A 72089-nucleotide genomic window follows, 5' to 3' on the forward strand; every position below is an offset into this window, starting at 1 on the left:
TCCAAGCTTCTATAAGATGACACAATTTAATTGTTGTTTTTCAACCAAAACATTTAAATTACATTTTATTCAGTATGGTGATTGATGGTGCTTATCTAAAAAATAAAGTCTTCTTGGAAAATTGGCAAACTGGACTCACATGAGGTATCTAAAATACAAGTGCAATAGATACACTGGCTGAGTAGACATTGTATTTTATGCATAAAGCCAGATTGCAGGCGATGCTGTTAGTTGTATATTCCCCACTGTAACTGATGTAAAAGGTTTGGTAAGAGCACTGAGTACTTGGGCCCTGGCACTGTCCTACTGAAAGATGTCTGTCAGTGGTGAGCAAGCCCTCTCTGTGGAGGAAAACTCCCTTAGGCATGTCACATGTGGTCTCCACACCAACCAGAGAGTGTGTTTTTGACATGTTCCTTACAAAGGGCAGTGGGACTGTGTGAAACACAGCACCCAGAGAGGCAGTCCTGGGCATCCTGTTATGCTAACAGGTATTGAGGTATTGTGACTCACTCCTGCCCTGCTCTCAGAGTTGGTGGTGTTGACCTTTGAAAAAACATGCCTATTTCCAAAGCTGGAGATGGGCTATAGGATAAGGTGCTGCTACTGATACAATTAGATAATAGTAGAAAAAAATCCAAGGCTCAGATTTCTAGGGTGAAAGAATCTGGTGTTCCTGCTGATGAAAAAGAGGAAACTAATGTTCCAAGACCACCCACTTTGGCAAAGCTGGTTTTCTTCTCATTGAAAGCACTAAAAAACCAGAAAAATAAGACTGCATTTGAATACTCATGAACCTGTCTGGTACATCACTCTAGAAACAAAATTCCTATTTATATATGGAATTTACAGAAAAGAAATCTGTTGAAACTGATCTAATGCTGTTGTGATGAAAACCAGAAGGAAGAGGTTTGTACCGTGATTGTCAGAAATCACTGTTTCCTATTTTTCAGTTTGGAACATACGAAATGAGTTGAGCATGCTTTATGTTTCCCAGAACTAGCAATTTTCTGTCTTTGGAAAGTTTTAGAGGGAGGAGCTCAGAGGTGCTGTGGGAGGGACTAAAATTCATATTAAAGTTTTGGCACAAGAAGGAGAATTGTCAGAGTTGAAGGTTTCTTCTGAGGTTTTGCTTTTTGTAATTTTTTTTTTTAATTTAGAATGATAAGTTCTTATGTTCAGATTCTTCTAATAATTCTGTTTTGGAATGCTGATTGTCAGATTATTCCCAGGATTGAAGAATGTGGACTTTCTTGTTCTCAGGTAATCTCTTACTTGTTCCAATTTGCTGTCTATTAATATAGTAGTTATAGGCTACCAAAATAATTGTAGGAAAAGCAAGAAAGCAAAAAGGGAAAAATATTTCAGCTGTCCTGAACATTCACTTTATATTCCTGTCATTCTGAATTAAGTATCCAAAGTGGCAAAAATTACTCTGAAAGGGGGTAGGAAAATTCAGCTTTGTCTGTTTGCAACTGCTGCTGTTAGTTTAAAATCTGTCTTTTGTATTTGAAAAAAAAGATTTTGTTGATATTCATTACTTTTCCAGAGTCAGTTTTTACAACAGCAGTGGTGCCAAAGAGATGTGAGAGGGAGGAATGAGAGGTTTCAGAAATTGCTAATTATTTTAGGAACATATGAAACACTGAATTTGCTGTGAATAAATGAATTAAGCATGAGAAAGAGTAAAACATGTTCTTCATTTTGTGGTTTGAATGTAACCAGTATTAAATTTAATGACTTCTGTATGTGCATGAAGGGGTGTGAACCACACCGTCTTTAATGGCTTTGGGTTTGTACAATTCCAAATATCCCCGCAAAGGGGCAGTATGGAGATAGTCTGCTCTCGGCATTCTGAAATTGTAAACTTCGCATACAGTGAAAGATCAGTTAAAACAAAAAGGAATTAAATAATAGGCAATCTGACTTTCAGTCTTAGTGGAGGATGATAACTGTGTGCTACCTACAGAGAAGTGAAATTGATACTATGAAAGAACTTGGCTGTCTGTATAAACTGCTTGACGATTTCAGTACTTAGGACAACCAGTGAGACATTCTAATGATTGTTTTAATGTGGTGGTACTCCCAGATATTAAGTTAGTTCATGTTGAAGTAACTTATTTTATATTTAATATATGTATCCTAGAAAAACATCAGGAAATGTTTTTCTAAAATACTAGATTGAGCAAAAAAAAATTTGTCTGTATTTAAATATTCATGTACTATAGTTTATGTTTCTGTATGCAAGTTCTGTAGTCTTTATCTACTTAGATGTTTTTAGAATAATAAAATATAGCCATAAGAGATTAATCTCTAGATGTACCCAAATACTTTTCAAGAATTTTTATGAACTTATATTCATGAATGCAAATACACATGCATTTTAAATAATTTATGCTCCTTGGTCTGCTGCAATGAGAGTTTGAAATAGAAATGATTTGTCATTCTAATTTATTCCTCCAAAGAGTGTAGGACTATCAGACTCAGCATGTAAAAATCAATATCAACCTTTTCTTGATGGGTTTCAGTCTAGGGGATAGGATTTACCTCTGGGGGCCCCAAAGGGTATCTTTGTCAAACCTTAGGTATGTGTGTTATGAAGACTGATTCACTAATTGCCTCTAGACACAGCCCTAAGGTTTGGCAAACTGGATCCCTTTCTCTACCTTCAAGAGTGTGTCTTACACTTTTCCAATACTAAAGACTGATTAACTGAGAAAGGTGTGTTTTATTTTTCTTATTTACAGGGGAAATACATTGTTTCCAGTATAGCAGAATCAATCAATCAATCAATCATTTGTGATATTAGGGACAAGATTCAGTTAATGGTCTGGATGTGATGTTTCTGCTGGTTGCATTCAGTAGAATCTTGAATGCATTAATGACTTTTTAAGACAAAAATGTTTTCTCTGAGGGAACAACAATGATCTCATCAGGATAAATTACTGCCAGCATAGCATTTTCAATCTAGTGCAAAGCACTTTAGCTACATGAACTTTAGAATCTCATGACTAACTTAATGAAGGAAACTTATTTATCCTTTGAAATTAACTTCCATTTCTCTGCATCACTGACCATGATTTGTGGGCTCAATCCATCTCATGAGTTATTCTAAAAGGGAGCAGTCATCTTCCCCATGATGTGTTCTTCTTAGGGGCACTAGTCAGGGGTTACAGTTTGCCTTTGTCTGTGTGAAATCTGTGTGGGCTCCCTTCTGCTATAGCACATCAGATCAAAAAGTAGAGAATCAATTACTTATTTCTAGCAATTTCCTTAATGTGATAATGAGATATTGTCATTTTAAAACTATCAGAGATTTCTGCAGCTGCTGTTGTTACAAGTGAATATTATAGAAATTTTTTTTCTTATTAAGTTTTCCCAGAAGTTTTTACAGTAAATTTCTCTTCTGCATTCAAACTTTAAGCTGTGTGGTTCTTTATAAGGCAAGGAATATGAAAAGCAATAATTTGCATTTTTCTGTGTTTTTCAAACTATGGGTATTGTCAGAAGTTTTTTAGCAGGTTTAATAACTGAAACTGTTGAGTCTGACCAGTAGACTAGATTTTAGTGTGGCTTTGTCCACTAGATATTTGTGAGCAGTTTTGACCTCCATGGGTACTTCTTATCTGAGTAAAGCACTGGTTGCTACTTACAAGGCAAATGGTGACATAACTATTTTGAGGCGTATGACTTGCAAAACATCTGCACTGAACTGTTATCTCAACTTTAGGAATTATTCTTAGTTTAACATGGGTATCCAGCAAGATATCCTTACATTACCTTGTGTAAGGCAATATTTGGGTTTCATTACTGTAACACAAACTGTGCATCTGTTCAGTACAGGAAAGGAAAATAAAAGGACACTGGATGTTTATGCCTGTATTATATAAAATTGTAAACAGTGTGAAAAACATACAGCTGTGGGTTGAATCATGGCAAATGAACAACTAAACTTTTATTACATGTTATGATTTATTTCTTCTTCCTTATTTTAATAGCTTGGCTTTATAGTTCACGTGATATTCTAGTATTCGAAGATTAAGTGTTATGGGCATGGTCTCCATGCCCCACCCAATAGGAAACACAGTTATCAACCAAGTTTCCCTGTAAAAGCATAGGGGAATCCCAGCCTGCAATTGGAATTGGATTTGTGCCCTACTCATTTTACAATCCACATTGTTTGCAGGCTGTACACAAAGAAATAGGCTTATGCCAAATTTGATTCAACAGCTGGTAAAGATCAAGAGTACTACATTTAAAAAACACTCCCCAGAACACTATGAAATATTATTTGTATTGTCTGCCATTTAATGCAGTAATGTTTCCAAAGGCTATGGATAAAGAAGGAAACACTAAACTGAATCTGGGATTTCCCTCTAATTATAAAGGTTATTGGCAGCAAATCCTTGATATATAACTGCTTCTTGTTCCTGCTATTCATAATCAAAATACGTGGTGTTTCTTTACTGGATATTTATACTATGGATCAGTCCATTTTTGCTCAATACTACACACTGAAAAATCAGTGATATACTATAGCCCTTAGTCCACAAAGTCAGCTGACATAAATTGCTATTCTTTGTTCATTATTAAACAGTTAATATTTTAAAAGTGATCCCAAGCCTCTAGAAAATGGATATGACAACATGAGTGGCATAATTTAGTTGTCCTCTAAAATCTGATTGAAAACATAATTTTAGACATGGCAAATGTCTAAAGAGACTGATCAGAGACCTGACATCCTCAGGGTGAGTGAGAGAGGTACATGAAATCTCATCACAGGAGTACAGTTCAACACAGACTTTTTTGTAAATGCATTGATATATCTGATGACTGAAGGAGATGTATAAAAATATAAACATATCCTTTGCTAATATTTGCTGAGCTGCAGCACAATCCACGAGAGCATTCCCTAGACAGAGAGCCTGGGGTCTACTTCTCTGCCTGTCATCGAATCACTTGTGCGGCTCTCTTCAAGTTATTTCATTTCTCTGGTTTTCACAAGTACAAAAGCGTTCTGACCTTCCTGTGTGGTGTGTCTTAATTATATGTTTTCATTAACTGCTTTGAATACTATAATTATAAGTCAAGTACTCGTTAGTTAAAACTTCAGGGGCTCAATCATATTGAGTCATTGTATTAGAGTGATATTAACCCATGTGCTTAGGAATCTTTCCTTGTCTTCCCTGCTGGTGCTTGGAAGAGCTGCAATTTAGCACATTTGGGTGGCTTATCTCTTGGGCTGTGTTTCACATTTGCTCTTTGGGTCAAAATATCTTGGCAATGATATAAGACAGTTTCATGTTGTGTCCTTTGCCACTGGTTAGGTGCTGTCATGTTTCCTCTCCCCTTGAGAAGGAAACAGCCAGTGACAGGCACAAACAGGGACTTCACTTAGTGCAGTGTACCTCAGTGTTACAGCATGTACCAGCAGCTCTCATAAGAGAGGTGGAGATGGAGAAAGCTCTGCAATTCAGAACTGGCAAAAAATGCAATGGTAGCTTTTGTACTTTTCCCCTTCTCTCTTTCTCAGGAACTCCAGAAGAAGGTTGCAAGGTCTGGAAAGAGACTGGAATAGCAAGCACAGAATACAAGAAGTCATGGAAGTTGAGGGCATAGACTTAAAAGGTGTTGGAACTGGACCTTACAAAATGTCTTGGAACTGAAACACAAGGCAGTGTTAGAAGCTTCACTACGAGACATCAGCATCACTTATGTGCAATCGGTATATAATCTCCTGCAAATAGCAGGAGACACATTTTTGATAAACCCAAAAGGAGATATATATGCAAGCTAAGCAGAAGATGCCTTTATTATTGGCAGTGAATTTTAGCTTACAAATCTTTCTCATCCCTAATCTTAGGGATCTGATCTGTCCTTCAGCTCTATTTGGACACAAAACTAAGTAGTGAGGGTATTGAGACTTGGAAGTAGGTGCTTTCCACAGACATCTGACTGCTTTGCAGTTGGAAAACTACCTGTAATTTGATGAAATCTGGGTGGGACAGGTTTTCTAGGAGTGGTAATAACTTTAACGGGACCACGTGGTGTGACCTAGCTGGAATTCTTGCAGTGAGGTCTAGGAATAGTTTAATTGCACTTTTGTGTGCTGTGTTGTGGCTTGGTGGTTGTTCAAACCAGGATCCCACATTTGAAATTCTATGAGTTTTGTTACCATTATTCCCGAGAGAGGTCCCTAAGATTTATATACCAACCTATTACAGATGTTTTTGTAGTATTCATTCTGCCAGAAAAATATATTTCCTTATAATTTTTTCCTGATTTTGTTAACATTTATTGGCTAGTTTTTGAAAACCAGGAAATTATTTGCCATCTTAAAAACACAAACCAGAAAGTATGCCCCGAACTGCAGTGTCTTGCCGAGGAAATTTCAGACCAACTCTGAACTACTTGTCTGGGAATGATCACAGAACCAATAAATTAATGTATACTCAGTAGTGGTACAGACATATCACAGCATTACCCCTGCATTCACAACCATAGGAATTCAGTGGGTCAGAATTTTCTAAGGTCATGAACAGACTGGAAAATCACAGTAACAAGTGATGCTGAGCACTGGGATGGATTGCCTGTGGAGCTTATAGAGATCTCCACACACACACTAAGAAAATATAGCTGAGATATGTCTAATGTAGCTCACGTATGTCTCAGATAAAGGTCTTTCTTCCTAAGGCAGAAATGTAGAGTAGATGACATACTGAGTTTTTTTCTAAGACAAGTATCTCTGCTTTCATTCATTCATTCTCTTTTGTGGGATCTACAGATGGTCCTTCAAATAATATTTGACTTAATCCTTTGGAACAGTCAGCAGAGCCAAAGACCTGTTTTGCTCTATGGCATGTCTTGTACTTCCAGCATGCAAAATATAGGACTCACCATGAAAACTGTATGGGATATGCAACCTCATTCAGGAAGTGTCTAAGCAAAAAGGAAGAGAGCTTAAGTTTTAATTTGCAAATTACCTGTGGGTCTTCCTCTTGCAATGAAATGTTTCAACATAGTTGCTTTGAATAAGTGTGGTGAATTTCAATAATTTCTGGAAAACTGTTTGTCTTGCTATTGCCTCTACTTGTCTGCATATTTTCAGAGAGTATGAATCACATAAACAACACTGTACAGTACTAGATGTACATTCATTGTCTTTTCTTGGAAAAACTTTGAGGAATTAGAATTTATTGCAGTTAAGATTTTTCACTGTGCCCAGTTTTATTTTTCCTTTTATCCCAACATATGCAAATTTCTTTCATCTTTTTCCCACTTCCTCATCTCCCTGACACGCTGTTCTTTTTTCTATGACTATAGTGTTTTTTCTCCACTGCTTTAGTATTTTGATATCTTTGTGAAAATTTTCACAATTGCAGTTACCATTATAGTGTGATGCTTCATGCTCAGTTTTGATAAGTAATATCTGTTCTTTGGGGTTCCCCCCCTCATTTTCAACATATTATATTTATATGTGATACAACAGAATAATTTTAAGAGCATGGTCAGATCTGTGTTACCATTCAGTCTGCCTTTGTAGCTTATTTTCTTTTCCACTTAGAGATTAAAAAATCACATATAATTTTCAAGCAAATTTATGGCATAGATGGCTTGCAGTAAAGTGCTATCATTAAAAATGAGGCAGAGGGTAAAGCAGCATATGAAAGTAGTGAACACTGATGGGTTTATTTAGCTTTTGTAAAATTAGTAGGATTCTGCTTCTTTAGAAGCCCTTCTCTTGGACCTCTGCCTCCTTTAATTGCCCTGTGCTAAATTTAGCAACTACAGAACAAGGAGGATACATTATAAAAAGGTAAACTATGTGATTATTACAGGGATTTTCCCCCTTCCCCCACAAAATTATGATTAACCCCATTAAATTATGATTAGTAAAAATTTTGAGAAACAGACATATGTAATGACATTTCAAACAATTAATTTGTGTTGGATATGATTTATTTTTCTTTAAATTTTCCAAAATTTTATATAACTAGCTTCTCTGTCAATTTTCTCAAACTGCAAATGTTTCAGCTACAATACACACTAGATATTTTCAGTAGGGTTTCTTTACACAGTAAATCTTGAAAGTTTTAAATTTCTTATGTACTCACACAGCTAATTCTTTCAGGGAAAGGTGTTTTTGGTATTCCTTGCTCTTGATAGGAGAGCATAGGCATGCATTTAGGGATTCTGGTATAGGATTTCTGATGCAGGATTCAGACTTTCAGACATCATAATAATACAAATATGAATAGCCAGGAAAAAGTTTTCTCTAAAAATTTTCAAGAATACAGCTGAAATGAATTTAACATAGTAAGATTTCCCTCATTTTGTTGTGGCTAGAATGTTTCTGTAACTCAAGCAAGCACTTTTAGAGCCAATCAGGCTTGCTTAGCAGTGTCTTTAATAGAGGCAGTTTCTTAACTGAAGCTGTGGCTCAGGCAGGAATGCAGAATACAATCATCTGAGACTACCATGGCTTCTACCACGTCCTGTGGGATCATTTGTATGGCCTTACATCCTTACACAACATAACCAGCTAAGGCTAGAATAAAACCAAAGACAGCATTAAAAATCACTTCTCATCTGGAAGAGATATAATCAGGGATAGTTCCATGATTATTTAAATTTCAAATTTTATTCTGTTTAAGGAGAAGAGGGAGAAACATCATTTTAATCAGAGCTGCAAAACCCAGAAACATGTGCTCCTGCTTTGAAGGGAGTTTCAACCCTGAAATGTGGCCTCCAAAGTCTTGGAATTGTTATAAGAAATGTTTGCAAAGTGTGCTATGTTATTCTAAATTTTACTATGAGTTTGTGATCCATGATGACAGGGCTAGAAAATTATTTTTTATTTTTAAGTTCCTGCACATTTCAGGGTAGTGCCTACAACATTCACCCATTTTGTGATGCTGCTGTGTTCCTGTGGTTTTAGGTTATTAAATACAGATGCAGTGGAGATCCTGAGAAAGCATTAGAGTCTTGTCAGGACAGTATGAGAAACTTGCATACTCAGCATGGTGCTGCATCAGGAAAGGCAAGGGAAAGAGCCAAGCACCCAGTTAGTCTGATCTCCACTCTCTAGAACCCACAAACCTGAGTTATGAGTGAAATTTTCTTTGTGGAAACTCTCTTCCATAAAGAAGATGTTCTCTTGCAGAGCAGCTGCTGAGAGCTGCTCTTTCAAAGTTTCAGTTTCTGGTTTGTTTTCTGGTCACTGCTTAGGATAAAATGTAAGTAGGAAACAGATCTCCTATGTGAATGCTGAAAGCACTCAAAAAACTCAGCTTAAAATTTTCACTGTGCCTTCCCTGTCCTTCTCTCAGACCAGCATTCTTCTGTTTCCCCTCTGTTCACTCTGACTGCTTTGACAGGAGGCCTGGGAAACCCTCTCATTTACCAGGCTGTGTGGCAAACAGGCAGCTCAGAACTTCTTCAGTTTAAGGAGGATGTTGAACCTGGTGGTCCCTTGAGATAAGAACTTGAAAGCTGGAGTGTAAAAGGTGCAAAATGCCCATATTCTGTTTTCCTCTTCTATTATTTACAGTTTGAAGGAAGCTTGAGTTTTGCTAGTTTTACCCTGTTACTAATAAAACTCCAGCCACGTGCTATGCTGGGTGATGGGGATGTGTCTCACTATGAGTGTTTGCTATCCCTGACATGAACTAGAGGTCATTCCAGTGTTGTTCTGGTCACAAACTAAACACCAAATTGCATGCATCCAGGGCTATTTCAGATCAGAAAAGGAGGTGTCTAATAAGCTGTTTGACATTTCATTGGGTATTATAGATCATGGTCCTGAGCTGAGGTTACCACAGTTTGCTTAAATTATATTTCAAGTACCTAAGCCCTCTTTTAGATTTGGCTGACTTAATCCTTTGGAAAATGGCTGAAAACTTTTGCTTTATTTCACTACCCACTAATGCAAAATTCTCACAGAGAAATTGCCTTACTTGGGAGTTATGTGACCCTTTTCTCATGGGCAAAGCTGATGTTTGCATAGGTGTGTTGGCTTGGTGAAGTTTTGGTAGCTGGGCTGGGGTGGCTCCTGTAAGAAGCTGCCAGCCAGCTCCAAAACAGACCCACCACTGCTCTCGACCATCAGTGATGATGGTACCCTCTGGGATATCAGCATTCTTTATCCCCTGATGGAGAAGGTGGATGCCTTAAGGAGATTGGGACCCTGTGGGGAGCTCATACTGGAGCAGGCCCCTGGCAGGACCTGTGGCCTGTGGATAGGGGAGCCCCACTGCAGCAGGTTTGGTGGCAGGCTCTGTCACCCTGTGGGGACCTGCACTGGAGCAGTCTGTTCCTGAAGGACTGCACCCTGTGGAAGGGATCCACTCTGGAAAAGTTCATAAAGAACTTCAGCCCATGGGTAGGACGCATTTTGGAGAAGTTTGTGAAGGTCTGTCTCCTGTGGGAAGGACCCCTTATGGGAGCAGGGGAAGGAGGAATAGCATAAGGAGTCTTCTCCCTGAGAAGGAAGGAGTGGCAGAGACAATGATGATGTGATGTGTGATGAACTGGCTGCAGCTGCCCTTCCTTGCTCCCCTGAACTACTGAGGGAGAGGAGGTGGACAACTGAGGAGCGAAGTTGAGTCTGTGAAGAAGGGAGGGGTGGGAGGAAGGTGCTTTAAGGTTTGTTCCTTATTTTCTCATTAACTTACTTTGATTTTAATTTGGAAAAAATTAAACTAATTTCCCCCAAGCTGAATGTGTTTTGCCTGTGATGGCAACTGCGGTATGATCTCTCCTTGTCTTTATCTCAAACCAGGAGGCTTTTGTTACGTTCTTTATTCCCTGTCCAGTGGTGGAAGGCAGTGACAGAGGCACTGTCACTATGGTGGGCACCTGGCATCCAGCCAGGAGCAACCCCCCACAATAGGCAAAATAATGTATCCCCACTTGCATCAAATTCAAGGTTCATCCAAATCAGTAGAATGTGTCTTACCCAACCAAACTCTTCCACAATTTCTGGATCCAAGCAGTGTGGCATTTTTCATTTATAAATTTGACAGTGTACAGCTGAGCAGAGTGCTGCTCCTTGGACAGACTCTAGACATATATTAAAATGATAGTTGCCTAGAGCAAAACAGTGAGAGCTTTGCTGTGTATGCCAGAACACTGGAAAACAAGGCCTGCAGTATGTCCCCTCTTTTTGCTGAGCAATAGTGTTAGGATAGCTGAGAAGACAGTAACTGGAATAGAAAAGTATCTGCAGGCAAAAATAAAAATGCATATTTCCAAATGAAAGAATTATTACTGTCTCCAGCAGCAGGAGGAGCAATTCTGTACTGGAGAGTACCTTCTCATAATCTTCACTTGAACTCTTGCTATTTTTTTCTTCCTTCTCTGTTCTTTGCTATGGCAATCTTACAGCCCACTGATTCCAGTCACCTCTGAGACTGCTAGTTTCAGTTCTGTCAGTGTTGCTGAGGGAGCTTTTTTCTTGTAGCCTGTTCTGTGCTGCAAAGATCATTATAACATCCTAACCTCAGAGCAACCCTCAAGGTTGTCTGGAGGGCATGTGGAATCTGTGTCCTCTAGTTTTTCAAGAAACGACCAAAATAATTGCTGACTTGATCTGGTGGTGGTGACAGTACTGCTTCTAACAGGAGGCTGGACTTGGTGACCTTCAGAAACCTCTTCCACCCGACATTTCTTTGATTCCATTGATCTCATCCCTGTGTGAGATCTCCAGAAAGTAATTGAAATAATTAATGCTGTGTCAGAGTGTCCCTGTCTCATTGTTATAGTAGAAGTGCTGATTTGGTAGATTAGTTCTCCTTTCATGTAGCTGAGTGGTCTGAAATTTTTGACAGTCTGTGTATGGGATGGTGCTGATTTATACCAGCTGACAGTATGGCAGTCAGAGTACATTTTAATTTTACTGTGTCTATTGTATGCTATTCTGTTTTGTTAACAACTTGTGTTAATAGTGTAGGAAACGTGACATCAAAATGATTGACAATTTTTTTTTTTGTTTGGTTCTTTTAATTTCTAAAAGAAAGAAGTTAACACATACTGTTGCTTCAAGCAAATTCTGCTGCTAGTCCTGGAGCTGAAGCATACAATAGAACAGGCAGCTTTTATTTCAGACAGTCATAGCTCCCTTTGGTCCAATAAATTTAAAAGCAAGTGGTTTATATATAGGTCCTTTTAAGTATCTCAACATTACTTTTAAATAAAATTCATTTAAAAAATTAGAAGCAGGGAATATTCTTCCCAACTGAGGGACCTCAAAGCAACATTGTTTTGTCTGGCTATTCACTTATAGGATAAATGCACATCACTGCCAAGAGTTCTAACTCCTAAGTCTTCCAGTTGTTCTGCTCTTTGACAAGGATTCAGCCATGTGGCTACTGTGAGGGCCAGAAGATATATGCCAGTACTGATAACATATGGAGCAGTGCAGTTAAAATGTAGGAACAGGATTCCTCTGCATCAGCATGTGCAGGAGGAAATGCATACTGCCTGGAAAACAGAAACCTGTTATACCTGACTATGGCGGGTAAACAGAAGGATGAAAATCTAAGGGGGATGAAGGTCTAAGTCAAGTGCTCCTGCACTCCTGAAGTGCTGCTGAGCTGTGCTGGAGGTGTTGGCCTGGTGATAAGGAGCAGGTTGTGGAAGTCAGGGTCTGTACCTTTGCATTTACAGGCGAAATGGAAGGTGGTACAAAGACAATTGGTAACAGTCTCTGCTTGAGATCCCTGTGAAGTCTTACTGGAGAGTGTCCAATAATCTTCAGTAATCACAATCATGTCTTCCCTGTTTGTTCATGGCTGTTTCACTGATGAGCTCAGAGCCCATCAACAGAGCAGTAACACAGATGTTACCTTGCTCAGGCCGGCTCTCATCCAAAAAGTGCATGACCTTGTTAGCCCTGTACTGAGCCTGAGCTTGATATCCCACTTCTCAGGAGCAATTGTTCTTTCAGATTGAGCACTGCACTAATGTGATGGGATGTTTTCCACTCCACTTGGAACACACAGAGAAAAGACCTGGAGCTGGATATTGTGTAGACGTGACTCAGATGTTTTGTCTGAAGCATTCTGTAAAACAATCCAGCAGTGTCCAGGTGTTTTTGCAGTTTAAGATAGTCCAAAATAATGCTTTGCCAAAAGTTTGGGTGGCTATTTCTTTTCTGCATGGATAGCAGTCCAAATGTTTCCCTCTATGACTGCCTAGCTAATCCCCCTGCACGCTGCTCACATGTATCAGATCACCACATTGTCAGTAAAATCTGAAGAACAACCTCGTGGTTTGCCAAAAATTGAAAACTGTCATTAGTAACATTGTTTTACCTTGGCAATGAGAATAATTACACTTGATGTCAAAATAAATACAGATGTTCCTTTAGAGAAAAGGCATTTGAGGGCACTGTATCAGCAGTACTAACTACAGATTTTTAATAGTTCTAAATTTTCATTGCAATTTCTGTGGTTCTTGGTAAATGTAACCACAATTCAATTCACTTGCCAAGTGTGTTTTGGAGGTCTATTATTTTTCCTTTTCACTCACTTCCAATTTTTTGTATAAATGCTTGATATAGTTAAGTCTTCTTTCAGTGGGACAGGAATCATTATGTTATCACTGTGCTTTCTTTTACTGTAAAGAATTCTGTTTCCATATATTTGGTAAGATAAATACAGCAGTGAGCTTTCTAAGAACATAATGAGAAAAGTTCTGTGAGGTTCCAGTCCCCATCATCATCGAGGACGTGTAAATTGCAAAGGCATTATGGCCTTTATCTATGAAAATAGCTCTGGAAAAAGCTAAAGCATACTCAGTTATTTCCCTCCATGAAGTAATCCCTAGACAGTTTCTGGGGCTGAGTGTCTCAGAAAGGAATGACAGTGATTTGTTGATGGCCTGTGGAGACTTTGATACAGCTAGAGCTCTGAATCTTTTCTTTTTCCATCCAATGTTCTTGAATGTTGGAGATGCATATAACTTTGTGGCTGTCCACTGCTCAAAGAACTTTTCCTTATGGAGGTGATTGAGGTGACACTGGCATGCCAGGTTTTTTACTAGGGGCCATGAGAAATCATTGAGGACTCTGATGGGCCAGCCTCCTCCCTGTGTGAGCTGAATGGGTGAGCAGCTGAAGAAAGGAAAGCTGCTGCTGGATTGTTTACACAGCAGGGTAAAGCAGCTCCCCCTCTGTGGTGGAGGATATGACATGGTTGTGGTGTTCCCAACTGAGACAAAGATCAGTGTGACTTTACAAGGCACAAAATGAACCCCAGTGTTTTCACAGCTGTGGATGGTTCTGGTCACTCCATTTGGACAGATACATTAAACTAGAAGAAGGTGCTGAGAAGGGTGATGGTAAGAAGGAAAATCTAGTTTATTAGAGAGGAGTAAAAGAGCTTGGCTTTTACACAAAAAAACTGAGAAAAGGAACATTACTGGTTGCAGAAAAATGAAAAGTAAATTCCAGGGTGGAAAGCATCTATTTAAGTGAAAAGATAATGAGTGCAATCAGAAGTCAGTAGAAGCCAACCACTATTGTGATCATGTAAGAAATTAAAAGGTTTGGTGCTAGCAGAGAACAGGTCTTCTGGAATAGCCTTGGCTCTCACAGCAGTTCACGTGAAAGCCTGACTGATTTTAAAAGTATGCTTTGCCAGTTTTTGAAAGGGATTAGATTATATGGTACCTGTGGTTATGAGGGGACTATACCCAGTGATCTGGGACATCCTTTGTATTTGTGTGCGGAATAAGATGGATTTTTGCAGAGCATCTCCTCTCAATTGGAAATCAAAAAATAGCATGTTCAGATTAACCATATTTACTGGCCTTTTGGCTACAATTTGAACATCAATTATTGCAAACCTACCCTTTCCCTGCATTGTAAAAGTACATAGAATCCCATGCTTGCACTTAATGGTGGTTAAAGAATATAGATTGTTGGAATAGAGGGAAACATCAGAATATGGTCATGTTCCTTTGTCTCTGCCTTCTCTGACAACTGAACCTGAAGTAGGAATGTAGCTAATAGCTTTGCCAGTGAGCATCACTCAAAAGGCAGGATCCTACATTCACTGACTAATGTAGGTGTCTTAATGAGTGAATGTTAAATGTCTGGCAACCTGGTCTCAAGCAAAGAACACATTTTAAGGAATTTTCAGGCTTCTTACTATTCCTTATAGAGTTGTGGAAGAGCTGCCACCAGCTCTTCTATGAATGAGTACAATAGAACTAACAGGTAGACTGTGAACTCAAATTTTCCTCAGACTCTTTCCTTCATGACAGAACATCCAGGGAAGAATTTCCACAATTTTGCACTTGATTTAGTGCCTGGAGATATGAGAGGAAATGGGAAGCAGATTTGATCTTTGTTTCTTTTTCTTGGCAATTTTAATTAATGCAAACACTCTCTGTGTCCCTAATCCAAGTCTTCCTCTGCTGATCTCACTCTCTTCTCTGCAGTTGTTAGAACAATGGGATATTACAATTGTCTTAGACTGAGGAGAAGTTGCTGTGCTAGCTAAAAAGTTGGCACCACATCTTCTATTCAGAATGCTGCATGCTGGTGGTGTCTGTTCAGATAACCTCTAGCTACAGTTGAGTAATACCACAAATGGGGAAAACCCCAGAGAAACAGGAAAATCCCTAACTGTTTGTGCATTGTGTAAGTATATTTTATTTAGGCTTTTTGCCAAAGAAGATATGAATCAAAGATTCTCCCTGTATAGGAGTAAAAGGTACTATCATGTTCAGGATCTTATTTTTGCATAAAAGATGCCCATGGCATTTGTAAAAGGGGAAGAAAATTTCCATTCCTGTTTTAGTGTGTTATGCTTTTTTATTGCACTCATCACTGAAAATTCCTGAAAACAAAAGATATAGAAAGTGGGAGAGGAACTTGGTTAATTCATTTGAATTATTCTTTCAGACAAATGGTCTCTTTGGACTGTTTTGCACAGTGATTGTAAAAGAAAATACCATCCCCACCCACTTGGTGTTGTACAATAAAAAGAAATACTTCTTAAAAAAATAAGAAATTGGGCTGTGAACAAATATTGCTGTAACTGACAAGTGTTCATGCAAATATTTGATAATTTATGTAAACCTTCCCTACAACTCCTCACCCAGAACACAACCAAGTGCTCAAGAATGACAAAACATCTCCTTACCAGATCAAAAGTCACAGATGGATGTTTCTTTCTTTCCTGTGGAAAGGACAAGAAAATAAATGTAAGAGTTCAGATAATAGGATTCCTCTATGCAATAGTGAAACCCAATAATTAATTAGGATAGACTAAAAGGTATGTAAGAGAATAAGGTATAAGAGAATTTCTTTATCAGGCCATAGCCCACAGAAATGGTGTTTTGGTTTTTCTCCTGCAATATATACAATTTAATTATTTTACATGCAGTTTTCAATTTTCAGGTGTCATAACAGGGGGATGACCTTCTCAAATCAAAAGGCTGAATCCTTTGATATTTGTGAGATTTTTTTTCTTCTTTAATTCAGTGTGATCTTGATTTTTTTAAAAATATATTTTTTTGCACTAAGGTTGTAGCCAGAAAGAATGATCAGAGAAGTTAAAGATGCTGTTCTAAGAAATTTTGACTGGCAATTGGGAACTCTGTCAAGCCACCTAACCAAAATATTTTCAACAGTCTGGCTGCAGAATGGGAAGTAAAAAATATGGAAGTAATTTGCTGAATGATAAGCCTCATGAATGATGAGTTTCTTCCAGTAAGTAATGACTGAGAAATTAGTTGATCCAGCAGTTCCTTTCTGAAACAATTAATAAATAACTAGTATTTCTACAGCAGAAATTAGGTCTTATCAGTTACCATTTTCAGTTTTCATGGCGATTTGAGGAAATTATAAAACCCTTTAAACAGAAGTATCCCAGTTTTAGAACAGTTATGTGAAGAAGTTTGGTATACTTTATAGAATCATAAACTGGTTTGGGCTGGAAGGGAACTTCAAAGGTCATCTAGTCCCCTGTGGTGAGCAGGGATAGCTCCAACTGGATCAGGGTGCTCAGAGCCCCATCCAACCTGGCCTTGAATGTTTCCACCACCCTCACTGTAAAACATTTTGTTACTTACATCTGATCTAAATCTATTCTCTTTTAATTTAAAACCATTACCTCTTGTCTGTTGCAACAGCTCCTAATTTGAGTGTCAATGTATTATGCTGTAGAAGCAGCCAAACCAATATCTTTAACAATGTCACTAATAATTTTTCTAATCTTTAGTCTATGATAGTATATGACCACATCTGTCTTATTATAAAATGGGGTTTAAAATACCACCTTTTATGCATTTGCACTTTTTTGAGTCATAGTACCAAATTGCCAGAAGTAAAAGATGACAACTGATGTCCAAAAGTGATTGTTAAAAAATAGAACTGCCAAAAAGACAGAAGAATGGGAACTGATACAGGTTAGACAGTGGTCACTGGTTTTCTAAAGGCCTCCTTTAAGAAGGAGCTTATTTAGCTCAAATAAAAAGCTGTCATGAAGGACAGGACACACTTCTCAGGTACCCCAGGCAGCTGGAAGTGATGTGCTGCCATTTCTCACCTGCTGCAATAACATGGTTTTGCTCCACAGCTTTATCTCTGAGGAGCACAGGGTTCCCTGCGGATGAAAGCCTCCTGGAAAACCAAGCAATAGTTATTTTATGATGTGCTAGTGCTTGCCCAGGCTGTAGTCTCTGTGTTTCAATTAAAGAACTTCTAAATGTCCACCAGAAGGCTTTTCTGGCTCTGAATCTCACAGATTGTTGGTTTGTTGGCAGGATCCTAAAATGTTTTTAAAGGACTGAGAGCTGCCATCCCATTTGAGAGCAGAGGAGACAAGGTGCTGCCTATACTTCTGTGGGTGTGATAAAAGTATCTCTGTCAACAGGACACTGCTTTTAAAGGAAAGGACATGGGAACATGTATTCTGTATGCAAAAGAATACTGGTATGAGGGCTATGCCAGAACAGCAGCAACCAGTGTTTGCTGACTAAGGAATAGCCTTTCTTTAGAATGTCATGCATAGCAGTCAGTGTAAGATTTGTTATTTTTGTACTCTGCAAAATTTTAGTGTGTGGTTAAGTGTTTATTTTACTGGGAAAATGGATGTAGTCTGTCTGAAAGATAGCTGGAAGCTTGTTAAAATCTCAATGCCAGGTTCACTTTGCCTCTTACAAAGACACTTTCCCTTGAACACAATAAGTACTGTGGTTGAGTAATTTAATTTTCAGTCTTCTAAGCCAGCTGTCTGAAATAAAAAGTCTTATTTCTAGACTTCATTTGCAATTGCCACAATGTTTCCTTTCTAGTAGGGTCTTCTAAAAATAATATATATTCAATAATGTTCTAGTTATTTTCCGTTGTAAAATAATTAGGTTTCTTTGCCCTGGTCTAAACAAATCCATTGTAGAGTTTAATGAAATAATGCAGGAACTCTTGGTCAGTAGGAATGGTAGTACCTGATAAAATAATGTCTTTATTTGGTGGAACTCTTATACTTGTTAAAGCAACTAAACACCTGAGTAGAAATACATGAAAATGAGGATAATGCTGATCTTGTGCCCCTATATGTATCATATGCAGCACTGATGTGCTTTTTTACTGTATTGGAAAATAATTTGTTTAACTTTGAAAATTATTTCTGTTGTGGACTATGAATATGTTTATCTGTTTAAGGTATGTTTACTTGTGTACAATGATGGAGCAATATTTATTTTTATTATTACCTCAGATTTTAAAATATTTTTTTTCTGTTTGCAGGGGATTCACTGTAAAAGCAAACCTTCTGGTGAGTACACATAATTTACATTTTTACTATGTTTATTTTTAAAGATAATTTATTAAAGATATTAAATCCATTATCCTAGTGACATCAGATCACTGTCATGACAGGGTATTTACCACCAGTTCTTTCATAAACAACATTGGAAATTGGTAGATTTTAATAAATACCAGGTTAATAATGACTATTGCTTTATAGTTTTCCTTACCATAGTAAAGGAAAGAAAGTTTTCTAAGTCATTTACATGGTTTTATTGCTTCTACTCATTATTGATATTGCCTACAGTAATAACACAGGGGCTTGAATTACCTGACCTCTGGAGCCTCCATCAGTCACTCCTCCAGTGCACACAGCCATTTGAAGGGAAGTGGGAGGCAGCTGCCTTGGAAACAGTCCCCCTGAGAGGGCAGTCACAGTCACAGTCCCCACTGAAAGGGCAGTCCTAGTCCCTACTGAGAGGAGAGTGAGTCCCCCCTGAGAGGACAGTCCTAGCTGGAGGCTCAGCTCTGAGCACTGCTGGTGTCCACAGAGCCTTTCCTGAATCCCCATAGACAGGGGGGAGATCCAACGCTGAGCTCAAGCATGTGAGATGCTGATGGGGCATGGGCTGAATGCCAGCTGGCATGAATCCTTACTCAGAATGCATGGCACTTATGGGATTGTGTTGAGATGGAGAGAAAGAACATGTGTATGGAAGGGATGCAGTTAAAAGTTCCACCAGAAAAAAATCTCTGGTCTTCTGCACAGTGAAGCTTTGGTGGCTGGTTCAGGGGCTGTAAATGAATCCTGTTAGGATTGGGCAGCTGAGCTGGTAGTTGCAACAAGTGTGTGGAAGGTAGAAGAAGAAACAGGGGTGTCCACCCTTGCTTTGCTAGCTGAAGCATGCCTTTACATCCTTGAGCAGTACAGGCTGAGAAAATCAAGCCCTTCAGCCTGTTCTCAAAGGTAAGAACACCCGTAATTCTGTTGGTTATGAGTTAAAATCTCTGCTGGGTGTTACACAAGTGCAGATCTAGATAGTGCAGACTCACAGGTACCACGAGGTGGTGATTCATTCTATCCATTTTAGGACAAGGGGATTTCTATGCTGGGAGAGAGGCAAGAGGGGTTGTCACTCTCTGTTGACTGCCAGAGTTGCTCAGAGCTGAGGCCAGAAGGGGCTTCTGGGAGTCATCTGGTCCAAGCCCTGATGCAGATGATGCACATCAGAGAAGCTAGATGTTTCACTCAACTGGAAGGCCACTGAAGGGTTTGTAAACTAAAGATCCGTATCTTTGAGGATGATATACATGAAGCTGGTTGTAGGTTTTTCAGTGCTGTCTGAAAAAACTTATCAGCTATCTTCAACACAAGTAACATGTAGAATGACTCAGCCTTAGAAGGGTGATGAAAAAGCATTTTTTGTCTTCATCCCAATTTACTTGTGCAACAGTGGGTGTATAATCCTTTGCATACTTCCTTTTCTATATATTTTTTAATTATTTGTTATTTGAGATAAAATTACCTTAAAAGACCTTAACTAGGTCTAGAAGAGGGCTTTTGCAGTAGTAATTTCTTTTAGCAGCAAAAAGATATTTCCTAAAATTTGCAACCACCACCTCAGTAGTATTTGGCAGTGTGACTTTGACTCTGCCTTCTTCCTACTGCTCTTCTAGACATAAGAACTACTGTAGTATTTGAAATTCACTGTAATATATCCATACATGGATATCAAAGTATCAATGATTTAAAAAAAAATTACATTTTCAGAAAAGGAATTTGGCACAGTATATCACAGTGTTGTTCAATATCTCTAAAAGTTTGAAATGTTTTCTGAACACATAACCATGAAACTCTTTTAATTTACTGTGCAGTGCCATCTCTTGTGAAAGAGAGGCTGTCAGTCTAAAATTTAATCAATTTTATAATTTCTGTAAGTACTTACAAGTAGTGAATTTTGGTACTTAATAACTGAAGTGCACCATGTGGTTATTGTAGGACTGCATATCTACTTTGCTGACGAATTTTGTTGAATCATCCTTATGAACAGATGCAACAGATACTGTGGTAAATCATATGCAAATAGGTTTGAAATACTACTGTAATTTATAGTCATGGATTGATGTGCCAGTGAAGCAATTCTAGAGATGCTCCCAGATTTAGCACTGTCAGTATCCTTAAGTAGCTCAGATTCTTACAATACTTTAGGGAAGATATATCAGATAAAAAACCAGTTAGGATTTTCTATTGGGTGTTGTCTCAGTCTTGTTATTAATAGGTTTTTTCTGCCTTTTTTTTTTCCATGCTCTTCTCCAATTTCATCTTCATACCTGAGGCTTCAAATTATCCATCTATTCATTTCTTTTGCATATCCATTGCTCAGCTCTGGCTTCTATTATCCAACTGTACATAAGGTGTGATTTGCTGTTGTGACAGTTCTGGGTTGATTGCTGCATCATCAGATTAAAAAAAAATATGTGCTGTGGTTGAGTTGATGGCAAAAGTACAAGGAAATGTCTACATGCTGAATAATAAGCCTTGGTTTCTCTATGCCTGGGCTTATATGTGCCCATAATTGAGGAACCTTTCACTAAAGCAACAATCCCTCTCTCATGTAGGGCTAATTACAGCTATTATTCATAAACAGAAAATTTAGGTAAGATTTACCCAACAGATGGTTTGTGTAGCAAGATGTATCTTTATGTCTTCTGTGGTATAGATAAAACTACTTGTGTGAAAAGGAAAATGGGGTGTGTTCCAGAAGAAAATATCTTAAGGGGGGATTAAAAGATGATAAAGTAGGAGTTTACTGAAGAATTAGTCAGAAATGAGTCTCCTACTGTGATGATTTATACAATGAAAATTATTTTCTGTCAGGTCATCCTGACAGAATCAGTAAATACATGTATCATGTATTTACTGTAATCCAATGCTAGTATCCTCATGCATTACATGATCCATTTAAATTATTACTAATTAGTTTTTCAGCATGTTTTGCAATTCTCAAAATCTATCATAAAATTAATGGAAAAAAATCCAAAGTGGAAGCATAATATCATTTATTCAGTGCGTAACATATTTGTTCTAAGTTTGAAAGTAGAAACTGTGATCAAGGAGAACAGTGTCTCTGGTGATGGGACAGCAGGGTGTTTGTGCATCTGTCTGATGCTGATCCAATGTCAGGAATGCACCCAGGTTGACTTGGAATTTTCATGAGTTAGTACCAACCCTGGGACATCTGATGATACCATACCTCAGGCTGTAACAGCTAAGGAGAAAATTCAGCTAAGTCATGACACTTTCCTCCCCCCCCCTAAAAATAAGGTCAAACACGCCCAAACAGAATGCTTTGTAAAGACTTATCCACTTTGAATATCTATCTATCTATCTATCTATCTATCTATCTATCTATCTATCTATCTATCTATCTACATATGTCTACAAACAATGCCCTGCCCTTAAATAATTTCTATGCAGACATGGCAATGGATGAGATTATAAGCCTGGATCAATAAATTTACACCAATAACCAAACTTTAATCAGAAATAGTTACTCCCACATACCATTGGGCATCCACAACTCCATCTCATATGATGCAGTCAGGAAAATATATTTTTGAGCAAAGAGACAGAGCTCAAACTAATCGTCACTTATCACGTTATTAGTAATAATTACCAAGTAATTCTGCAATATGATAAACTTCCAGTTTGTTGTGGGTGGATTAATTGTGTGTTGTGTAATAACTTTCCATCCTGAGATACCTTCAGGATTATTATACCACCCATTCTTGGAACATGGAATACAGTGTTTATATCCAGCTGCTGTGCACTGTACTTCTGAAGGCTGTCTCATCTCTGTGGAAATGTTTACAAATTCTTCAAGAGTCAAGGTATTCCAACTGCTCTTAAAGCCTTATATGTATATTTTGAGTGATCTGTGTTTTTTCATTGGTTTGCATGAATTGTCTTTGCTAGTTGTCAGTATTTCTTTGGATAATGCAGAGTTGATCAGCTGCCAGTGGAGATAAAGTGTCCTTGTTTTCCCATGCTTTTCCACTTGGTTCTTATCAGCATGTCCCGTTGCCTCCAAAATATGGGCAATGACACAAAACCAGGCTAAGAGTGTGGATGGAGATTTGAGTGTGAAGGGTTTGTCCCTTCTGACACTGTGTAAGTGATATGTATCACACAGGAGTTATTTCTCCTGATACCAGGTGTGAGGGCACTTAAGGCCTAACAGATTTAACAGATTTAAGGGAAGGTGCCACATTTATGCCAGCCTGTGTTCACATCCTGCAGTATCAGTATCTGATCTTTGACAGTGGCCTGCAGCTGCAATGGGACACTGGGAAAATGAGGAACTCATAAGGCAGGAAGAAGTCCTGTTCAGGTTAATAAACTTTCAGTCTTTGAATTTAGAGCACTTTCCTTCACTGGAAGGGTTGGAAGGATAAGTAAGGATTAGCTTTGTCTTTCCTCCTTCGCCATACCTTTTCTCTGTGAGAACTGTGGATGTCAATCCATGTGAGTCAATGAGCATCCACACTTGACAATATTTTTTGGCTTGACATTGAGGGATGTGCCATTTCCTGGTGATTTTATTAAGAGTGCTATCCTGAATTTTATGGCAAGCACAGTATTGTGGCACTGCTGTTTCATACTTCCATACCTTTTGCCATACTAGTTGAACTCCTTCTAGGAGCATTTTGAACAGCTGAATTATATGAATAATTTTTTTTTGTTTGGTTTATTTTGTTTTTGTTCTTCTAGCCTCTCACCAGGGGAAGGAGAATGGTTAAAAAAATACTTTTTTTATTTACTTGGGTGGTTTTTAGCTTTCATGCTGTATATGAACGGGAGAAGTCTAGGAAATATTTCAAAGAAATAGTAGTTACATAGTTACAGCTAAAAAGAGCTGTGTTGCGTTGCAAAACCACAAAGCCAAGGGACAAAACCCAATTCTCTGGTTGTTCTGATAGTTTCTTGAATTACTAGTTTTTGGGACTACAAACAATGGATGTGAAGTAGAGAAGCCCAAGGAATGCATTGGGGATTAAATCGTATTATAATTCATAATATAAATTCATAAATAAATACCTGATTTCTGTGTAGGGCAGACTGAGAAGTAGAAAGAGATGAAATATGCTAACTGATGAGGTTTGGGGCCTTAAGACTATTTTTTCCTTTTTTCCTAGCCTATAGTTTTAGCTCTGCAAACCCATTTCCTACAGCTTTGGAATGTCTAAATTTACACAGGGAAATAAAAGAAGACGTAGTAGCTGTGTTCTGTGCCTATGGATTACTGTGTTCTGTGCCTTGAAGAACACAGTAATCCATAGGCCTTGAAGAAGGCCTGGATAATATTAATTCTACTCTTGTTGTTCTGGTCTAAAGCAGAAGGAAATCCTGGAGGTGTAAGGTACTCTTCCATGACTAGGAATGCAATGGTGCCCTCTTGTGTGAAAGTGAAATTTTAACAGCAATGGAGACAGTCAGAAAGTCCTAAAATTAAAGTACTATTATGAGAGTGCTCACAATATACAAGCAATGGTTTTGAAAAAAAGTTTATATAAGGTATCAGTTTAGCAGATCTAACTAATTAGAACCAGTATTAGTCTAGGTGTGTTCTGCTAATCATAGTTTTTAGAAGTGTGATTGCTTCCTCTTGTGAGTTAACATTTCCCTAAGCCTAGAAATTTATTCCAACCCCCTACATAGCCATGTTTGCTGTGTGAAAGTCTTAGGTAAAGTACTGGCTTTGCTGGTCACTTTCTTACTGATTTCAGGAGAGCTGGAACTTCCCCTGTAGTGCTTACTCTCCCCCAGACATCCTGTGTGCAATGAGTTTTCTCTGCCCTTGTGTTTGCATTTGCAGGTGGCATTTTTAACAGCTTCTGCCATGATGCTCCTGCATCTTTATCTTCTATGGTGCTGAAAAGCATGAAGATCTCAACAGTGATGAAATGTGTGCAAGGAAGCCCATGCTCTCTTCATTTAAACATTAAAGGAACACTGAGTCTGGATGGTAGGAATCAACTTTGCTACTGAGCCCTTTCTGTTCACTTTGTTTTTATGGCTGTTCAGTCAAAATTTGTTCCATATTGTAATGTCTGGGACCAAGCTGTTTTCATGTAATGTTCTCAGAAAAATATTTTTGTGAAAGCATTTCACTACAAAACAGGATGAAGTTGTGACCCTTCCCAAGTGAATGAGAACTGAGATAATGAATTCTGGCTTCCAACATGTAACACGGGTAACTTGCCGTCTGCCAGTGCCCCAAGAACACAGCTGCCCTTTTCCTTCTTGCTCTGGCATCCACACAGGCACACACACTAATCCTGTCTGCTCTGATAGTCTGAACATGAGTGACTGCCCCTACAGAAGGAGAATCAGTTTATTCATCTGAAGTTACAGTTCTGCACTGCAAGAAAATGGAAATATATGAAGTTCCTGCACATAGTCTACTTTTACTGATACCTTGCCATTCATGTGCTTCATATGTTACCACTTAGATATTTCCTAGTTGCTTCTCTGAGTTAATAGGTTTATTTTTAAACTTGCATAATTAAAGCTTAATTTATACCATCTGTAATAAATCCTTCTTCCTACTTCTATGTGTGAGTTATATATAATGTCTCTTTTTTAACAGAGATACATGTGCCTTTCACTTAGAAGGAAAGCTTATGATATGGCGTATTTTAATTTGTGTTTTTGATCCTAAACATGCTTAAATTATATTTTTGCAATCTGTTCCTAACTCATTTCAGAGAATGTCCGTGGGCTGGAAATATGTTCTTTTTCACTGGACACACAGCAATCTCAATGCATAAATGTGAGATTCACCAGGAAAAAAAGCAAGATGCTTAATGGAAAGAAGGTAAATATAAGCTTCAGCATAGCCAAATGAAAATCCACAACAAAATTCCTTTTTACAACATATAAATTCAATTTTCCACCATCTTTGTACTTCTTCTGCTTACCTTTTGACAAGGGAATCTGTCTCTGCAGAGCCTAATTTTCCTTCCAGTCCTGCCAGCTTTCTTTTTGTGCCCTCCAAATTGTGTGGAAGCTTTTCTGACTCCAGTGTCTAGGAAGAGCAATGCTACAGAGATTTTAGGTGCACATTACTTCAGTCAAACATATCACTGGAGTTTACACATCTAGAACAAAGATGGGTGCCTAAGCACTTGTGCTCATCTGTCCTAAGCCCTTGGAAGGGGCAGTATCTGTTAAAGGGAAGTATTTGCTGCTAAAATTTGCAACTGAGGCAAAAAAGAAGCACCCTTGACTAGGTGTTTGAAAGGCATGAATTTTTGCAGTTACTGGTGGGCAATGGTTACTAATCCTGTACACAAAGATTGCTTCATGTGCTTTGTACAATGTTACACCGATTGCACGTGTGGAACAAACGTTCTCCCAAACTGCAGCTGCAGTTTGCACTTGGTGTCTCTTGATGATGGAACATCCATCCCCATGGGCAATGCAGGGCCACCAGTCAGTAGCCAGCAGCTTTAAGAGTAAGGCAAGTTTATAGGCAAGAATCAACAAAGTTATTTAATCACATTTTCCTAGTTTCAGTTCAGTCACTAAAATGGTAACATAAGACGTCTTTTACCCTCCAAATGCTTTTTACCAAGTAAGAGACTATCCAACATGAAAACCTACAAGGAATTTAATAGTTAACTGATAGCAGTGAGGGAATGACCTGCTATAACTGGACCGCAACTTTTATTTCTTAAATTACTTTCTGTTTCATAAACTATTATTTTAATTATTACATTTTCTGAAGTTGCCATTAAATATTTAAACACTTCTTTTAAGACTTAAGACTTTTTTTTCCATTCTGCTAATGTTTGTGCTTGTAAAATGTGTATAGACTGGGGCTTTTGATATTTCTATGGCTTTAGGATTATTTGATATCTTACAGGTATTTGGATTTCTAAAAGTGAAGGTGACAGCAACAAGAAATAATGATGCTCCTTGAAATCCTTTTATCAACTTGTATCTGCTTCTTTTACATTCCTAATGCTACCTTATTGACTGCTTAATGCTGTTTTAAAATGTAAATATGTTTAAGCAAAGAATATTTTTCTCTTTAATATCTTAACCAAAGGTTTTTCTGTATCTGGAAGTCATATGAGAACTCAATTTTATCAATGTTTTAAACAGGTACAGGTACAATTCAATTGCATTGAAGTCAATGTAGCACAACACATCTATGTGACCATGAAAACTGTACCACATTACTGTGAAGTCAAGCTGAGTCAGCAATACTATGTTGAAGGTAGGAAACATCTTAAATCAGATGCTTTTCAGGAAATATCTTTAAAATAAAAAAACCCAAACCAACCAACCAACCAAAAAAAAAAAAAACTCGAAGTCAAAAGCGCATCCAAATCACATTCTGGGATATGACCTGACTCACTGACCTAACTGATGGTAGCTCATGTACGCCAGGACCAGTCTTAGTTTACATTTCAGTGATTTTTTGTTGGCAAGTAAAGGCCTCGACTTGGTATAAAACCCAGAGTTTATGTCTAAAGCTATGTGGAAACTGAGCTTACACTATGCACTTGGCCCTGTTGCCCTCCTTGTGATTGGCACATGCTCCTTCTCTGCCTGCAGGCTCAGCCCGGCCTGCTCTCTGTGCCTCAGTGGAGCTCCTGCTTCTTTGCAGGGGTGGCCCAGGGGTGGCTTCAGAAGCTGAGGAAAGCTTCATAAGAAAGTCTATAGAAATCTATTTTTACTTTCATTAACTACCTGTTCTATAGCCTGTTACATGTAACTGGAAAAGATTAGGTAGCATTTTTCCATGTTTTGCAGTGAAGTGCCCAGGAATTTTTTACAAATTATGCCATGTGCACACAAAAATAGATTCAGCACCGTGGTCCAACCAAGATACAGTGTGGCCAGAGAAGGAAAAAGCAAAAAATGACATGAGACCCCTTGTTCAATCCCAGGCTGGGATTGTCCTGCCTTCCCACCTCCAGAGCCCATGGGTGGATGGTTCCTGTCCTTGCCCCTTGGTACAGTGTCATTTCTGCTGCATGGTTTGACACTTGGGTACAAGTAAGGCCTTTCTGTGCTTAAAAAGCCTTCAATTTTCTTATCAGTCCTGATTCACTACTGAATTATATATATTTGAAGTATATATATTGAATTATATATATTTGAAGTTTTCTTATCAGTCCTGATTCACTATTGAATGATATATATTTGAAGGATATTCACTATTTGAATTATATAGTATTGAAGTATATTATATATACTTTGTAAACAAAGAGGGGAGGAATCAAGGTTTTACAAAGCCCAGTTTTCGACACATTACAAGGATGAGTGAACAAATGAAAATAGGAAATATTTCTTAGTGGAAAAGGACTCTGCGGGGAAATTAGAGTAAAGTGCTGCTCCAATACTGTGTTATGCAAGGAGGGGTGAAAGCAACACATGAAAAGTTGTTTTAATGTTCTTAAAAGTTAAGTTTTGGAGATAAAAATATCAGATATTCTGAAAGTGTTGCCTGGCTTCTAATTCTGGTAAGCTCCCTAGGAGCTAGGTAGGGTGTTTCTTTCTAAGGCTGGAGTCAGAATAGCAAAAATACAGAATTATTGATAACAGAGAAATGAGCCTGGTAAACAATAGGAGTTGTTTTTCGAGGAAAAAGTAACCAAATTTATATTATTGCTCAAATTATTGTTGTTAGGTTCTAGGTAAAGAAGTGTGGTGCTAAATCCTCAACTGCAGCCTTTACTGCTGATGAGGTTTCCCAGTATCTCCCCAGAAAGGGAGATAGGTCTTTAAGGCATAGTGTGATATAATCTCTGTTTGTGGGAAGAGTACTTATCTTTTTTGCAGTTTATTTAAAAGTGTATACAAGTCTGCCCTTAAAAAGAGAGATGAGAGAGGTTTCCTGTTGGGAATCTACTGGATAATTTGGCAGTTTGTTTACACAGTTATGTGAATAAAGCAGCACTGAAACAGACTCTGCCTTCTCCCTTGCAGATTGCAGAAACAGCGATGTGGGAAAATATATTCCAGCTTGTTCAGGTGAGCTGATCTCCTGTGAAACTTAGAGCTGTGAGATTGTGTGGTGACCTACACAATGACATGTTTTCATACTTAAATGAGCAGGGAGAAAAAATTATTATTTCCAATTACCACTACTTATAATTACCATGTAGTTGATAGGTAATGTTCTGGAAATGTATTTCTATGCATTTCTATTGAAATGGTACATGGTAATATTCTGGAAATATATTTCTATTGAAAATGCTACATGGGAGGTAAAGGTTTTGATATTCTATATGATTTATAAGCTTTTGGAAACAATTTTGTGTTCTTTTAATGCACTTCGGGTTGCTGGTTTTATGTTTTATCTATTGAAGACCTCATAAATAGATTGAAATTGATTTGCCAAACTTCTACGCTGCTTGTGGCATACCTGAGAATATATGTATAAAAAAATATTCCTTTCACATATTACACTTGTCTTTCATAGTTGCACATATTGTCTATGTAAGAAAATTACAATCTTGGGATAATCAGCCCTTATAGTGGTATTATCGTGTATATTTCAAATATTTATACATAAACTACACAAGGTTCCGAGTACCAAGGTTGAGGTAAAATTGGTAGGTGTCTTGGCCTCTCAGTATTACAAATGCTAAACTAAATAATGTTGAATGAAAATTATATCTCATAAAAAAAAGAGGACTATTAGAGTATAAAGTAATAATAATTTCTCATATTCTAAGTAAGAATCGATAGATGTTGATTTTCATCTCCATCAAGTTATGAAATATATTCTGTCCCTTTTATAAACAGATAAAATAGAAATAATAAAGTTATAAAGAAAGAGATGTAATAATTTCATGCTTGATCTTATTTTTTTTCAGCTGGAAAGTTAGCTTATAATTTAGACAGGGCAAGGAAAATGGTAACAGTGAATGTGTCCAACTTTCCCCGAGATCAAGATTATTACGTTCGCCTGTGCCACAAATGGTTCACCTGTGAAGATGCTGGGGCATTTGCTGTGGTGAGTTAAACTCCTGGTGCTTTGGGGAACTGGGGAGGGTGTCTTGCAGGTGGCAATGCTCATTAAGGTTATAGTCACAGGAAATGCCATCTATGTCTATATCTACAGCTACATAATCTGTATCACCTATATAATCTATATTTGTAACTATCTATATCATCTCTGTCTATATTTATCTATATATAATCTATATCTATATATATATCTATATCTAATTTAGCTTATATCTAATTAAAAGAAATTTACTGTCTTGGATTTATGACCATCTTTTTCATTTCAGATAAAAGGAAAGGAATCTTTTAAATCCGTTTCTCTGAAATATTCTCAGCTACTCCCTTGTCTTTGCATTGAGGTAATACACTCTGGAATTTGGTATATATTTGTGTTTCTGACTGAAGAAATTTTATTAGGGATTTGTGCTAAGGAAAGGAGGAAAAATTTGAAGGAAAAGGCTCTAGGCCCAAGTTTTTGACTAAGGCTTTTTTTGACCTTAGAATTATGTAAATGTAAGGAAGAGATTTCTTTTAGTAGATGCTAATTAAAACATGGCAATCAGAAGAAAATGGGATAAAATTGATAATAATTAATGGAATGTGTTGTGTAATATTATTTTGGCTGATTTTTTATAAACAATGAAAAGACAGAAGACTTAATCTGACTGAATGTCCAGCATTTGATATAGTATTGCATAAGAAACTAAAACAGGAATTGAGGAAACTGAGAGTGATGGCAAGATTTGAGTGGTAGATAGTACCTGGCTGCAGGGCCAACTCAGCAACTCCTGTTGGATGGGCCTGTGCTGGTAGGGAGGTTATTTAAGGATGACACTTAGAGTCATTCTCATATAAATGCTTTCATCAATGACATGGGGACAAAATGCAGGAATGTGTAATAGGATTTGCTGGAACACAGTTGGGACCTATAATAAAAACGGAAGAGGGTCAGGGTGATTGGAGACGACTAGAGATCTTTATATGTGACATAATTGAAGGATGATGAAGTGTAAAGGATGAAGTGAAAGTCCATGCATTTGCTCTGATAAAAAGAATTCTTGCTGTAGGATGTGAGTCCTCATTTAGAAATAACAGTGGAAGCAAAAAGATCTGGGTGAAATAGTTGATCACAGGGTGATTAACTAGCTTGCTTCCCTGATGTCAACATGTAAACAGGAACAAAAGTCTAGTGAGTTAGATTAGATTATTCCAAGCTAACAGGAAAGTACAGGCAAGGCCTTCTTTGAAATACTGTAAGGAATTCTTGTATCCATATTTAAGAAAGGGTAATTCAAAAGGAAGATGCACATAAAAATCTGTAGTGATTGGGGAATGAAGAGACTGTTTCACAAAAGGAATTCAAATACCATGTTTCCATTAGCCTGGTAAAGCACATACAAAGAGAAATTATGTTTGCTGTGCAAATACAGACCAGAAGGATCACTTATAAGGAAAAATAAGATATGTTTTAAATGGAAGTCATTCTTGCAATGAGAATGAAGGGGGAAAAAATTCATTCCATGAATATATTCAGGATAGTTACAGGTTTTCATGATAACCTGAGAAGTGAGATTTTGGAATGTCTTTCATACAAGGAATAAAAGATCCCAAACAAATTCAAAATTATCCTGCTAACATAGAAAGATGCTATGTGAACCTAGTTTTCTCACTGAATTTTGAGATTTACCTTGCAGATTAAGATACCTAAATGTAAAGATCTAAATACAGATATCTACATTTGAATTAGGTGAATAAATTCTTAAAGTCAATGGAGAGCTAATTAATACAGTCAGTGCTCAACTGACCAAATGTAGATGGCCAATTCTTTTGGGATGTGCTGGACTGCACTGTAGATTCCACTGGCTGCTCTGGCTAGGTCTAAATAAGGCTATTGTGACAGTAATTTGGGCACTTTAGTCACATTGAGATGTGTACATTGTGGGACCTAAAATCACATACCTAAATAGGCAAGCTGAACCACAAAGTCTTGTCGAAGCCTAGGGAATTTTTTCATTCCACTCTGAAAATATGAGATCACTAGAAGAATTTTATTTCTCTCAGTATATACTCTGCAAATAGGATTGCAGTGTAGAAATAGAAAATTCTGCAGTGCAGATAGAAAATTCTGCAATAGGATTGCTGAGCAAACAGATGGGAACAGAAACATTTGCACATGAATCTAAATAAATAGGGCATAGCAGCAGCCATGCACATATACTTGAAGATTGGGTTAAGTTTCAGTCTTCAGATACTAAGGATGCATCCTTTACAATTGCCTAGGCCAGGAGATCTTATATTATGACTATTGAATGTTTTGAATCCCCTAGAAAGGGAAATCAAAACATTCAATAATCATAATATAAGGTCAATTACTGTAAGAAACTTAATGAAAATCAAAGTGGAAGATTTTCTAAATGAAATTGGACCAAATATGCAACTTAGAAATAGGATATAGTGCTAGAATGGATCACCTTAGTTCAATGCCCCTAATGATGAAGAACAAAATAAAAAAAAACCTTTACAAAATTACTTCCAAAGCTTTCTAACAAATATAGCATCCTTATCTTTGGCAGGAAGAATTTCTGTCACATTCTAACTGAAATGTTAAAAACATTTATGTTAAAAATGTTTAAAAAATGGTAAAATGTTAAAAAATTGATAACCTCTAACTGATGCCCACTGTTTGGTTGTAGGGTTGGCTGGCACTTCCAGATGCAAGGAGGGTACAGCTTTGTCCCTTTGAAAATGGCAAGTATTGTGTGCTTACTCTTTATAGGAATGACTTTCAGCAGCTCCATTAGTATGTCACAGTTTAAATTAATCTACACTGAAAATCATGTGTTGCAAAACTTCAAGGAAATAATCATATTGGTTTGTTTTACTGTGGGTAGATGAAACAACTTACTGTCAGACCAAATAATTCACCAAGTTTATGCCAACAAAAACACTAAGTAACTTTCTGGTCATTTCCCGCATTTGCTTAAGTGACACACAAACTGGGCAGAAGGAATAAAGGGTCAGCTTAGAAATGGTGTGAGAAGAGGGCTTCAAGGAGACATTTGAGGGTGTCCAATACCCAACCCAAAGGAGGGAGCAAGGAGTTGAAAAAGAAGACAGTTAACTATATATGAGTTCTATGCTTAACAGGAAATTATTCACACAAATATTCCAGCAATATCAGAAATTTGTCTGAGATGACAGCTCAGAAAGAAGCAGAAAAACAGAAAAAGAAATTATCTTATTTGTGCACATATGAAAGTAATTTTTTTACCAAGCAAATAGAAAAAAGTGTGGCCTAAAATGTGTTTTATTGTGTTGAGTCCAAGATTTTGGTTTAAAGCACATGTAGAGGTACCAGACTTATTAGCTGTGTTGATTCCTGTCTGGACATTTTGAGTAATGTTTTCCCTCTTTCTTTGTGCACAGATACACAGGTGCTATGGGACAATATTGTTTATAACCCATCAACACAAACCCTTGCCTGGGAGCCAGCCTGTCCTGTCCTTGTCATGGTTAACCTATGCAGGTTCACCAAGTCGAATGACCACTGTGAAGATATAGAAAAATCTTTCAAAAATTCTTCTGAGAAAGTAAGAGCTCTGTGGATTAACTCAAACTGTGAGATTGAAAGGCATCACCAAAGGCAAAATGTGAAGAGCTAGATTTTGGAATAAGAGCAGTTGCAAATTCCTCTCTTCTTCTCTGATACTTAAAACTATTCATAATCACAGTCTGTTCTTGCACACTAATCACATGATTTATTCAAAATAGTCACTGACTCATTATAAAGAAATAACAAGTGGAGATGACTGGGCAGCTAGTAATGGTTGCTAAATTCTTTGGGGTAAATAGGATCTGCTTTTTATTTATAGTTCACATCAGGTTACCTTTAAAGTAAGAAACAGACACATTGTGAGGACAACTCATCTCTAGATAGGCATGGTAGGTTGGAGGGATTTCTCTCTGATGGTACCACCTTATTTTTACTGTCACAAGGGTATTTTGTGATTAGATCAGATGTAGATATTTAACATTTAGACACCAGAAATATAAATTAAATGAAGCTTTACATATTTCTGGAGACATAAAAGTACTTTGGTAGGGCACAATTGTTTTGTAATTAAGATCTTCCTGAAGCGCCTTCCTCAGCCTGGTCCAGTGTCTTGAAATTGTGGGTGCTGAAATATTGTGTCCCTTAGTTCTTCCAGCATTTATTTTCTCAAGTTGAGGAGGGGTTTCAAATGCATATGTCTTGAATGGCTTAACACTTCAATACTGAATGCTCTGGCTTTTTGAGGTTCACTAGAATTAGTTTTATCATGAAAAGTAATCACAATCAGGCTTGCCTGATTGTGGAGAGAAGGCTGCAAACTTAAAGTAACAACAGAAAAGGCAAAAAAAAAAAAAAATCAAACACAAGAGATTAATTCTGAAACTTTTGGATTAATATTATTATTCTGATGACATGACTGGGGAAGGGCTGACTCCAGACTGTCGAATGCTTTTGTGATTAGGAACTCCTGGCCAAGCCTTTAGTGATTGTTCAGATCCATCATTTATGAGTTCCAACAAAGCTTTCATCTTGAGAAAACAGATTAATTTAATTCTAGATGTGACTGATCCCTCTGGGATTATTCATCTGCTGGCAACAATTACAATTCATTGCTTGCAGGAGAGAAAAAAGGCTAAAAAAGACTAAAATGGGGTCTGGCTGGTAATGGTTGTATCTATCACCAGAACAGAAACCAAAATTATTACAGAGTATGAGTGTTTTTCTGTATTTACTGATTGCATTTAATGACTGAACATTAATATTAATCATAGAACCATAGAATATCCTGAGCTGGATGAGACCCACAAGGATCATAAACATTCATGGATAGAATGGATTCTCTTTATTTTTCTCGTTAATTCTAACAAGTTTGATATTGAATTTGGTCCATTTATGGTCCTGTAACCCTGAAAACCATCCCTGTAGTATGCTGGAAACTCCTGCAGATTGCTCAGATAGGGCCAACTGCCCTGTGAATCCAGACAAGGCCACACACTCTAATACTGTGCACATGTACTGACTCAGGCACGAAAGCTGCATCACTCCTCTTAACTGAGGCTGGGGCTTCCTCTGTCAATGACAAAACTGTCTCCAGGTCTGAGCAGACTCCTGCAGAGCCATCTCCTGGGACACTGCTGTTATGTTCTCAAAAGAAGTTACAGGAAGGGTTTGGCCGTGTAGGATGCTCAGTCACTTTTAGCAGCAGGGTTTATTTAAGTAGGATCATGTGTATAGCAATGTGTGCAGCTATTGTTTTTAGAAGAAAAGGCTCTTTGTGGCTAAGCCCTTGGTGGGTAAACAATTGTTAATCAAGAAAAACAACATTTTGTGGATTGCTTAAGTGTATTTCCAAAATTCAGCCTACGTTTCACTGTTCTGAAATAAGGATATGGAAAATTGAAAGATTTCTCAACTGATGGTGGAAAACTTTTGGATGTATGTTTAGGTGTTCTGATGAGTTGTTCATGAGTGGAAAATAAGGGGTTGAAATAAGTTGACTTTGTAATCAGAATTTTGCACAAGCCACCAAAGAATCAATTAATTTAGCTCTAATGGGTCAGTCTGACCATAAAAATTGCTACATATTGCAGATAAAAGGGAGCACACTATTCAGTAATCCAAAGCAGCAGTTGTTTCTAATCATTTTATGTGATTAACTTCCTGGGATGTTTATGAATTAAACAAACCAGTTGCCTTTGCAGTAATCAAGCCATGAAAATTGCAGAAGTTGATTTTGTGAAACTAGTTAATAAATCTAGCTAATGATGACTGCTCTGTCTTCCAGCAGGTCAAATATTCTCGTGTGGACACTCACCCAAGACTTTGCATGAAGGTAAAGGAATTTCTTTGTAAAACACATATTAACTGCCCTTCTATCTCTAAAACAAATGAGTTGCTGATGTTCTTTATGATCAATATTTTGTTTCATAGCTCTGATAAATGGGAACTGACAATGAAGGAAAAGTGAAGGATTAGATTAGAAGGTGATAGTTTTGGAGTGCAGCAGCAATGATAGATAAGACACAGGTCAGATTGTTCCCTTCCTTTTTGTCTGTTTAAGAAAAGCAGGAAAAAATATTTTTTGTCAATGCAAACTCTGAAGAATATGCTAAATTTAACATATAAAGTTTTTCATAGTAAATACTTGAAAATAAAATGATCAACACTTAATGGAGAATCTCTTACTATTCTATTTGAGGGAAAAAATCCAAATAAGGCCAATACAGGCATATTATTGTTTTCTTTTAAATTACTTTCAGGTCAGTGGGACCAGATATTTATATAAAATATGCATGATTATAAATACCTGGGGAATTAGGGGATCTAATTTAAGTTAAGGATTGGAAGATACAATGAAGGAGGAAAGCTGTGAAGTAATCTTCTGCAACTTTCTGGAATTCCCTGATCATCACTAGTTGAATATTTGCCACAGATTGAAATGGAAAATCCAGTTTTCATAACAGATTTCTCTGCTTTCAGTTTACCACCAAACGAGGATCTTGGATTAAATGTCCATTTGCTCATGGAGAATTTCCAGGTAAATATATTTTTAAAATTGTAAATAAACATTAAATTGTAAATAACATTATATTGTGGAAATTGTAAACAACATTATATTGTGGAAAATATTTAAATCACTAGATATGAGAAGTGAGAAATGTTCAACAACACTGTAAATTGTAAACTAAATCAAAGAGACTTGACAGCTTTTTACTTCTATGTATCCTCAGTAGATCTAGTGTTCAACAGTATAAAAAGTAACTTGTAGGAATCAAAAGAATTAAAATAATTACTTGCATATAATTTGATAACATTTAAAAATACAAAAAGCTTTTATTTTAGGCACAAATTTTAGAATATACCGTATGGTCCTTGTACATCTAAAAGTAAGTATTTTCCCCTAATATCAGCCTGGAAAATGAGGACTGCTGCAGTTGCAGAACAAATACAAGTTTTCTTCACATCCCAAACCAAGGCACAGTTCTCAGTGCTTGTGTGTAACAGGACGCAGATGGCTTCATGTGAATCTCTTGGGATGCACCATTCAGTCTCTGTGGTTTGTATATATTATTTCTTAAACTTTTTAAGGCTTTTAAACATACCTAACTTCATTCATTTATTATTCCATATATTGTTCTGCAGCTTGAAACCATTAATAAACCATGTACATATTGCAACAATTACTGGAACATTTTAAAAGCATGCAGTTCTAAATCTGATCTCACACTGAAACAAGAAATAAATAAAGATGCTGAAGTCCAATGAGTCACATCAAATGATGTGACTATTGAGGGGAACTTTAATATTCCTTTAATGTCATTTTTGTAGTGTGGTATTTGTATTATGTATATAGGAAATGTTCCTGTTAATATTTCATATATGGGTCACTGATACAGCTGACCTGGCAAATCACACATCATGAAATGTAAGACTTGAGGCATCAATCCATTATGAACTCTAAATATCACAGCTGCCAATACAAACTCAACACGCAGAAAGGGCTCATTTTCAGCCAAATTATCTATTTGAGCCAGCTGATGGTGTGGCTACACAACTGCTTCATCCAACAAAATGGGGACAGAGAGGGGAAAGATTATGGGAGGGTCAGATTTCAGTGTCAGGCAGCAGCTAGTCATGAGAGCCTCATTCCTCTCTTGCAACTTAGTCTATGTCCCACACATTTTCAGTGCAGCACTGTGGTTTGCCCTTTAACCCTGCCTATCAGTTACCTTGTTGGCCCAATTGTGATCTGCTGAGAGACACATCTAGGAAGTGAGGTCAAAGAGCTAAAGAGAGGCCAGAGTATTATTTTTCAAACAGGACAATATTAGCAGGATAGATCCTAGCAGCTACTAGGACCACCACGCTGAAATAGAGCAGCCAGCTCCTCAGCACTCTCAGACCCACAGCTAAATATGTGCTCCTGCTGTCTGCTTCACTGACCAGGCACATGAGCTGGCACATGATGAATTTTGAGAAATTTGAGAAATCTAGATATTGTGATTTGAGTTGTTACTCCTGGCTATAGGGGGATGTGTTTTATAACACACAAGCACAGCTCCTACATCTGTCCTCTCTGTAAGGTATATTCCAGCTGCACTTGTCACTATGTAGGGACACAATGCAACTCTGCCTTTTTCTGGTGCTTGTGATTCTTCTAGTGGGAAGAGTGCACATACCGGGCAGTTATGAACAAGCATTTCTTAATGTGATGGGCTGGACACTGAATGCTGAATTTGTTTTCTAATGGATCAGTTTAGATTGTTAGTGCACCTCTGGTGCTGAATGTAACAGAACAGCTGATAAAAAGAGTTTTCCAACTCAGCACAGTCTGAGGACAAGCAAAAATGGAAGATAACAACTTGCTCCTCTAGGAGTTCCCAGAGCTGAATAATCATGGCAAAAGGCTTGGGAAAAAAACAGCTATCCTAATTAACACAGACCACAGAGGGCATTGGTGGCAATATCAAGAGTCTATCCTAAAGGGAAAAGCTGTCTGGAAAATGCTATATTACTGGCAGAAATGGAGATCTTGTAGAATAGTTGTCAACACCCAGGGAAGGTTCTCTTCAGCTGATCTATTTCACATGAAATCTGTGGAGTTTGTATTTTCTGGTTTTAAAGGTTCCCTGTGTGAATAGCTAAGTGAAAGGCATAATGGTGGAACACCAATAAGTCACAGCTAGATATTGAAATGTGTGTTTCATGAAGGCACTGATGCATTTAGACATGCTGTTTTCTTCCCTTTGGTACAGAGCTGTTATGTCTCTGCTACTGTGACAGAATGGGACTCCAAATAAATTACATACAGTTCCTGTCTCAACACCATGAGCAGTGTACACCAAGTTTTCATCAAGACCTCACTCTGTGTTCCCAGAAACCAATGTTGATCCTCTAACTACTAATTCCTCTTTGGTCATGCTTGAATTTATTCACCTAATTTGCCCCCAATTACTTTAGGAGTTTGCCACCCTGAAGAGAGTGGTGTAGAATGCATAGCTAGTGGTGGAGTAACAGACATTATTTTGAGGACAAACCATAATCAATCAGATATTAAATGTCAAGCCAGTCATTTAGGACAAATTTGCCCTAAGGCTCAGCTTGTTCTCTGCATACAATGGGATGGGAAGTCCAGAAGAGCTGTAAAGACAGGGTCATTCCTTCAGCTCATACACCAGGGAAAAGAAGTGAAGATGATGGGAGGAAGCAAACAGTGGGGGGGGAGTTTCCTCCTTGTGATGCTCCATAAAGTGCAGTAACATTTGCCCCCTTCCTGTGCTGCCACACTCTGCTTGGCAACACCAGCTGCTTATGGTCATTGAGATCTGGGGTTAGCTCTGAAAATAAATAACCTTCCATTGATTTTCTAACATGGTAGAACTCTAATAGCATGATTGGGAACCAAAGCAAAGAACTGAAGAGACACAGTGTGTTTTCATTGTTTTCAGGTATGGAAAATGGCGATTTTCAGCTTTTTTTTTTTATTCATTAGGGAGATCCTGTTTCAATCACTATGTCACAGGAAATGTGTGGGTCAACAATTTGCATTCAGGTATGTGCCTTGCTTTTTGCCAGGTACCCTGTACAAAATAAACTAATAAAAAATCATTAAGACACCTAGCAAACCAGCAAGTACTCTCACTGCTTTCTCCTCTCAGCTAAATCTGATTACTGTGCAAATCAAGTTGGCAAAGAGCATTATTTAAAGCTTGGTATGCTGCCACCACTTTTCTTTGAGATGACATTAATTAACTGAGAAGTTGCTCTCCATGATCTTGCTCCTTTGTCAGTGGCAGATAAAAGGATATCATCAGGATATTGCTAATCCTGTCTTTATGTGTTCCTTCATAAATAAAAAGTTCCAAGCTATCAAAAGATCCAAGTAAATAATGGATGAATTTTCAAAAATTGACATTGACTAGAAAAGGTGAGGCATATAGTAAACAGCACAGCAAGTGCATGGTGTCCTAGAATTAGCACTCAGGAAAGTAGAACTGAGCAAATGATTTCTGAGATTTCTGCACACTATTTCTGTAGCTGAACTTCATTAAGAAATTTTGTTCATAGAAAATGAGCATGAAGCTTATTGATAGGTTTATGCCTCTCTGGAGTTAATGTTCTCAGCAGACACTGAAAGAAATGAGAGTGAGCTCTGAGGCTCCAGCAGCTGCCCTGGAAGGCCCTTCTCACCTTCACTTTGCGCTGCTGGGAAGAAAGAGGGAAGATGAAAGTGAGATTGGCAAAAGCCTACTGAATAATGAGAGTAGTAGTTCTTTCCCTAGTGAGAAATGAAATTTGGTGGGGAGACTGATAATTTCCTGCATAAATTATTTATTTTGTAAGTAAGACATTATCTGTCAGTCAACAATAGCAAGAAAAATTATGATTAGCTCTATCATTTAGAGACCTAAAAGTGATTGCAACTCAATATATACTAGACCAGCAATCTCCATATGTGTATATTTAGAAACAGATTTAAAATGCAGTCCCTTGAGTAAACTAATAAAGCCATCTCGTTTTGTCAACACAAGTGCTTAGTAACAGCTCTGCTGAAAGGGAATAAGCCTCAATTCTTTCTTTTGAAAGGGCTGGAGAACAGATGTGGATTATTCAGTTCCACTGCAGATCTGTGATACCTTCTGTGGTGAGTAGAATGTTAACAAAAGAAGCTTGGGTCTTTATTCTGTACAAGAGCACATTTGAGGTGAAGTGTGTTTTCACTGTGAAACTGAGGTGGAATTCACCTGACTGGAGGTGGATGTGTGCATGAGAGCTGGATATGCTCAGAGTCCTTTATAGACAGTGGACTGATATACCTCATGAGCTACTTTAATTATCTCTGCAAGGGCATCTTGTGTGCTGGCTGCTGTCTCTGCTTCCTGGGTGAATTCTTCACCTTGTGCCAGTTTCTGTGTGTCACACCTGTATTTACCTTGCTGTCAGTACATGAGGTAACTCGATAAAAGCACACCTTGGCAAGAGGCACACACTGCTGCCATTGCAGTGACTGCAGCACAGCCCTGCTCTCAGTTCCCCCCCTGCGAATGGGACAGCAGCATTTCCCTCCACTTCCCAGCAAGCAGAAATTTGCTTCTGGACATTATTATGATGATGATTTGAGGTACACTCAGATACACAATGGAGCCAGAATACTCTAGAACCTCCAAGCCCTGAAAGAAAGGTGTTGTAGAAAATAGTGAGTTCGGAGCAAACTAAGGCTGTGGGGTTTATGGTGAACAGTACAGCAGTGGATTGACTAATTTAGAACTAAAAAGTCTAAAAGGAATCATGCTGAGAGAAGCCTCGATCTGAGCATTGCCAAAAACACTTCCCCAAACTCACACAAAAAACCAACCTACATCTCCTTCTAGTTCACTGCAAATACAGTAAGCCCTGTGACAGATTTTCCCTGTTGTCTAAAAACACCTGTCAGTTAACTACAGCTTCAGACTTGGAAGCCTGAATAAAAAGAAGGGAGCTTGAATTTGTGGCCTGAATGTAGTTCCCTGTGTAATCATTTGTATAATGCCAGTTCAGGTTTCTTCTCCACTGAAAAACCTGTGATTGTAACAGGCCCACTCAGGAGGAATAAATTAAATCAGTGTTGTGGTTCATGCAGTGTGGATGAACCCCAGCATTTTAATTTTTCATGTTTTCTATTTAAAAATTCAGAATATGACAAAAACATGTAAAATAATTAAAAGCTCTAGAGATGACAGTCTTGGAAATTCTCTGCACCTCATGGTAGGAGAGAACATGTCTGTGCAGTAAATGAAAATAGCAGAACATCAAAAGCTGACTAAAGAACTTTTTGTGCATAATATTTGATTTAAATATTTAAATAGTGAACTTTTTTTCACAAGCTTGTTTGTTTGGTTTGGTTTTTTGTTGTGTTTGTGTGTAGGGTTTTTGTTGGTTGTTGTTGTTTTTTGGATTTTTTTCCTTCTGATTAGGAATTTGTGGAGATTTGGGAAAAAAAGGAGAAAATGGGCACTTACCAAGAATGTCAGAACTGTAATGTGTGATCACTGTGTTTGTTGTACATTAACCTCATGCTTCATGGATCCTGACATAATTTATGGTTTTGGGACAATGTGATCTATATCAGTGGGTAGATCAATCCATCTCTGTCTGTGGACCAGTGTTCCCAAAATCTCCCTGTAAGCAAGATGGTACAAGTCAGTGTCAGAGATGGGACACTGAACCGGGTTGGTCTGTCTCACTGCAATAATTCCAGTATTCTTAACGACCCATTGGAAGCCATCAGCTGCTTCTCAGGTGTAAGGTTTTTAATGTATCAGTGACAGCAAAACTACTAAGGGTTTTTGTATTCTTAAATGCATATTTTATATAAAAAAGGTATTTCTTAAACACTAGCCTTTTAAAATCAGGATGTGATGAAAGTTTCTTAAAGCAGTTACCAAGGGTGATAATTGTTACACTGGGATGCTGTTGTGTTTGGGCCTAAGATATTAAGGAAAGCCATCCATGTAAAAGTGAAGGCAATATTAACCTTGAGATTTGTCTGTAATTTGTGACAATCTGAAATGTCAAAGCAAATGACCAATAATCTTGTAATGGCACAGTGAAATAGTGAAAACATATACTGTGCACATCTTTGTAAAATACGTGCATGTTAAGTGTAACTGTTAAAGATAACAAGCACTGTCAGTGTGTTCAGAAGACTCATGATGTTATTAGAAAACAAGATTCCGGTCATAACAACATCTATTACAAAAACGACATTGTGTCTAACCATCAGGAAGGCTGCTCTTTACCCAAGCTTTTAGAAGAGCTTTCTGGCATGTATAATTTATTATTCTACAATGGATAGCATTTTTCTATAAAGCTGTACATATTTTTTCTATATTTTCTATAAAGCTGTACTTTGGGAATTACAATGGCTTGGTCTTGTTTGCTCTACAATGGGTGGAAATAGGAAAATAATGTGGTGGTTTTTTTAAAATTTTGAATTTAATAGCATTGACTTGGAGGCAATACTTTGTGCTTCTTTCAAATTTTCTATTTCTTTTGACCACTTTTCTGGATTCTATTTAATAAAGCCAAGCATTTTGAGACATTATTTCCTCTATAAAATAAGAACTTCATGTATTTTGTATGAAACAATAACCCATATCAGTTACTCTGAGAATAAATATGTGAATCATAATTAAAACAAAATGGCAACCTATATTTGAACTTGTTCCCTCAGGTTTTCATGGTCAGTCATATAGTGATGGAAACCCACCAAAAGCCATGACACACAGGTATCCATCTAATTTACAGTTTGAAACATCTGTGGGAATGGATGGGGTTTTTAATCTTGAAACCATATCGCTGGCCTTGTAACAGGCACAGAAGGAATATCTGAATGAATTTTGTATATAGCTAGAAGGAATATCAGGTTCTTAACTCTCCCTTTCCCACTGAACACATTCCCTGCTTTTGTGCTCTCTCTTCTCTTGCTTTCTCTCTTTGCAGTTTAGTCTGGAATCAGAGGTAGCTGCCTTGCTGCCCAAGTGAGGAGAAAGGGAGGCAATTAACCAGTGCCAGTGAGAAGTTTGTAAAGGAACAACACAGCCTTCAGGAGCCCTGAAACAAGCTCAGATTGCTGTGCGTGATATTCACATTATTAGCCCCTGTCCCCTGCTTTCTCACTGATGTTTGCATGCAGGTCAGATCCCTCTGTGCTCTCACTGATTAGACACATCTGCTCAGCTGTTCCAGTGCTGCTTCTTATTGCCACAGTACTTTACTAAACACCTCTCCTAGGCTATAGACAAATAATCAGTAAATAATGCAGCCCATGGAGGTACAATTTGGCAGACCCTGAGCCCTTAAAAATTCTCTTCCTTTAAGGATACCTTTCAGAGCCAGCCTAGAAGAGTGGGAGCTACCTAGAACTCCAGAGAAAATAGAGATGAAAAACTCTTGTTCAAAGATGGGGAAAAGCTGGAGCCTTGCAAAAGCTCTGCAAATCATGTGGTTGAGAAGGGGCTGCCATCCTTGCCTTGAGGCAGTCTTTTCCCTTTCAGAAGATACCACTCAGAATAAAGTATCTGATTTTGTTTATATGTTCATATAAACACTGTTTGAATTGTGACAGTCAAGTACACAAGCTGTAGACAAATTGTTAGATTTGTTATTTTATACCAACTATATAGCTATGAACTTTTTCACACTTTGGAGAAAATAATAACAATCTTCTTTCCTCTTCTGTTTTTCTCCTAGGATGAAGAGTGTGGAGTCCTTGCATTGAATCTAACAACATGTTTTCAAGGTCCTCAGGATCTTCTCAACATTGTATTTTGGTGCAACTTGCAATTCTGGTCTAACTGGTCATCTCTCATGACAGTAGTTTCTGATTACTATGAGATTATTCTCATGAGTGAAGAATTTAGCAAGTTGAGCCTACTGTAATATGACAAATTCAGATTGGGATTCCTTATTTCCCAGTATTTAAAAAAAGGGTCTTAGAATGACACAGACACATTTTATGAAAAGTCCTTTCCTTAGGATTTTTCCTCCTGAGAAGTTGAGAGGCCTCAGGAACAAAATGCAAACAATAATTATCTGCTGCTGTGGAATGCAACAGGTGCATCTGTGATTGGTCTCATGTGGTTGTTTTTGATTAATGGCCAATCACAGCCCAGCTGGCTTGGACTCTCTGTCCAAGACACAAACCTTTGTTATTCTTTCCTATTCTATTCTTAGCTAGCCTTCTGATGAAATCCTTTCTTCTATTCTTTTAGTATAGTTTTAATATATATAATAAAATAATAAATCAAGCCTTCTGAAACATGGAGTCAGATCCTTGTCTCTTTCCTCATCCTGGGACCCCTGTGAACACCATCAATTAGATCACCTAGAAAATCAGGTCCACATTTCCCATCTAAAGTAGTATTTATACAAAACATGCTATAAGTGAATACTTTCATGGTACTTTGTGTAACTATAGAACAAGTATTTCAGATTTTCTTGTTGGTAGCTTTCATTTTTAAGCCATAAGCAAAAGTTTTCGAGAAATGAATAATGGAGGAAGTTTTCTCAGCTTTGATACATTATTCTTCTTTGCAATTTCCTGTCTTGATTTTCTCATGCCATTCTGATGATCTCACCATGACAGACCATGTTCTTTAAGTATATCTAATAACTGCTTTCTGTGTTTGCATTTGTGTTTGCCTTGGAGATAATTTTCCTATTTGTCTGAGGTGGTACATGTCTTTGGTTGATTGCTATTTAAAACTGTCTTGTGGAAATCTGGTCTAGAAAGAACCAGTTTAATGGAAATAGTTTTCCCCATTATATCAGTATTTATACTCAATTGTTAAGAATAATATTACACACTCTACTGATTAACAAATATTTGGCCTTTATTTCACTGAATAGTCCTGTCAAACATGCTTCCTGTTGTGTAACATGGGAATAAAGTAAAATAAAAGATGATTAATAGCATATCCTGAAACCATGTGGAATTGATCATGTGAGATCAGGAATGTGGGTGAGGAGTAAGGGAACAAGAAGTTAGTTGATCAATAAAAAATATTTTCCATCTGAATGTGTGGAGTTTTAAGAATTGTTTGTTTTGTTGTGTTTCAAGGCATTCATTGACACTTTTAACAGTATGGTGTAAGAGACATATCCATTGCATTGAAACACAAGAATTTTTGAGGTGCCCTGGAGAGGTCAAGTTCTGCTTGACTCTTTTGATGTAAAAGCTTTATTATTTAGACTGCTCATCTATTAGATCTAGTCTCATTCCTGGCAGTGCTGCAGCTCCAAAAGCAGAGGTGGCAGGGCAGCATTCCTAGAGCACTGAGTTACTTCCTTTGTGAACCTGAAGCTCTGACCCTGCTTTTCCTCTAACGCCTTTCAGGCTGCAGCCAGGAATGAGACACTTGGCCACCCAGCTGAGAGAGCATCATAACTCTCTTCACTTTCTTCCAGTGGAAAAGTCTTTTCTGCAGGAGAGGTTGTTGTACAGAGTGATTTTTATTGCCATGATATCTTAAAATCAACTTTATGAATATACCCTCAGACTGAAAGTTAATTGAAATGATACAGGTGTATCTAAGGCTAAAGCAAAACACCACCTCCAATGACAAGCTCATCTGAGATCCTGAAGCAGCAACAGCTGGACTAAGCCCTGTGCTTTCAGTGAGAAAGTCCTGCTTCAGCTGCATAGAAGCTGACTCTCTTGCAGTACATCATCTCTTGTTGGCTGCAGTGCTGAAAATACCAAAGAAAACAGTCATACCAAAGCATGGTCCTGTTTTACAGGAAAATTTGGACAGGGGACATAGCAGATGTAATTTAACCTGAGAATAAGGTGCTTATCCAGAGACAGTACTCTAAGCTCCCATGATGGCCACTGGAAAGAGACAGGTACTTTCCAGGCATACTTCATTTTGCTTGGGTACTTGTTTTAAAGGGAGCCTAGGCAGCTCCACCTAAATACTTACAACATTCCTGCTGGTGGCAAATGTTTGCAAATAATCCTTAATAGTATTTCTGTACTTTGGCTCAGGTCTGCCTCTTTGCATTTGTGTAGTGAGAAAATTGCTGGTAGCTTTTCTGACCGACTCCAGAGCAGATCTGTGTGAGTCCTTTTCTAATACTTTTGCTTCAGGCAAACATTGTCTCTTCTAATCATAAAATTCCTGCTCCCTCTGGGAGCAGCTTTTCTGCTCTCCCAGATGGTGACTGGACCACCCCATACATGTAACACATTTGGAAGAAATTTCACTCAGGTACTGTATTTTCTAGAGAAGTTACAGCCTCTTCTGTTCTTGTGACTTCATAGCTGCAAAAGTAGAAGTGTTGAAATTTTTTCAGAAGACATTTTAAACACTGGTAGGTCAGTCCTGAAAGAAGGTAGTAATAAAATCTTTCCTAACCCTATAAGTATTCATTACACTCTGCTGACCACTGAAATGTTTTCTTTCTCTCACCCAAAATATGCAATAATTTTGCAATTGTGACCAATGTACAAGTAAACGTGTTGTAGCAATAGTCAAATGCAAAAATCCCCTATGTGTAGATTATAGAATTGGCTAATTGTCTAGAGCCTCCATTTCTTTGTTGAAGGAAATTCCCTTCTTGCTTATTGTAGGCCCAGTACACAATAAGCTTATTGAGGACCCTATTTTGAGGTAACCTGCATGTATTTGTTTTTCATTTAATATTTACATTCTCAGTATTATCACAGAGCATTAATATCCCAGCTCTTCTGAGATCTTAGCATGTATCAGAATATCATTGAGCTATAGCAAAAAGACTGATAAGATGCTTTTTAGTAATCTTTTTAAGACTTTCCATTATTTCTAGTGCATTGCACAAACCTGATACCAACATTTAAAGTTAAGACATAAATTAAAAACAATTTTGTTCCGCTTACTTAGGGATTTATTTTCTTGGTATGCTGACATGTGGTCTGTTGTGGGAAACCAGCCTGGTGCTGCTGCAGTATTCTTTATTTGCAGTAAAACACACACTTCCTTGGTATCAGCAAGTTACAGTTGAGTGCCGTGCTTGGATTGCCACATCCCTCATTAGAGCAGCTGTGTATTCACCAAGCTGTAACAACAGCCACAGCAGAACCACTCCTGCTCTGCAGGCTCTGCTCCTGTCCTGTCCCTTTTGCACTTCTGATAAACTACTTCAAGGAAATAAATGGGAAGAGAAATTATGACTACTTTTGTACTTTTGTACTTTACTGCTGATTTCACTTCCCGGACTACACAATCAGGCCTGTGTGAGCCAGCAGAAGGGAAGGAGCCCAGCTCCAGGGGAGTGCAAACAGTTCTGCTCATTAGCTCCTTAGGTGGCAGACTGACTGAATTGTCATTACTGACAATAGACTTCAACCTGAAGTTTAACATACCTATGCTTAATAAACAGAAGAAAATGTACTCACTTCAATTTAGTGTGAAATGTTCCCCTTACTCATATCCTGTAACAGCTGGCCTAAAAAAAATGGTGACTTTCTCTTATATCTCATATCCCCTGTAAGTTTCTTTATTGCACACAGAAATATCTTTCCTGGATTAAGAAAACTTTTTCTCTCTCTTACCCAGAAAGCCCTTTTGTGTAAACATGCAAAGCTGTTACAAGTCCAGTAACAATGATGGGAGTTATTCCTCCTATCCCCCTGCTGGTTTTCCACCCCTTCAAGCTTCAGGCACACAGTTTGTGGTGATTGGGATGGGGCTGGGCTGAGCCCATCCCCAGTGGGCACAGCTGTGAGCAGCAGGTGAGCAGCACTGACAGCAATGAGCCAGGGAGTGCCCAGGGCACTGACCAACACCAAAGGCAGCAGAGGGCACACAGGGCAGTGCATCAACATGGGGAGGATAAAAGGTTGGGCTAAAGAGCAAAAAGGGCAGGTCCTTGAAGCCTTCTGCTGAGGCATGGTGTTACTCTGTATGGGGATGTTTAAAGCCTTCTGAAATTGAATGGTGGTCCTCTGTGCATCGTGGCCATCTCCACTGTGGTATGTGCTGTGACAAGCATATCAAGCCACTGCCAGTATTGGTGACTCATACTTTGCAGGAATAGGCCCTTTCATGTGGCACTAAGTGCCATTTTTAAAACCTTTATCTAAATGAATGAGGGCTAGTTCTGGTATTGGATTCACAAGCACACTAGAAATTACTATTTTCTGGAAACCATCAGACAGATTAATTGTCCACTTAATATATATCTGATACAGTAAAACCAGGACATCTTATCTACTGAGAAACAGATCCTAATTCCTAGACTACTTTTTTAATAGGCAAAATTTGTCAGATATATTTTATGTCATTCACTACATTCTAGAGAATGAAGCCTAAATCATCCTCTTTTAAAGCTATATAAGTTCCTACCTAACTTCTAAAAGTCAGTTTTCAAAATCAGCTGTGGATGGGATTGTGTTCTCCAGTTCTGTCTCCACATAAGTGCTCTAAGGGTTTGTACCTTTTCCTATCATAGCCAATAGAATAAACCAACTCTTGCCTTTGGGTTCACAGCCACTATTCTCATATATTTCACAGGTTCTAGTGTCTGATCACATCCTGCAGAGATTTCCAAGCTTTGCTTACATTGCTTATATGCACTCTGAATCTGGATTCGTGCTTGATGGACAGTTTTGTCATGGGAGAATCCCTGACTTGATGTGTTTAGAAGTAGAAAGGGTGAAAAGCAAAAATAATTCCCAGAGATAGGATGAGATAAAAGATGGGGAGAATGTACTTTTTTTATCCCAGAGATAAAAGGTGGGGAGAAGGTACTTTGAGTCATCCATGGGCCCAGGCAGGGAGATGCACTCAGAAGGAAATGCTGTACATGGAGCCTGCAGAAGGAAGCCCATAAAGGAAGAAGAATGATGCAGACATGCAGAAATCAGGGTGGGGTGACTGGAGGTGGGGCAGGGGAGATGGGCTGGGGGGACAAAGACTGTGAGGTGGGAGAGGGAAGGGGGAGGTGAAGTTGGGCAGCCCTGGTGTCATTCACATTCCTGACTCACAGCTGCTCCTCACTCAGAACCTCCAGGTAAAATGGGAAAATGAGTGGAGAGTGACCACAGATGTGCTGCTCTGAACCCAATACATACATTTTCCCTACCTGGTTGCTTCTCACCTTCATGCCTGTTATCTATTATCTTGTTGCCTTCTTCATGGGGCACAATTCCAGGATGAGTGGGAGGCAAACTGACCCAGAACCTCTCTGTGTAACAGGGAGTCCTCTCCAGTGACTCTGTGGGCTACTTGCCTATGGGACCTCACAGTTTGTTGGGCCTGTGGAAACAGCCTGTCATTTTTATTCCTTTCTTCAATTATAACTGTCTATCAGTGGTGAGAGAAAGCAAAGGTGATTCAAACAAGTGGAGAAATACCAAGGTGCACAGCATCCACATACCCTTGATAGTTCTTGCATGACCATATTCCCCCTTAAAACTAGTGAAACTTTACAGAGCTTTTTCTTTTTCTTTTTCTTTCTTTTGCATTACATCAGTTTCCCTTAAATTTTTAGAAGCAAATTTTGACTTTAGTTATGTAATATTATAATGAATCTTACAGCACTGTACTTCAGTGGTAGTCAGCTTCCTTTCAGGTGGCTCTTCCTCTTTTGGTCCCTGTTCACCAAATTTCACATCCCTTGTGAAATCCAGATTGTCTTTCTACATCTGTAGTTTTCACTCACTGATATTTTTCTGCAAGACCCTGGCCAGCTGAGAGGCTTTGCAATGGACTGTTGCCAGCTCATTCTGGAAAGGCACAGTTCTCTGTCTGTCTGCAGGTGCCAATATCATAATAACCCTTGAATGTTCTGCATGTTTCATTGAGGCATTCTTTTGTCTACCCAGTTCCTTACCTGTGCCCTAACCCTTCACATGAGTGTCCAAATTGTCAGAATATTTCTAGGCTGCACAAGCATTTTCTGTCTTTGAGCTAAGATGGCTGAGTGTGTAGCTGAGTAGGAAGTCACTTAACTGTATTTCTGTGTGAATATGGCTAATCTGAAAAGGTTTACTGGAAGTCAGGATAGACTAATTGATCAGCACTAATGTGGTTTCCAGATTGAGGATAACTTGCTCTGCAAGACCACAGACAGCAATCTGGTATCTGTCCTTGCTTTTTTGTATAAACCAAATGCCAGCCTTTTTTCTGGATATATGTTCTGTAGTGTTATTTGAAATTCACCCATTTTGTCTTGGCTTATTTAAGGTATGAGACTGAGCTGAGCCATATGAGCTACCTCGGTCACAGTCTCCTCCTTCAGAAACTCAAGCTGAGGCTGTGAGTTAATGACCAGAAAACTGTTATAAATATCAAACCTGACTCAAATCCTTTGTCACATTTCCAGGCAGCTCACTTCTGATGGTTTTGTGACCATCAGGCTTCTTTCTAGAGGCCCATTTCTAGTTCTTCAAGGCTATGCTACAGATGACATTGTTTTGTAAGCACCAAGGTGACCAGACTTTTATCTGCTTCTATATTCACCAAATAACCAGTTGTTGCTGTGCTGCACCATATATACAACCTAGGCTGCACAAACAAACTGAGATTTATTCCATGAAAAGGACCACAAAGATAATATAAATGTACTTCTGAGGGCTGTTTGTTACTGCTTGGTACAGAGACATTGGATATTACAGTAAATAATTGTACAAAATTTGCTGCTATTGTGTTACTGCCTCAGATGAAAGAGGATTCTGTGATTCCTGAATGGATGCTCTGCTGTACTTCAGTTACCAATGCTCTGTTCCCAATACAAGACAAGAGTAGAGACTGTGTTTCAAGAATGCACCATGTGTGTTTCCAGTATTTTAAAATACCCAAACTCTACAAGTTAATTATTTTCGGACTCTCACAAGGTTCCATTCTCTTTCTCCAGAAAATATTCCAATATATTCTTTCCTCACAGCTCACAGAAATGAAGAACCATCAAATCAAGTTTTTAATGAAGATAATTTTTGTATGACTCAGCATACAGGGCAGCAGCATTCTCTTATCTATTTCTTAAGGTCTGTAAAGAAATGGCTTTTAAGCATAATAAGCAACTTAATGGAATTCTGAAAAACTACAGCAAAGCGTGAGTGTCACTAAAAGAATGTTCATTGTAATATAATTCATAACCACAACTCCCTATGTCTAATCTGATAGTTGTGAATTTTTGTGAAGGGTGTGTGCTGCTCATCCGTGCAAAGCTTGAGACAAAGGGAGACAAAAAAAGAACATTGCAGGAAACTTTCTCTTGTGTATCATCTGCCCTGTGAACCACTGCCTGACAGCAACAATTTCCATGCCCACCAGAAACTATATTGTTCCCTGCTCACTTAGTATTGTCATGAAGAAAACAGACATTGTCCTGCTCTAGGAGTATGCCTTGGATCTGTAAGCCATCTGTAGTAATTAGTAGTAGATTCCAGTCAAATATGGATTCCATTTTTCTTTTGTATTCCTTTTTGCTTGGCAATATGTGCACACTACCGAGTTTCATTTCCCAGAAGCACAAAACCTCTTCATTCTTCTGTGAAGTCAAATGATTCATTTCCAGGTAAATGGAAACCAAGTTTTTGCACTATGAGGCATAGGGAACAGCTTTTGAAATGTGGGTAATTATAGGTTTATTCAGAGAGAACAAATCATATGCATGAGGAATCAAATCTATTTCTCACTAGGCAAATTTTAATCAGCTTTGGATCAGAACATTATAAGCCTCTGTGCTTTTGCTGTCATCCTTGCTAGTTCCTCTAAAGACTAAAATTTATGTCCCTGTTGATACTAGTCAAGGCAAGATGCTGTTGGGATATTTTGTGGGGTTACACCCACCTTTTCATCGTGTCTGTGACAAAGATGCTCCTCCTTCAACCATGTTGCATCTCATGATGAAACAAGCTGCTTCCCTTAATGCCATCAAGTCCACCCTGAGGGAGGGTTGTGAGGCTGGAGATAGAGGCACACATTCCCATTTTGCCACACAACAATATATTTTCTCTCCTGTTAGTGGAGCCCAGATGGTTGACATCTGGGAAAACTGATGGTAAGGAGCTGGAAGAAGCAAAAAGTACTGTCTGGGGAAAGTAGGAAATCACAGACAGTTAAATATTTTCCTCTGTAAATCCCATCCCTCCCTATCTGTTGCAGAGTGCTCCTAGTCAGGAGCAGAGCTCCTCTGAACCATTCATTACCTTTTCCACATATCTATCCAGGCCCCTCGGGCTTCCCTAACTTTGTGTAAGGTGATAGGAGAGTTTGTACTGCATCAAATAAAATGATTGTTTAGTTTGTACTCTGTCTTCAACAGGTTCATCTGCATTTCTTAAGAACTTAATGAATTAATTATTCTTATGTGAATTAATGAATTATTCTTATGTTTTAGTATATCTGGAAGGGGTTTTCTTATAGAAATTTACCTAAGTGTTTTTTTGGACTCATGTAAATCTTGTATTTTCTATTACTCATTCCATTAAACTCCACAGTGTAAGCAGGTGATGTGTGAAATATCTGTCCTTGCTTTAAACCTGTCACCAGCCACTATGACATTCACTGAGCTCTAATGTTTATGTCAAAAAGAACAATGAACTGTTTCTTTGTACTTATTTTCCCACATTCTTTATTCTTTATTGACTGCTGTGCTATCTTCTCTTGATCTTTTTGTCAGTTTGAAGAATTTAAGTCTATTTAGTCATTCTTTATATGGCAACCACTTGAACTGTGTACAGTATACAAAATATGATAATGTATGATTTTATACAGCAGCACAGAGATGTTCTGTCCTGTTTTCTCTTCTCCATCTAATAATGCTGACAACTGCCTGCCTGTTTTTAACAAGTAATTCTAAGTACTGAACTGTTGACAACATGGAACTGTTGGAAATCCAGGATCTCAATCCTTAGTGCTTACGGCTAAACACAATACAGCACTATATTACAAAATATGCAGCTTTATGCTTTCTTTAGGCCCCGCTTCTTGCAGACTGAACAGAAGAGACAGATGCTTCATTAATATCCCTTCAACTAAGCAATTTCATAAGAAAAAATAGACAACTGCTCACACTTCCCTTGCATTAGACAGTTTCTGGTAACGCTTCCATGAATGTTAATATGTCCTGAGCCAATCTACAGGGAAGACCCAGGCACAGGATGTTCACTTTTTACTGGGATGTTTGTACAGTAAGTAGGGTGCTAAATATGGTATGTATGGTGTGACCATGCAGTCATAGCTGGATTTGAAGGGAAAAGAGTCCTCATCCTCTACTCCAAATCACTTCTGTCTAGAGCAGCAGGTTATCTGACAGTATCAGATATGGACTGTAATCTTTTTTGCAAGACAGGCAGAGTCTACCAAGGCCCTGTGAGCCAGCACAGGACACATTCTGCATCAGTTAAGCTTCATGGTAGGAGTGGTGATGGTCGTGGTGGTGTCAGTGGTGTTTTCTGTAGCTGCAGAGATAGGATTGTTTTTCCCCCATACATATCACTTTTTTTTAATCAGCATTGAGAATCACCTACTATTTTATCATCAGCTGCTCACTGTTGCAAAACCCATTTGTAATTTTTCATGTTCAGCTTGAATACCTTAAGCTCATTGGCAAATGTTTTATACTGTTAGCTGGATATTTTACAAGCATGTTCAACAGTTGAGAAATCAACATGTACTTCCTCTTTAGCAGTAAAAATGTACATCAGCATCTTTTCTTTAATTGCCAGATACCTTTTCCACACCCTCTATCTTGTCCTCATATTCTTCTCACTAGAGACATCAGTGTCTTCAGACAGATTGCTAACAGCACAGCTGGAGCCAAAAGGGAAAATTGTGGAACAGCATTGCACTGAGTGGCAATTATCCATGGAGTGCTCCAAAGGGAAGTGGTCCAAAGGGAAGTGTGCTGCAGTGAATGATACATCTCTGTATTAATCTCTTAATTTATGCAAAGCAGTGGTTGCTTTGGATTAGTCTTCTTCACCTTCTCAGCTGTGATTTTTATCAAGTGTTTCTCAAGAGCTGTGTAGGTTTAGCATTTATTTGATCAATTGTGAAAATCTGAACACAGTTTTTAAACCATAATGACTGGTAAGGAAAGAACAGACTACCCATTGGGCCTCAGCTCGTCTTGCTGCATTTGGGAGTCTGCTGGGGAAATTTCAACCTGTGTTGAAAAGTACTTCCACAATTGCACAGTTCCTCTGAAACAAAATTCTCCACACAAGACCAAGGACACTCAGTTATCTGCTTTGTTTTTCCTTTAATTTCTTTATTCATTCCTTGGCATTCTTGACAAATCTCTGATTTTTCAGTCAGTTCATTTGGAAAATTTTCTGGATGCCATTGCTCTGTGTGTTTTCAAAGCCCAACAAAACTCCTCAGTAGCAATACACCTTTTCTTTCTCTTAGAAGTGGCAAAACGAGGAGGAAACAGAGGCCTTCCCTCTCTTGGTGCACTGGGTTACTGAAGGCTGCAATGTGATGGTTTATAAGTTTCCAGAAGCTCAGTCAGTAGGAGGTGAAGCCAGGTGATTGCAAATGCCATTGTGTGTCTGAGCTCTAGTACTGACTTTTTATCCTGCCCTGCCTCCACAATTTGGGAAGTGTGCAAATTACCCATTGGATCTGAGAGAAAAGAGGAGAGGGAAGATGGACTCCCATCCAACAATTGCAATAATAAATGCAAAGCAGGGTCTTGAGGTTACAGTGAGGAGAACAAACAAGGTTGGAACCTTCCTCTGGGGACTGGTGAGACTGAATCTTAGTGCAAACTTGTGATGATCAACACCCCGACACTGATGTGTCTTTCAGCTACCTTTGCCTGGTGTGTGAGTAACTCATGGGAAGGAGCAGGATTCCTTGGTCAGAGCCCAAGAACTGGCCCTGGAGCACATGGCTGTGCTGGGGTATTTGCATAGGCAGCACTGCAGCTCTGTGGCAGGGACTCTGGGGAAAGCAAGGAATGTAATGTTGTGCCCCACTGGAAATAGACTTAAAAACCTGGTGTCTGAGCCAGACTGTAGCTTGAGAAAACCAACTGTGTGCCAGGAAAACATCTCTGAAGCATTTATTTGGGAAAGAGTATATATAATAGGTAGATGAAATGCTCTGCCCTCCTGTTCTAACTTGCATTTCATGAAACAAACACATGCACATGCAATGCTGGTTAACAGATGAGGGACAGGGGGCAGGCCCAGGTGTGGCTCTGTTTTGGCTCCTGCTCATTCCTGAGGAGAGTTGCTCATCCTGAGGTGGAAGGATTACTCTAAGGGTGACTTCCCTGCTGCTTCACAGGAAAAGAAACCTGGGTTCATAAAAGAAAATGAAAGCCAATTACAGATTAATCTGTTATATTCTATTGTTTCGTGCTATTTGTTTCTGAGGATGATTTTCCTTATGAAAAGCACCGGTGGCATTGCCATGATGGCTGAAGGGCTTTGTGGGATCTCCCATAGATTTGGCTCTTTTGATTTCCCTAGTGTTATGCCATGTACAGCTTTCAGAGGAAAAATGGGCACAAAGCTGTGAACTGTTACAGAAGTTTTTGCAAATCTTGAAATCCACAGTTCCCTATTTTTTTTTTTTTTTTTTTGACAAGGCAGCTAAGCAACTTTTTCACATCCCTTTTGTTTCTCACATATCTTCAGACACCCATTTCCCACCCACCTCTATCTATCCTCAGCAGTTTCCTTTTCATGATGTTTGTGTTTCATCTTCAGGGCTCCAAGAACATTTCTTCAAACTGAACACTTAACCACAGTCAAAACAGCAAGCCTTTTTTTTTACCTCACAGATCTTACTCTTGATTTCTGACTAACTTTATTTATTAATTTAGCAACATCAGACCTTGCAGGAGGTCCTTCCACTTTGAAAGGGCAAGCATGGGAAGCAAATGGGAATTTGCAATTTTTTTTTTTCCTATAAAAATCTGAATTCCAGTTAGATGAAAAGGGAAAAAGAAGAAGGTTGAAAGGCTATATATGAGAGGAATGCGCATGAGAGGAATGTGCAGGGTGTGACTAATGTTGCACCTTTTGAAACAATATATAAAGGATATATCTTCTGTCAAATTATCCCTTGTTATGAGGTTATGAGTGAGGAATGAATTGCAGGTCCAAGTCATCAGGGACCACACAAGCACACAATAAGACATAGTTTCTAAGGAGAGGAAATTGCTTGATTGTGAAGCCTGGCTTCTTGTGTTACAGAGGTATTACTTATTAGTTGGTATTAATGTGTCTCCCATTGTTGCATAAAGAATTATCTCTGTTTGTTTATAGCATACTTGTATCCAGCCTTGCAGATCCAAGATTTGCTTCCAGGTCTGCATTCTCACTAGCCCTTCTTTTCTCTTAGTTTTCATTTAGTAAAAAAAAAAAACCTAAACAAACAACAAAGAAGCCCATAGAGAAAATATCATTGTATTGCATTGTGATGATACTCTCTCTTTCCTACTCTGTTTTCCCAGAGACATTAAAATATTTATTTTGCCCTACGTGTTCCTTGTGCCGAAAAACTGGCTTCAGATATAGGTTTCATGTTTTCTTCTCATCTCAGCTATTTTACTTTAGGAATTTGTTATCTGCTTTACTATAGTAATTTGCATCCTCCAACTGTTTATGTGGGAAGACGTAATCTGTCATTGGGGAGGAAAAGGTATATAGTATCAGTATTTGTCTTTCAGGTGAATTTTAATTTATTGACTTGTTGCCAGAATTGCTTCCCTTTTTGGTAAGAACATAAAAGCTGTAATCAATCATCTTTTCTTATCTCTTTCATTATCTCTTTCCTCAGACCCCTGTGAAAATTGTTCAAGTTCTTAAACTTTTCTGTCTTCAGGCTGAACTCACAGACTGATTTTTAACTGGATCTTCACCATCAATGGCAACCATTTCAATGTCAGTTCTCATTCCAAATTTTTTTTTTAGCTTTAGCTGATTGCAGATGAGAAAGCTTTCAGGTGAATTCCAGGTATTCTTATAAGCACATAATATGAACTGGAGAATTATGCCAGAGAATCCAGAGGGAAAATCTGTGGAATCAATGCCTGTGCCACGGTGGCTGGGCCATAGCAGGGAACAGCTGACTGCAGCATCCAGGTAATTATGTGACTTTCCTGGCTCTGATGGCTGCCTGCAATGTTGGGGAGCTAAGCCTCAGTACAGAAAGGGCAATAACCAAGGTTAACTGTGGACACACAACCCGTTATAAAACTGGTTATCCTTTCCAGTTGCAACACAGCTTCTTTTCATTTTCAGGGAATGGTAATTCAGGGAAAGTAAACCAGGTAATTCTAAAAGCACAACCTGTTCCCAGTTTCCTATAAGGGAACTAGGCAAATGTAATATAGACCGTAATCTGTGTAAATTTCTTCAAAGTTGGGAATTTCCGCTTGACAAACACTTCTTGGTGCAATAAAAAAAAAAAAAAAAAAAGAAAAATTCTGTGAAGAATAACAGTGGGAACAACAGTTTCCAGTAAGGCTGTCATGATAAGACCAAGCCAGCCAGTGCTGGGAACCCCTGACAGAACTACAGAGCAACACAGAGTGACAAAGGGAGAAACTACCACAATGCAGCAAATGCCATTACTGTCAATCGTTTTTCATGTGGCTGTGTGAGGAAGTGTGACTTCCTCTTCTTTGCTGGTTATGGGCTATTTAATTTGGGAAAACCCCTTGAAATCTGCATAGGTAACACCAAATTCTGGCATTTGCAGGCTGGGATCTTTCTGGGCTCCCCAGGGGACTCCACTGCCCAGGGTATGCTCATCTGAATGATCTTTACTGGTTTGTTGTAGAGCTGAACAAAAGTCACTTGTCCAGTGGAGGAAAAAGGTCAGTCTGGAAGGTGTGAGTCACTGGATTTTTTTGCCATGTTGACCAATCATGTTCTTAGCCAGTTACCAGCTACTCAAATTGCAAGATTAATGACATTAAATTAAAAAACACCCAAGCATTAAAGACCTCTACAGATTTTATTTCTCTTAATGATGTCCCATGAAGGGAGCAAGACATGGAACCTTCAGAGGAGGAAAAGCAGTATGGTATGCCAGCTCCCTGGGTACTTGGCACATCTGTAAGGAGAAGAGGAGGCTTTAAGTGTAGCATCATCTAGCCTGCACTGTGCTGCTGGAAACTACCCCTTCCAGTTGGGCACTTTCTGCAGAAGGTAGGTTGAAGGCTTTGCAGTGGTTCAGCTGATGGTTACCCACTCAGATTTTACACTGCTGGGAATTTGAAATGGGGATTTGGGGTTTACTAGAGGATCACACATGGAGTTCCTGCTTTTAGGCTGCAGCAGTCAGAAGATGCTGCAATAGTTCCATTTTCCAGAGAGCTCCAGCTGTCTCAGGGATCTGGGCATCTGAGGACACTCATGAGGAGCACACTCCAGGCTGTGTGGTTTATAATCGCTACTCTCCACAGGGTGTTGTGGGAATGAAGCACCATTTTCACTCTCAGAGAGGCATATCAAGTATGCAGGTTGAGAGAGCGATTGATTACAGGGAGATCTGCTCCATTTGCTGTAGATGCTTGCCCTTTTGCAGGCCAGCTCCTGCCAGATTTTTGGATGATGACACACCAATCTGAATTATGGAAATATTTAGCAGGAATTTATTGCTGATATGCAGTGAGCCACAGGAATGTAAGCAAGTCAAGGGTGATAAGAAAGGTCTACTTCCTCTTTTGGGTGAACTTCTCAGGTTTCATGTGTAGGCTGAATTAATTATGCAGTGCCAGGTATAAAAATGCTGTTCCTTGGCAAATGTACTGTGTAATGACTTTTTGGAAAAATAATTACCTCTGAACACATCATTCTGATTACATCTATCTGAAATATCAGCGACAAATTTATGCTAAACCAGAAATAACAGTAAGTTTTTCCAGCTTTTGAATCATGAGAGTGTTGATCACAGTTATAACATGCAATTCAAATCCAGTATAGAATGGGAAAACTGGATTTTTTTTTTTACTCTGTAAAATCTCATTTGGGGTGAATTTTGATCAATTGTTCTGGTGAAGAGTTCTCTGAGACAAAAAGATTGCTAGTAGGTACTGTCATAAAGGACTGTGTACCTTAATGTTATTTCTTACATAGAGTTAAACTATGAAAGAGTAAATTTATTATGAGCTTCTTTTTTCAAGCAGGAGCAAATACAGCTAAACAGCAGAAGAAACTTAACAATTTCTGTGCAAATTCAGGCAGTTCAAAGTCCTCAGGGGACTCTGAAATAAGAACAGAGGATAAGGCAAAATCATAGAAATTACCAGGATTTTTAAGACCTAAGTATAACCTGCTGGTTTTGTACAGATAGAAGTGACAGTGAAGCACATGGGATTTTGCTTCAGGAACAGGTCTGGGAATTGGAGTGTAGGTATCACCAGCCTGTCACCCTATGAACATTCCCTTCTGGCAATACCAGACATGTGCTGTTCAAAAGCTTTTTAAGGGATATCCTCAGGCAGCTGCTCACTCTTTTGGCATGTTGAATGTGTGCTGTGTTCCTCCCTCTCTGTAGCTAATTCCAGCAAGGAGCTGCCTCCTGCAGCTGGAATCTTCTCACCAAATGACATGGTTATTTATAGAAATTCTTCCTTCTCCCTCAGAAGGCTAATATCTCCACTTGTTTTCTTCTACTCTCTTCCTTCCACAGACATGGTTTAGTGGCAATATGGCAGCACTGGGTTAACAGCTGGATGTGGTGATTTTACAGGTTTTTTCCAATCCTAATGATTCTATGGAAGATGGTAAATTTTGCCATCTGGCAATACCAACAAAAAAGGCTTAGATGCAATTCCTTTTCAGTAGTGTAGATGATTTGACTAACAAGCTCATTTGGATGATTCTTCATTTTATCTTAATCACAATATTTTTGCAATTCTTCCTAAAAACAAAAGTACTTCTGTGCTACCTACTTCCTAGCATGAATTTTCCCAAGCTGGTTTTTGGTTACATCATCAGGTCCTTGCACCCCTTTGAAGCTTCTTGTTGTCTTGTGGTTTATTTCTGGTGCTCAGTCTCTTTGCCAAACCAACTGAAAAGGAAGCCTCAGCCTACAGAGTGTAGTGACCATGCCCAGTGGATCTCCTGGGGTGGCCTTGCTGCAGAAAAACTCTTGGCTCTGAAGCCCTGTGGCTCTGTAGCTAGCAATCGCATGGCTTTGCAGATGAACAACACAGATCTGTCAGCAGATAATGGATTTGCACTGAGGAACTACGCATGGGACTGACATTGGGACTCCTGATGACAAGTGGGAGGCCTGAAATTCTGAGTGGAGTGGGTGTTAGGAGGGCTGAGCATTAGATAAGGTTTTTGGGGGATGCATGAGAGAAGGCAATGAATTGGTACACTGGCAGTTTTGGAGGTAGGCTGCTGGTGCAGCCATTAGGTCTGGGGACACAGTCTGAGGAAACAGAGACATGCTTCTGGATGTCAATATCTGTTTGTGCCTGGCCTGGTAGGTAGGGCCCTGCCCCACCACCTCCCAGCCAAGAAAAGTGGCCTAGATGCTGCTGTGCATGAAAAAAAGAACTCTTCATTGAATCATAACATGGTACGAGTTGATAACCCTAAGGGTCATCTAGTTCTGATGCTACTGCCATGGACAGGACACATTTCACTGGACCAGGCTGTTTACAGCTCCACCCAATCTGGTCTTGAACACTTTCAGGGATGGGGTAGCCTGTTTCAGTGCCTCACCACCATCACAGTACAGAATTTCTTCCCAACATCTAATCTCACCCTGCTGTCTTTCAGTTTGAGGCCATTCCCCCTGGTCCTGACACCACATGCTCTTGTAAAAAGTACCTCTCCAGCTTTTTTATACACTCCCTTCACTTACCTGAAGGACACAATTAGGTCACTCTGAAGCCTTCTCTTTCCCAGGCTGAACAACCCCAAATTCTCCCAGGCTTTCCTCACAGGAGAGGAGCTCCAGCCATCTAACCATGGTGGTGGCCTCCTCTGGACTCGCTCCAACAGTGTGTCCAGAGCTGGGCGCAGCTGTACATGGGATCTCACCAGAGTGGACCAGAGGGGTAGAATCCCCTCCCTCACCCCGCTGGCCACACTGCTTTTGATGTAGCCCAGGATACAGTTGGCTTTCTAGACATAGAGTTGGCTTAATTGACATAAGATGCTATCACACAAATCTGAGGTGATTTCACATTTATTACATTGTTTATTGCTATTGCTCTGAACCATAGTTCTCTGTGAGGAGTCCCCAGTCCATCTTTAAACATAAAAATGTAAAAAAATGCACTAGGATTCCTCAGGGTGTTTTCCAGTATGACAAACTTGTATCTACAAGATTTTGTACAGAATCTTAGTTTTAGTCATTAATATTTTTACAAAGACAATAAAAATTATGTGCTTTCACAGAGCTGGAATTTGGCTGTGAAAAGCCACTCCTTCTCACAGATTTATTGGTCCATAAAAATTGCAGGCATAAAACCAGCCTTTGGATTTTTATGAAATCTGCTAAAAAATCTAGCAATATAAAAATGGGTTATAATTTGTGGCATTCCTTAAGTTACCAAAAAAGACTGAATCAGGGCAAACCAATTCAAATTTGAACATACTGTCTACAGTGCTGCCAAAAGATAAAATCATGCTTGAATGCTACAGCCTTATTTTATAGCTTATGCCTGAAGATAAATTTTATGGTTTAGATAAGGCCTTTTGAAAATAGGCATTTATGACTCTTTTATTAAAGAGGACTCTTCACTGGGCACCACTGTAATAAAATTGTATCTCTGCAAAACAGACGATAGTGTCACTTTGACTTTTACCATGCAACAACAGAGTGCTGCTTCAAAGCCTAGCCACAAACCATACACAAAAATGCTACAGTTTGGATGGGCAAATGTTTGTGTTATTCTTTCTGTGGAAGCTGTACATTCCCTTTAAGGCCACTTTTCCTAAAATTAAAAGTGAAATTTTGACATTGGAACGTTTTGGTTTTAGAGAACTTATGAGCTATGCATGGTTTGACTAGATTCCAGTTCTCCAATCCATGAGGAGTTCCCAAAGCCAATGATGGACACATTTTATCACAATCTGAAGGTACTACTGCTACTAAATGCACAAGGGCAAGGGAGAGAGACTTTGATCATTCAGTCTGTTTAGCTGTAGCTTCACTGCATGGCTCTGGTTTGTCTCTCTCCTATCTGCTTTAGCAAGGACACAGCCCAGGCATAGCTCTGGGGAGTTCACTCCAGGCTCTTTTCCCCGAAATACATGGAACTATCCTGTCTCCCTTCCCCTCTACAGTCATTCCATAATACATATTGCCCTCCATTCACTGCTGCAGTACATCCCTGGGCATACAATACACACACTACATCTGTTGCTACCAGAACACCCTGATGGACTGCAAAATGCAGTATTTTGAACACTTTCAGCTGAAAGCAGCAGACCAAGTAGTAGCAGCATTTTAGAGGCACCAAGGTATGACTGAGGCACAAGGATGCATGCTCTGAAGGGAGCTAACCTTTACTGTGTGGCCACAAGCCAGTCTACACTGCCCAGAGGCTTCTACTCAGCCATAGTGAACAAAGAGCAAACTGCAAACAAGCTAAACAGCTCCAAGGCATTGGCTTGAGAAGTGACATCTATCAGTTCTACTGCTGGTGTTTACCAGCCCCCTACCTAGCTTGCTTTTGCCACATGACCTTTTAACCAGCACTGCTTCAGAAGGTGGCCAGGAGCGGTTTCAGGGATAACTCGAGGTCAGAGACTGGCTGCAGTACAAGGTGTAGTGAAGATCATGCTGTGGAAAGGATCCAGCTGTGCTGCTGTGAGCAAGCCAGGCCATCCCATTGGTTTGCATGGTCAGAAAACATACCCCAGTCATCCAGCTGTAGCCAGTATTTCATTGTAATCAACATCATGGTTTTTCTTTCACAAATGTGAAAGTAAAACACAACAAAGTTGTTTAAATATGGCAGGTTCTCCTTTGCTTTAATGTCCTTTTGTAACTTTGTAACCTAATTGGCTGAATTCAGTATGATTTGAGTGCTGTTAAACAGCGCCCAGTTTCAGTCCTGAGAAAAGTTCCAACATTTCAATATTGTTTTTATTACACATGAAGAAAAAACGTGAGCATGTAGCTCTCCAGAAAACAAGATGTTCCCACAAATTTTAATTAAAAATCTCAACGTTTTCCTGCTGTTTTTAAAATCTAAGTGAAATATTATCATAGACCACAATCAAAAAAATCCACTTTGGTTTACTGAAGTGAACCCAAATGATTCATTTTAATGTTTTCACCTCCCATCATACACCCAGCATAATGAAGTAGAGTGACCATGCAGAGTTCTCAAAAGAAAACATGGATTCGCAATGAAAAATGTAGGGATTGAGAAGCCTCTAATCTAGGACTGGGGCAACAATTTTGATGATGATGGGTTCCATCTGATCAGGTGCAGACATCTACTGCTGAGCTGGTTGTCTGCTCTCTTATTAGAGTTACTGGAAGGAAAGAGGCACTGTTTGGAAAGTGAACAAAGTTCAGTTTCTGAATGTAACTTAACCACACAGACTGAGCTAATGATATAATTCTAGGTAATTTTAATGAGTAGAAACAGGCCTTTTGGAGTGAAATCCTTTGCCAATATTAACTTCAGATTGAGACAGAAAAGGACCCAGAGGCAGGCACAAAACATATTTGATTTGCATTTCATATTTTTCCATACTTGGGAAAATTTCTGTCAGGTATTTTATTGCCCATATTGCCCAAGACACAGACATTCTTTGCAAACTCCTCCAGCACCAGAGTCTGAAGCAGCCCAGAAAGCCTGTGAATGATGTCTGTAGCATCTCTGCAGTTAATCAGTGTCAGTAATGATAGACAATGACAATGAAGTGAAAGGCAGAAAGAGTTTTTCTGACTGCCAGGAGGTAATGAAGCTTTTGAACTCATGCGTGTGGCATCATATCACTTTGTGCTGCAGTTATTAGAACAGTCTGGTGGATAACTTAATCAGGCACATCTTTAAACACCACAAGTGAGCAGTCATAGATTCTGAATAACAAGGATTTTCTTTGTACTTGCTGTAGGTTTGAATTATTTGCAGAACTCATCAAGAAGAAATGCAATTATTGTTTTCATTTCTGAAGACCTCAGAGTTAAGAATGCCTTGCCAGTGTCTCCTGGACAATGGAGGAATCTCTGTAAGCTTGCTCTCAGCTTCTGATAGCTACAGCTTTTTAGAAAATCAGAGGGTAAGCCCATCACTCCAACCAACCCAAACTTTCTGTACCCTATTCTGTTGTCCCAGAATGGAGGTGGGAGGAAGAGCATCCCATCACCCACCAGCCTAGAGCTAGATGGTTGCTGTGATAAATGAAAATCCCTTCTCTACTAATCTTTGCTACCTTAACTGTCATCAGCAAGACCTTGATAGGCAGAACTACCCAGCTTTATAGAGAGCTTTTTATGTCTGAAAGACATTATCTAACATTGTGTACTGTAATTCTTTGACTACTGCCTGGAGATGTAAGAAGCACTGAAGCACCCTGTTCCTAAATTGCATCATGCTATGATAGCAGTCCTGACTTACTGGACAAGATATTTTTTAAAAATCCACTCTGTTGAAAGAGAATGGAAAATCCGGATAACCTAAAAATCAGTTATGTTTTTCTGCAGAACTATTTTTCCCATACTTCCCATATAGGAATAGTGGCATCAAATTTATGTATCCCATGTTTTGACTTTTGGATTCTATGTTTTGGCTTTCTCTGTGAGTGCTGCTATTGGCCATGATGGAGGCAGAGGGTATGCCAAGCTCCAATGCTAATATCCAACTATTTAGAAACTCTCCAAAAGGACCTTAGGTTGCATAAAGAGCTCTTACAAGATGATCAAGATGGACTTAGTTGTGAATCTAAGAGTATTTTTTCATTGTTAACGGACCATTTTCTGTTGATGTTACCATATTTACACTTCTTTCCGTATGCAACACAACAAAGCATCAGAGATGTCGCAGCAGTGTCAGTGAAAAAAAACATTTGAAAAAGAAAACATAAATCTCTGATGACAATTTAATTACAGAAGTCTCTGAATTTAATAATTGGCAAAGCACTCCCATACTTACTGTTCTCCTTCACCTCTGTATATCATGAGTTTGGTGTTGCCCACAACAGAAAACCTCTCAAAGAGCTTCCCTTTTGAGATGCTTTCTTAAGTTAACTTCTGTTACAGGAACTGGAGTTGTTCAGACTGTGCTACCTACCATTATAAGCCTCTGTTTTCCTCTGCAAGGGAACTGAGATGTTACAGGCACAGGGTGTCCTTTGTGCCCACATCAGGCAGTGTGAGCCCCCACAGAGTGCATGACTCCTGTGAATTGATATGGGCAGGCACAGACAGTCACACAGCCACACTGTTGTCTCTTGAGCATACACAGCAAAGAGGCCAGGTATGGGTGCCATGCACAGGCCAAGAGTTCTTGCACAGTTCCACACACAGTTAAAATGATTTCTCACTGCCAAAGCTGCTTTCCTCTTACAATCTCGTTGCTGTCTTACAGCCCAGTGTGATGGCAGCTCTGGTATCATCACTGATGGAACTTTTCTGCCAGGGACTGACTGGCAGAAAGGCAAGACTCAGTCACTGGCCCAAGCTCAGACCCTGGGGTGCCTCACTAATAAGCACAGGTACACACTGTTTGGCACTTCCATGCAGAACAGTCAGAAAATTAAATTAAATTGAGTACAATAAACCAAAGTCTCCAGGCTTTGAAGAAAAGGTTTTTACTCAGTCATAAGCAATGCACAGTACAAATGGGTGTAAAAAAAGGGAACATGGGAGGACAGAAACAAAATACGTCATGAATATACCCAAAGGCAAATTACCACCCCAGAACATACCACTGCCAGGATAAATCCAAGTTTCTTCCCTGTCAGTGTGGAAGCAGAACAGTGACTCACCTCAGACAACCACAGCAGCCACCAGCTTGTTTGCCTGTTGTACTCTTGAATCATATTTTGCAGCTCATGTCTGAAAATGAAGATCTATGTTTTCTTGAATAACTCTTTGAAATTATTTTTCTCTAAGCCAGTTGCCAGTGGGTAAGTAAAGCCATTCTCACCTGTGATACAACACTTGAATGGAGGGCAAGTTACTTTATTCAAATTGTTGGTATTTTATACAACAAAGTGTTAGAAAGAAAATTATGCATCAAGAAGAGCAAAAAGATACATTTGATGCATGAAACAGCTTCTCAATTCAACTTTTTCCACTGCAAATGACAGAAGACAATCCCCTTCATAGGAGCTATTGACCAGTAATTTTTCCATGGTAAAGGCTTTGTAGTGTTGCTCTGTTGTCAGTCCAATATAGAATGGGCTGTCTTCATTGGGCTCACAGGAACTGAAGATTAACTTCAACTATGACAGTTTTATCCCATATACAGGAATTTAAGTGGCACTGGACCTGCCTTTTAAAGTTTTTAGTTTACATAGTGACTAGGAATTACCTGGCCAACTTCATAACCAAAACCCAGAAAAATGTGAACTTGCGTGTTCCTCCTTTGCAATTCAGTGTCTACTTCTTTCTGTACCTTCCTGCACAGGGGAAGTTTTGAAATGTCTTAGGCACCACAAGGTGCTCATATGATTTGGAAATCCCTGATCAGGAGCCAGTCTGAGCTGTCTCCCCCACTTCTCCCAGCCTCTCACACATATTCCAAGCTCTACTCAGAACAGCTATTTTTGGCTGTTTCAGAAAGCTGTGTTGTTTATTCCAAGAACCTGTCTGAAGAATTTACACATTGGAGTCCACATTGCCAAGAATATGGAAATTATAACTGCAATACAGAGGACAGTTAATAAAACCAAGACATGATCCTAATGAAGTAAATGCTTATTTGTGTCCTATCTAGGAAGCAGGAAATCTTTATGTATGCAAAGGTATAAGAAAAAAATTCTTGTTGCTCAAAATGGTGGCATAATTATTTTAATAGGATAATAACTAGGTGAAGACACATTCAGATGATGTTAGTGAGATTATCTTTTACAAGTGGAAGTGCAGAAATTGCACCTGTGAATAGGAAGACAGTATTCTTGTGACTTGTCCATAGACTGAGGACATGGTCCTGCACAGCTGAAATGGCAGGAATTGGCTTTAATGAAACCATGGTTCTAGCTCTGTTCGTGGAAATTTGTAGAGATTGCACACAAGAATTAGTACCCCAAGCTGATAATAGTTCTTTTCCCCCAGTGCAAGGCACATTTCAAGATTGATATCTTGCCAGACTTGCTATGAAATTAAAGTTGCGGTGAAGTAGTACAATGAGAAGCACCAAACAGTGTGATGTGAAAGGGTGTGAATCTCTGCTGGAGTACCGTATACTATAGAGCTTGGTGCTGGACAGGAAGGTGGGCTAGATTCAGAATTCTGGCTGTTACTTAGCTTATGACCTAGAAAGGGACACTCAATCTGCTTGTTACCACGTGTACAAATGACACCAAATTGTTATTCCCTTTTTGCCTGTACACCAAGGAATTAAAAAAAAAAAAAAAAAAAAGTCACCCCCTTACGCAAATAATGATTAGCACAGTTCTGGGGCCCAGGACGCTCCTGGAGATCATCAGCCTTGGGTGGAATTCCCTTACCCTGAGCCAGCCGCTTTCCCAGACCCACCCCTGCGCTTCCAAACACAGAAACTCCCTGTGCCGAAACACACAAATTCGCATGGAGTTTTGTCCCAGAGACGACCCTAGATCCCTGCAACCCGTTACGACTCGCTCAGTGCCATCTGGGAATGGTCTGGAACGGCATGGCTGGGATCCCAGACGTTCTTAGGTCCCGGTACCGGGGAGGCTCGCTGCCCTGCCCGCCTCCCCGCACCAGCCTGTGGAAAGAAGGTGGCTGTGGCTCAGCACACGGACTCCTTTCCGCAGTGTCTCCCGCTGTGGGGCCCGATCCAGCCGGGAAGGGTCCTGCTCGCGTTGAGCGCGGCCGGGATCGCCTCTGCCCCGGCCCCACCGAGCCACGGCCTGCGCGCTCCCCCTGCCGGCGGCGCCGCCCGAGCCCGCCGTGCCCGGCCCGGGGGGAGCGGGCGGCCTGAGGCGAGCCGGGGCTGGGCTGAGCGTGTGCCGCTCTGCGGGTTCTACCATCGATCGGCCGGGACGGATGGACAGAAACTGCTCTCCAGCCTCCCGGTGCTCATCATGGAGCGAGATTTCCTATGGGCTGTTGAATGAAGCTGAGCTGTGTAACAGTAGCAGCGTTCCCTTGGTATTTCGACATTACAGGGCAGGCGGGCAGTACCCAGGGATGGCCCGTGCGGTCTGTTAGAGCAGGGCATCGGTCCTGAAGAACCTGAAGTAGTTTCCATGCTGGGCTTTCGAATGTCGGCCGCTACACTGGTCTGCCTCAGTGGTGACAGTGGAGGGCAGTGTGAACACTCGCGAGGCCCTGCGCTGGTTGTGGAATTATTGTCTGCACTGTGGGCCAGGTTGGGTCCTTCTACACCTGGGCAGCTGGGGACTGACTGCCTGGGGGACAGCGCTGCCAACAGGACTTGGGATACAATAAAAGTTATTTCCCAGAAATGCATCTTTTTGCAACGGTGTCCTGCGGCATACTGGGCTCCAGTGGGCAGGGGGCTGCAGCAGATGGAGGGAGATGTTACTTCTGCAGCAGATGGAGGGAGATGTTGCTTCTCCCAGCTTGGCTCAGCCCTGGCAAGACTGCAGTCAGAGTGTTTTGTCCAGGACAAGAAGGACATTGATATACTGGAGTGAGCCTTGAAAGGATCACTGAGATGATTAGGGGATTAGATCCAATCCTGATATGTAAGGATAAGCTGAGAGAGATGGGACTGTTTAGACTACAGAAGAGAAAATTCAAAGGGTTATTATCAATGTGTGCAAATATCTGAACAGGGACACTGTATGAGACGGAGTCTGCTAAGTGGATCCAGTGAAAGAACAAGAAGGAACTGGCACAAAGTGAAATATGATGCATCCTGCTTGAATGTAAGGAAAACTTTTAAATGATGAGGGTGCCAAACACAGGCACATGTTGCTGAGAGACCCTGCGAAATTTCTGTCCTTGTAGATGCTTGAAATGTGGCTGAACATCATGTGCATAAAGCTGCTGTGGGTGACTGTGCTTTGAGCAGAGAGACTGGACCACATAATCTCTGAAGGTCCCTGCCAACCTCAGTCATGTTGTCTTCCTTTAAAAGAAATGTAAAGAAGAAAAAGGCAGTAGGTGAGGAGAATATTTCCCTTGCTCTCTGTATGCTAAAGACTGAAACAGATAAGAGGGTTTTTTTTCTCTTTTATTGTTGAATTGAGTTAGGTAAAAACATGAATAATTTACAGGAGGGGCACTGGTAAACAGAATACTTATATTATTACTCAGTCAAAAGGATTGCAAGCCTGAGAGGGGGACTTTTTTCTTTTTTTTTTTTCCAGGCATGTAAACCCATTTGGAATAACCCTGTGTTTTGGCTGGCCGCCTTTTTCAGCAAGGAGATTAGCAATAAGTTTAGTTGTCATCTTCAGGCAGGTATAAGCCGCCATTGAAGTGGTATGTGTGGACTTGTTCACTGTAAACTTTTAAAAATTAATCTTAACTATATGTTTTGAGTGCCACAGAAATGAAAATGAAGTTTTAAACTGTAGGTCTGAACACGGATTTAGAACATCTAGCAATACAGGGTGCAGTCATTTGCTTCTGCAGTCCAGGGTTCAATTGGATGTTCCCTGAGGTTAACTGGAACATAGCAATCAGCCTCTCTTTGTTAAACTACACAATGTAAGATCCTTACTCAAGGCAAATCTCATCTTCAGGCTTTGTGTAACTATTAATCCTCTTTGTAGCTTTTCTGTAAATACTGTGTAGCTAGTAAATACAGAGGCCTGACTTTTGATCATGTTTGTCTTTCAGGAGATATCCTGAAACATGTATGTATGATCTATTTATGATATGATCTAATTAGAAAATGCATTGGGCACATCCTGGTGTTAATCCCCATTCCTTAGTCAAAAGGTCAGTAAAAAATGTGTCATGCTCAGTAATCTCTTTGTGTCTCAGACCTTGCTGTGGACTAATACTGTGTGGTTATGAAACCATACTTTGTGTACTCTTGCAGCCTGTAAAATGGGGGTCCATATGAGGCAGCAGAAGTTGCAGAGTTCCCATGTCAAAGCAACAGGAAGCATATGCTTCTTTTCTGGGTTGTGCACACTTGTGTTTCATAAAGTCAGCCTGCCAAAGGTTTTGATTTCTTCTTGTACATGAAGATGAACTTTGCATGATAAGCCAGCTGATTGCTTGTGAGCTAGGGTTAGTGGGCAACCAACATGTGTGCTAGAGTGGGTGTCTGCTGATCAGACAGGAAGAAGTAGATGAGATCTCCTAACTAAAAAAAGTAATAAAGGAACATAGAACAAGTAGTAGGAGGGTCAGGTTATTCCTCCAAACCTTGAGGGAACAAAGACACCTTCTAGGTGTGTGGGAAATCAATGAGGAAAATGGAAACCCACCTGAAGTTGTCCCATTTCACATTAATTAAAACAGACCATAGAATGAAATAACTTTTAAATTTGAAAAGCTGAAAATGTTACTGAAAATTGCTGTTTGGGGGATTTTTCTGTATTTTCATCTATAGAGAACTATAGAGGGAAAACTGAAAAGAGAAAAGCTGAGACTTAGCTTTTTCCTTGGATGAAAAGAAGATGGAAATGGCTTTTGCCTGATTGTCCCTAAGTTGGTTCTTAGACTAAAGCACCTCAAGAGTTTGTTTAAGCATAAAGTTGATCGCCCATGCCTGAAACAAAGTTGAAAACATTTTCAGGTCCAGAAGTTCAAATTAAAATTTGTGGGAATTACAAAACTAATTAAGGATATTCTTAAACATACATATTTTAGGCTGATGTGCTGCTTTGGAATGCATCTGTTGGACTCAGGCTCTAGAAATGTTTACACTCTCCAATATAGTATCACTTGAATTTTTTTCAAAAGTACTTGAAATTAGTAGGATTATTCCCCTGAATCAGAGCATTCCACAGTTCTGCTCTTTCCTATTCTCTGAATGTGTAAGTACACTTGTAACTCCATTCCCAAGAAGCTTGGAAATATTCGGGTTTATTATTGAACAAGGCCAGAGGAAGTAGAAATTCCTAGCTTGGGTAAGAATAGTTACTGTAAAATACATGTTGCTGAATGTTTCATTCTGATTTCCAAAGTACATTATTCCTCTTGAAGCCAATAGGATTGGGGTAAAGCTGGAAGATAACTTTCTTTTATAGAAGATTAAAAAAAATAGAATTTCCTCTTGCTTGCAGCCTGTAAAGGAATTTTTTGTAGGTGTTAAGCCATATAAACCTTTTGAAGGCTGGTGCAATGTGAACTTTACATATTTATAGTTAAAATGCCTCAGGTCTGTATTTTGAACATGTTCTGATCTTATAGTATCAGCAAAGTGTAGATTTGCTTTGAATTGTATTTTGGTTTGGATATGAGTAGTGGGCTAGAATTAGAGTTTAGATTTCATATACTTATTTAGTGGGAAGACCAACATTAGCACTGCTCATGTGAAGCAGCAGTGCAGTAAAATGATAGCACAAAGGCCTTCCTGCTTGTCAACAAGCCCACTAGATGTCCCTCCAGCTCTTTGTGAGACATAGGTGATTTAGGCTAAATGGATCTAAGATGAACAGCACTGCATTTTATGTCCCATGTCTTGCATATGTAGCTCTTTTTGGATTCCTACAGCAGTTATGAATTCAACATAAATCCAATTTCAGAATGTGATGG

General features: G+C 39.0%; 1 protein-coding gene across 1 annotated transcript; it reads left to right on the top strand.

The window, feature by feature from the left end:
* Window positions 1-1161: 1161 nt before the first annotated feature.
* Window positions 1162-44098, top strand: IL17REL (interleukin 17 receptor E like). The gene is made up of 17 exons (XM_058023499.1): window positions 1162-1263; window positions 18758-18785; window positions 24634-24783; window positions 25526-25635; window positions 26928-27042; window positions 28761-28805; window positions 29654-29793; window positions 30074-30145; window positions 32480-32534; window positions 33213-33376; window positions 35624-35671; window positions 36319-36376; window positions 36750-36895; window positions 39332-39391; window positions 40426-40483; window positions 43052-43106; window positions 44071-44098. The coding sequence occupies exons 1-17, from the start codon at window positions 1162-1164 to the stop codon at window positions 44096-44098; spliced, it is 1434 nt and encodes a 477-aa protein (XP_057879482.1).
* The last annotated feature ends 27991 nt before the right edge of the window (window positions 44099-72089 follow it).

The sequence above is a fragment of the Melospiza georgiana genome, chromosome 4 (genome assembly GCF_028018845.1).
Source record: "Melospiza georgiana isolate bMelGeo1 chromosome 4, bMelGeo1.pri, whole genome shotgun sequence".
Classification (NCBI taxonomy): domain Eukaryota; kingdom Metazoa; phylum Chordata; class Aves; order Passeriformes; family Passerellidae; genus Melospiza; species Melospiza georgiana.

Excerpts from the sequence above, each read along its gene's own strand:
- IL17REL (XM_058023499.1), top strand. The coding sequence starts at position 1,162 with ATGATAAGTTCTTATGTTCAGATTCTTCTAATAATTCTGTTTTGGAAT. Across the intron at positions 24,784-25,525 it reads AGGAACACTGAGTCTGGATG|AGAATGTCCGTGGGCTGGAA; the intron begins GTAGGAATCAAC and ends AACTCATTTCAG. Across the intron at positions 29,794-30,073 it reads ATGCTGGGGCATTTGCTGTG|ATAAAAGGAAAGGAATCTTT; the intron begins GTGAGTTAAACT and ends TTTTCATTTCAG.